Source organism: Passer domesticus, chromosome 1, assembly GCF_036417665.1.
Source record: "Passer domesticus isolate bPasDom1 chromosome 1, bPasDom1.hap1, whole genome shotgun sequence".
Classification (NCBI taxonomy): domain Eukaryota; kingdom Metazoa; phylum Chordata; class Aves; order Passeriformes; family Passeridae; genus Passer; species Passer domesticus.
Genome location: NC_087474.1, coordinates 50,199,095 through 50,271,183, shown reverse-complemented (window position 1 = coordinate 50,271,183; position 72,089 = coordinate 50,199,095). Strand labels below are relative to the sequence as shown.

Here is a 72,089-nt window from a genome sequence, read left to right as displayed (position 1 = left end):
AAAGGATTTCACAACTTTTAATCAATCAACTAATTTAGCATTTTACAGTGATTCAATAGAATTTGCTACAATTAAAATAGTGACAATTATAGATCTGACATGACAATATTTATGCTATGTTTGCTCTAAGCCTTTCAAATCAATTCAGACACGGTGGCACACAGACGGAAAGAAGTGTGCACAAAGGTAAAGTTGTGAAAAATTCCCCTCAAGTGTCCGTGAAATGCTCATGTGGATTACCTTGGTGCTCACAATGGGTGAGGGTTGACCCTTGAGGAGCAGGGGTATCAGCCCAGGCCTTGTCAGCTTTTGGTTATCATCCTTTGAGTATCATAAACTTGAGAGTTTGTGAGCTCTGAGAAGAGTTCTGCTAAGTGGGAGGTGTTGGTGCATCCCTCTGTATTCCAGGAGAAGTCAAAGAGCCTCACTTAGGACTGTTTGCAGGATCATGAGATGTTTTACTTTAGTCACCTATAAAATTTCGATCCTCAAGCTGGTTACTGCAGTTGCCAAAACACGTGCATCTGCCCACGCTATTGTGAGAAGACAGAAGGTTCTTGCTATTCTGCACATAAGGAAGGAAAGAATGAAATTTTCTAGCAGATGTTTGACTTCAAGAGACGTGAAAAAGTTACATGATGTAGGGATGCTGAATAACACAGGTATGTGGGCCAGTTGTCTCAAAGAAAATTCCCAAGTCTTGTCCAAGTCTGTCTTACCCCAATGTGTTATAGTTGCAAGCTTGTCCACATTCTATATGCTGTAACCTCTCCAATTTACAGCCTGGACTTTGTCAGTCTGGAAAAATGACTGAAATGACAGCAGTACAAATTGAGCAGGATTACTCACTGAGGAAGAATTTTGCTTTCTTCTGTTGCATCAGCTTATAAAGTGGCTTTAACAGCTGGAGCTACATGTGAGGTACATTGGCAGACTGGATTCCATTTGCCTAAACCCTCTGGAATATTTATTTCCAGCATCTGGAAAGTAATATGATTGTGTTGCAGGCAGCTAAGTTTCCTATGCTATCAAGACATGAAGCTGTATTTTGAGCTTGCAAAGTCATTTGAGCTTGTATTTGAGGTTGAGAAGTCATTGGGAATCTAAGTCAAGTCCTTCCTGTGTTGTTTCAGAAGAGAATGTCAGCTGTGAATGGCCACTGTTAAACTTGACAAAAAAGTACAAATAGAAAGTAGACCTTTTAAAATATAACTGTCCCTAAACACTTAGGAAAAATATAATTTAAACCCCAATTTCTGCAGTTGCAGTTTTAGTTATTGAACGCTAACTTTTGTAATAACATGATGCATCTGCCTTTGCCTTCCCTCTTCCACACTCCTTGTTACTGGTTTGCAGATACTTCATATTTTGGATGTAGAGATTTGCACAGACATTCCCTTTTGTCAAAATTGTAGGCGAATTAGGTGAACTTTTCTGGAGTTACAGATCTTAGAAACAGGTTGTGAAAAGCATCTATCCTTTTGTGTCAATTCTGTTAAATAACATGCCTTAAAAGTTTGCTCCTTTCAGGATAGTAACTCTGAAAAGCCATGATTTTTAGGAAAAAATCACACTGACAAGCTTTCAGGTCTTGCAATTGAAGGTTTTTTTCCCTATGAAGAATGACAATAAATGCTTTCTAAATTGAAAAAGAGATGAACCTTGATTCTGGGTGCACCAAAAGCATCAAGAAAACCATAATAGTTTACTTTTTGGACACAAAAAGGAAACTTGCCAGGTCCTTTATAATGTCCTCCTAAATATATATTTTGGACATTATGGTCATCTAGACATACAAGTTTTCCTCATGCCTCAAAATTGAACAAGAAAAAGCTTTAGTTTGTTTGTATAAAATAAACCAACTGAATATTACATGAGACTCTCAAGTTTATTTTGTATAAGCATTAAGCATAATTTTATGCTTGGGCCCTTTGCTAAACTAAACTGGCATAATTCTACTAGTCTGTGGATAGTGATAGATTTGCATCAATTTGTTACCTCTGAGGACTAATCTCATGCAGTCAGTCACCATACATTTTGGGGTAGAATAGCTTCAAACCCACAAAAAGACCACAGCCAGCTTATTCCTTCCTGTCCTGTATATTGTCTGGAAGAGGACTATATTAGCCCTGAAACTCCTTCTTTTGGAAGGAAATTAAAGGTTGGCATAGCAGTAGAACTTCAAATAGCTATTGACATTTTGCCCTTATTTATGATGGGAGTAACTTCAAGTTTTGAGGCAAGCTGCCGTGTAAGCAATAATTCAGACCTATTTCTCTGAGGAGAACTGGGTGTGATTTAACTGGATTTCTCTTTCTTTTTATATTATTTTATTTTAAAACAGTAACTGAAGTGGCCAAACAAGAAGACATTTGTGAAATAATTCATTGGAAAATGTCAGATCTATTCCTCCACGGAACTTTCATAGCCTTGTGAGAGCAAATCTTTGCTGGAATATTTTTATATGATAAGTGAACGAATTATATAAGAGAGACAAGTGTACATTTTCATGTCTGTATCAAAAGGGATGTTGAATCTCATTTCCAAGTTTCAATACTTACACTTGAATGAGGATCTGACAGTTGTGGAAATCACTGTTATGTTGAATTGTGGAGGAAATAGATTGTAAAACAATCTCTTGTGTAAACTTTCTACAGAAAATATATTTACTGACTTCAGAAAGTCCAAATTACAGGTATAGCACTAGATGGCAAATTCTGCTAAGTCTCTATTGCAGTCTTTATAGCAGTCACTCTGATTTAGATTAGCAGAGCATCTGTCTCATGGCTTTGTTACTGTGTAATAATCAATATTTGTCAATTTCCTACAGGAGACTTTTTCCTTTGAGATAATTTACAACCTTATAGACATATTTGGCCATCATCTTAGATAGCAAAAACCTGGGGATCTCACTATTGCTAACACTTTGTATCTTCAGCAGACAAGATAATTTTGAATTATCCACAAAGGCCAGATTCTTATCTCATCTGTGCCACAGGAGTTACCTGCTGTCTTCTGGTATCAACACCATTATAATAGTTTAGAACTTCCTTAGCTTTCAGAGCCCAGCTGGCATGGAAACTGCATCCTAAATTCCTTCAAAGATACCTGGTCAAAGGTTTATGCTATGGATCATTTATATTTTTTAGATTGAAAATTCCAATGTCTTTTCATGGGATGACTCTGAGAAGTTCTGCAGTAGAGCCTGAAGAAAACTTCTAGGTTTGGTTATTTCAGTGTAAATCATGACATAAATATGTCTACACTTACTTTGTAGTAAATAAGTCAGACGAGCTAGATGACTTTAAAGTAAATACACAGGAAGCATCAGACCAAGCAGAGAAGCTGTGTTCATAAGTCACCCAGACTGATGGCATTCGCTGGGGAGCTCTTAGGGAACTCATATGTGAAATTACAGAACTGCTGAGCAAAGCATGCAAACTGCTTCAAACGCTGCCTGTGATGGAGGCCTGGCTGGCTGCCAGCAGCACTCCTGTCACCACAAACTTTCTAGAGGGTACCCTTAAAGCTGCAGGCTGGCTAGGCTGAGCACTCCTGGTGAGATGGGAGAGTCTGTAACAACAAATCAATGCTCTTATTCCAGAAGTGGACAAAGTCTTTTGGGCAAAAGAGGCAGCAAGGCTTGTGAAAAGGGCTGTCTGGGCTCGCTGATACGTTAGAATTTTGGGGAAGTGTCAACAGCATGTAGATAGAAGTGATCTACTGCATTGTACATTGGTGTTTTAAAAAAGCTTCTTACACGTTTCCATGCTATAGATTCTGCAGGAGCTATAAGAGGGATTTTGGTGTGAAATGCTAGATGTACATGTGTACATGGAGAACACGCCCAAGTCAAGGGACTCTTCAAACATGTGGATTGTATACAGCTTCATACAGCACTTTCCAGCTTAGATTCACATAACCATGAAATTAGCTTTCATGGTAATGCAGACATAGTTCATCTCTCATTAGTCAGACTGCCTAAAAATCACCTGCTAAAAATAAACTGGACATGTTATAAACACCATTACAGGGTCCTGACTGCATCATCCATCTTTTATGAACCTCTATGAGCCTGCACCATCTCTCTCTGTACTGCTTCGTTTCCCTTCCCAGGTATGACACAGCTGTATGACCTTACACCAGTCTGACATGAAAACAGCAAATCTGTGAAAAAGAGCTGTGAGAAGCCCTCACTGACAGCTACCCTTGCAAGTGAGGAGCTGTATCTGGCTCTCTTGGTGTGACTCTCAGTTACTCACTTGACTCAGTTACCCTGGCAGAGCAGGTTGCTCGTGCTGCTCCCTGGCAAGTCACCCTTGCCTTCACCAGTTACTCCATTTACCTACAGAATGTGGAGTGAAAATTTGTGACTGACATCAACAGAACTGTGCTCTCTTTGCTCTTGTAGGTCCTTAGAGAACCACATTTAAAGTAGATCCCCATTAACTTTTTTTTTCTCCATATTTCAGTTACTCAGGTTAAAAGCAATGCACTTAAAAGACTGTAGGCTGCATGAATTTCTTCAGAATAAAATAGAGTGAAACCCTGCAGCTAGAGATTCCAGCTTTGTCTATGCTTTGAAGTGGAGGAAGTATCCAGATGGGAGTAAGTGTAGCTGTACATCCTTAGGGCTCTTTTCTCCCATTGACATTCATCTGAATAGCCACTAGCTACATCTCTTCAGTTCCTATTCCCAGTGAGATATGCCTGTACTCCTGAAACTTCAATATATGGACAGATTGTTCCTGACCATGTGTCATTATATTGATAACGGAAAGAAAACAAGGATCGCATCTGAAATCTAGTAATGCAACAGGCTGACACAAAGAACTGCAATTATCTCTGCACGATTTTGAAAAGAATAAGGAAAAAATAGTATTTTTCTAACACTAGGCTGAGTCTGGTGCTTTTTTAGCAGGCTGTCTGGAGGAAATATCAAATGACATTGTCCTGAAAAAGAGCAAGAGGAGTGCAGACCTAAGGTCCCTTTCTGTCAAGATTGAAAAATATTCTTTTTTGTTGCCAGTGAATACTGAGAACAATATGAACAAAGAGAATATTGCTTACAAGATGGTGTCAAGCTGCATCAAGCAAAATAACCTGAAGTAATGCCTTCATGTTATATTATCACATGTACCAACATGTGTTACCTTGTGCATATAGGAACAGAGGGTTTATTTTTCCTCTCAGGGAGAGGAAAAAACTCCTCTACTCAAAGCCCTTTGTGCTGAAGTTTACATTATTGGTGAGTATTTGGAAAAGGAGAAACTATCACTGCAGTTAAAAGAAGACACAGAACATAGAATTCAAAGACAGAAAAAGTGGGGTAATTGATGTCTTTAAGGTCTTTAAAATTAAAGCATGTGCATGGAACCAGATCTGACCTGAAATACCAAGAGTGTTAATTTAGAGCAATTGTTTCTAGGACATCCCCTAGACTCATGGTAACCTCATGGCTCAGATAATAGTACATCTGAGTATGAACATGAGTAGAAAAGTAGTGAAAAACCAATAAGTCTCCTTCTTATTTTGAATCTGGAAAGACCTTGTAAGAAAACAGCACTACAAAAATACAAAGGAGGAACACCTCTTTCAGAAGTTATAGATGTAAGGTGAGCAGTTGAGCCCCATCCTCACACCTATGAACTGTGCAGCACAACCCTGCCCTCAGAGACAGGTGTGGTCGTACAGAAACGAATGTTCATCAGGGCTTTCAGGGTGCAGAAGGGAGCACAGTCATACTCTGTCCATGCTGCCCTGCATTTCAACAGTCAAGGCAGAAGATTGGTTAGGACACCGGTATTTGTGTATTTACAACTCATGGCATGAGGATGCTCAAACATTTTTTGATACAGCTCCCAGATGCAGTTCCTTGTATATATTCATTACATGAGTTTTATCTGAATTTCTATCAGTGACATTCTCTCTATAATACCCACTTCCAGTGACAGATAAATATAGAATTTTTTTAAACATAGAAGTAGGTATAAAATTTTTAAAGAACTCAAAGGACTAACGAAATCAACAAGTTGAAAAACAGTTAGCTTTGTCATCATGGTGGTGTTACCTACTCTGTCCTTGGTTCCATGCCCAACCATTTATAAAACTTACTAATAGAATTATTTTTACATTTAGATTATTAGAGCTCTAGGATATAGAATTAAGTTTTGTTGTACTTCTAGACAGCACTTAGCTCAGTAGGATCTAATGGGGAGCAGAACTGCAAGACACTGCTATAAAACAAAGTATAAATAACTGCAAAGGTAAAGGATACCTGTTAACACTTTCATTTCCAAAAACAATTCAAATGTCTTATGCCAAAAAAAGGGTAGGGGTACTTTCTCCATCATACTGTAGAGAGAAAGGGAAGGTTGCTATGAACTTCAGATTTCTTCAAATAATACTTTTGGGCATCAGAGCTCATAAATTGCAGACATGCAGCCTAATCTCCCCACATGCTTATATTCTCTAAAGAATTTTGATCTGCTTTTACCTTAAAAAGTGGTGAATTTAAATCATTCCTTTGCAACATCTTCTAAATCTCACTAGTAGGAAAACTTTCCTGATATTTGGCCCAAATTTTGCCCTTCTTTAATTTAGTGTTCATATAACTCTTCTCAATAGCTGTCATTCCTCTCTAGATGAATTATTAGGTGGCATTGTTTGATCATCTCTTATGAGTTTTTTTTATCCTTATACCTCTAAGAATCTTTCTTTTACATCTTTCTGCAATCATCTGTATTGCTACTCCTTCTATATTAACATTATCTGCAAAGCCAAAATTTCCATGGGTTTTTTTTTCCCTGTGAAGAACATTGCTAAGGCAATGAATGATAAATATCATACATTCTTTCTGTTTCTCTTATTGATATGCTATGACTCCCTGGATGAGAATGACAAGCTGCTCCTAAGAGGAACTGACATGAACACAGGGAAGAAGATAAAGGTAATAAAGACCTACCATTTGGAACCTGTATTTAATTGGTAGTGGAAGTGGGAAAGAAACACCTCAGACAAGCATTTTGAGTAGTTTAAACAAAAGGCTACTCCAGGGCCCCACACTCAAGCTGAGTAGAGCTTTACCAAGCATAAAACCATTCTAAAACACTGCAGATCTCCTTAGAGACCATGATAAATATGTCTCAGGTGCCCAACCCCAGTCTCACTAGACATTTATCTCTTGTGTTATTTCCATCTTTACTCTCTGGTATTACACTTCATTTTCAGAATTAATTGCAAATATAGCTTTTCTTATGAAATTATTACAGGCAGAAAACTCCTACATGGGATCTGTCATAGTCTTCTCATTTGGTAATTCTGTCAAAAAGTAACAGCTACAGTTTGTTTTTGTAAGCTGCACTTATTCCTGATCCTCTGCTATCTTCCAAATGGCTAGAAACTGTTATTTATTCCAGTATTTTAAAAGGGATTGAAGCTAGACTTTCTTGACAGTAATTACTACGATCTTTCTCTTTTTGAAGGCTGACACCACATTTCTTTCCTATTATCTACCAGTACTTCTATCCCAGTTTCATTTATGAGAGCAGCAGGAAGAAGAAAATTATAAAGACTGAGATTTAAGTGATGAATTCCTGCTGCAAGAGAGCTGCCAAAGCTGTGCTGGGGAGGAAAGGTAAGTTCATCTGCTGCACTATGAAAGGATCTCTCTCATGCAGATGACAGTAGAGATGGATGTAAAATGTTGTGTGTGCACACTGAGTCTTTTCATCTGATTCCTAATGACCAGCCACAGTCAACTTCCTTGTCAGCTTCTCTGTAGAGCTCAGGTGCAGTTTCTCAGAGATGCAAAACTGCAGAGCTATGAAGCAGTGGAAGTACCACAAGTCATCCAAAGCTGTATCTCATCATCCCAGGCTGCAGGATAATCACAGTATTTCACCTCTTACTGCTTTTCAGTTTCTGTTTTGCAGGCAGTGCCTTTTTCTGGAGTGCTTCTGGTGGCCGGCCTGTTTTAACATACAGTTTTGTTGAAGCAGCTCCCTGCTTCTTCTGTCTGCTGTTGTACCTTCATTTCTGCCCACGCTTCCTCCAGAACAGAATGGTTTTCCACCATGGAACATCATGTCCTACAAGTGTATGCTGTTCCAGATCAGTTGGTGATCCACACTTTGGGCTCTTCAGATCAGCAAATTTCTGTATTTCTTGATCTGTCCAGCTCTCCCCGTCTGAATTTTGTCTTTAAATCACATAGTTCACCCTCGCCTCCAGCTGCACCCCTAAAACATTATTTCTTTCAATACTTCCACATGATGACACACAAAAGAGTATTTCAAGCACATGATCAGTGAAGAAGAGTTCTTCCTTTGGGATGCCTGTATCCAATTACTGTATCTTTACTCCATTATTTCAGTAGCAACAGCTGGTGGTTTGTTTGTTTTGTTTCTAATTTTTTACATTTTAAAGATGGATAAATGCTCCTTAATCTCCAACTCTTACTCTTTGGTCACTGGTTGCTGGTTTGTGAAGTTCAACCTTGGTTAGACTTATTAATTAGTCTCATTATTGAAAATTGTGATCAAAGATCTTCTTTACCTATTCAGCTGGCAGAGTTCTGTACAATTTATAACACACAGTACCTGACCAACCAGCAAAAGCCCTACTCTAGCAAAACCACTGGCACTCAGAGAGACAAACAAATTTACCAATTACAGAAAAAGGTTTAACTTCTTTTTTTCTATAAAACATAAGTAAATTCTAACTTCACTTTTTTTATTGTATTTGTCGACTTTCCTATACATTAACTGTCTGCCCATGGGTTTCACTTTTTAGCAGTTACCTGAACTACCCTTACAAATAATCACAAGTCACTTCTGCCTAATGATGACAAGATTGTTTCTGCTTCATCTGTGCAACAGAACTCATCTTTACCCTGCTTCCGTGGATACTGATGCTCAACCCATTTCTGGATTTGAGGAATGCTACTATGTGAATCAAAATTATTCGCAAGAGCAGACTTAGTGCTTACTGAAATAAATGAGATTATTTCTTTGGCATTCAATGGGCATTAAATTAGATCTTTACTGAATAGTGGAACATTCTTACAGTTCAAAACAACTTGACTTAATGAGAAACACTGTTTTTCAGGTGTAAACTCTCAACAGTTTTCCTTAGAGGAGAATCTAAGATATATAAGGGCATTTGTTTGTTGGTTTTGGTTTTTTTTTTTTTTTTTTTGTTTTTTTTTTTTTTTTTTTTTTTGGTTTTTTTTGTTTTTGTTTTTTCCCTTATTTAACACTGATAAATTCATAAAGAATTGTAGACTCCTCTAGGGAGAATAGATTCAAATTAAAAATGAAAAGTTACACAGACTTGCGTGTGTTCTAAGCTTGTATTAATTTTAAATAGGTAATAGGTACTCTTAAACTTCAAAATATTTGCCAAAAAAAGGACAACTAGTATGTATCTGAGAGCAATTGATTAAAGCAACTACAATTACAGAGACCCACCCACCCATGTAAAGGATGGAGGATACAGCAAGAAGCAGCCTTATATCATTGTCATTCCTTCAACTACTTACAGCTTCATAGTATAGAAAAAAAAAATGAGACTGAAGAAAAAATGGAGATGAGAAACGCAGAAGTGTGGGAGGAAAATGAAAGAGAACAGAGTATGTTTTCTACCTATTCTGTGTGCCAGAGGGGTCATTTATGGCTTTAAAGTAAAGGGTCAAAACATTTAGGGATAAATGAATCTCCATTTTTAGCTATCCAGAGACAAATGGAGTTGAAGAAGGGATATAGTTTTCCTCCACACTCCTGGGAATTAAAATTCACATCCCAGAAGGAATCTGGAATTCTAAGGCTTCCATAAATTTGGAGAAGACAAACAAACTCCTTTGCAGTTTACTGCTCTTGAACCTTTCAGTTCCTGGTCTGAATTCACTTCTGGGCATTCAGAACTCAGCAGAAGAACCACCTGATAGGAAGTTTGGAGAGATGATGATAACCACTGAAGGCAACAACCTCAGTGACTTTGCTTCATCCCCAGGCAAACCCAAGTGGCAAACCCTTTGAGAGACGAGGGCTTGGTAAGGGCAGATGATAAGGCAGGATTTCACTGGTTTAGGGTTTTTTCTCGTATGGGATCATTGCAAAGCTTAAAGACCAACCTCAATCCGGTGTTGAAAAATGTATACCCTTGCTGCTCTTGTAGGCCTGTTACCCCTGCCCACAATAAGGAACTAAATCTTAGTGGCAGCTTTAGAAATGTAGTCCTGCAAGCTCTGACTGTGTAATGATGTTCTTTTGCCATCTTAAGTAGAAGTTCCTGTCCCTGTCCACTGCTACCATCTCTCTTTCTTCACCTCTGATACAGCATGGCAGGCATGTGTTGGAGGTTATTCACCTTTGGTTAGGTCTGGCAGTTGCCTCAGCCAGGTGAATTCAACCTAATGACATGTAATATAGAATCACATCTAATTTTGGACTCAGATTCGTGAGGTTCAGGCATATCAGTATTTAGCACACATTCAGAATTATATTTAATATGAAACAAACTAGAAATAAAAGAAGATAAATAGAAATGTTGAGTCATATCTGTGGTTCCAAACAAACTGTGCCCTAAGATAGCTAGAAGTTATATGGGGAAAAAATAGAAAGCTTCAGCAGACTGTAGCCAATTTACCACTGCTGCCAATACTGAATTACAGCTCATTGTGAATTAAGCTGGCAGTGATATATGGCATAGCAAATTTAGTTGTTATGACTCTAAGACTAAGATAGTTTGGGGAAAGTTGCCTAAAGAAAAATGTCTCTGTTATTTTAATTATTTTTTTCAAAATATAAGTTTGCTTGATAAAGGATTTTGTGTACTATGAAGTCTACTTCCTTGACCAAACAATTTCCAGTGACAAATCTTCTTCTAGGTGAATGGAACACACTGCATTAGTACCTAGCAGGCATTCGCAAACTACATTTACATATATGAATTATGAAAAAAGTGGGATTTTAGCTCTTACAGAATTTTAAAGCAATCTAGATTTCCATTCTCCATGTTGGATTAGCAAACAGTGTTGACTCAAATTACCATTTTTTAGAATTGAAATATCTTTGAGTTTCTTCAGAACCATCACTCCAATCTCTTTTTACCTCCTGCCTAAATACACCTAATCCCCCAACTTGTCTTTTCTTAAGTTATACCTTATGTTTTCTTTCCTCTTGGAAAATGAATCTCACTTAAGGGTTTATAGCAAATAAGCAAATATGGCAATGAAATAGCACGATTTTTCCCTGCTTTTTTATTTTTTTGGTTGGGGAGAGGTGGGGGGAATGGTTAGACTGAAAAAAATTATGATAAATATGCCTCCTTTGCCAACATACTTGTGAGCTTCCCTAAAAGAATATTTGCATTTTCTTTCTTGATTAGTGCATTCTTGCTAGCCTCTGGCTTTTTGGCAAGTCACTACATTTCCAAGAGTTTAGCAAGGTGTTTACAGGCTTGCTCAGTTTTTTTAAAAAAAAACTGATAAAACTGATATACTGATAAAACTAATAAAACCCCTGCTTTTGATCCTATACATTTCCCATTGTTAATATGGTTTCAATTCCACTGTACAATAAGTGAAATGGCAGCAGTGAAAGCTGTAGGATATTATGGCAGGCAATATCATGGGAATGAGTGCTGAAGGCAAGAGAAGGCACAACTGATTTTGCTACCAGGGAACTGTGGCGTAGAAGAGGATCTCTAGAATCCAAAAGAGTTATTTAGTAATTTGCAATCATCAAAAGTGATACTAGAGTTTCGTGGCCATCTTCTGGGACATGGTGTAGTGAAATATGGTGAGAATTAACAGATAACTGCTGCCAAAAGGGGATGTCCTTTACCCCTTTCCCACTCCCACATGTTCTCCACGCTGGTGCTCACTTTATCCTCCTTGACAGCCTCTTTAATTCACTAACTCCAGGGGGGGAAAAAAGAGAACTAAACATTTTGTTTTACAACAGTGAATCAAAGTGGCTCACAAAAAGTCTAATGAGCTCTTGAGGTGGAAAGGGGAGAGCACAGAGCCAGGAAAACAGGGAAGAAGAATGATAGGAGTATTGGTAAGGGAAGGAAAGGGTTAGGACAGAATCAACCATTGTTTGGTGTCAGCAAATTTAAGATTGGTGCCACTGCCTATGGAAGCAGAATTGTCTTATGGGGTAACTAAATAAATGGTCTCTATTTTTCCTTGTGAAGTTTGGAGCTCTACAGTATGATATATGATGGCAGAAACCCAGCAATGGCAAAGTGCTATAATTCTATCAAGTACCTTGTGGAAAAATTTTCCTTAATAAGCTTAACCATAAAAACAAACAGAAGAATTCATCCACAAAATCCAAAGAAAAATATGGTCACATAGATCTAGGGTCGACTCAAGTTTATACAGAAAACACAGCCAGTGCCTCTGGGATAGTGCAATTCAAATATTAAATAAAAAGATCAGAAGACCTCAGAAGGAGGGAGGTAAATGAATTCAGAGGGCTGGACCTCCTCCCAGGCAAAGGGAGTGTGATGCTCTGTTAGGAAGCTGATTGCTCTTCCTTTCCTTCCATCTCTCTGACTTTTCTCCTGAAGAAATACCAAGAGCATTCATGGCTTGTAAGTGTCATTATGACTGGCCCAGTATATTAGAGGAGCAATAAATTTAGCTCAGTTCTCAATTTTTGTGCCTCATTCCCTTGTACCCATGTTTCTGGACAAAATAAAAGTATAAAAACATTGTTGGGCAAGTTTTGATGTAGGTTTTTTTTTTGTTGTTTGTTTGTTTATGTTTTTTTCTTCTGGTGTTTTTTTGTGGTTTTTTTTGTTTGTTGGTTTGGTTTTGGTTTTTTTTGCCATGGGAAATATAAATACAAAGGTAATCTATGTTTTTAAATTAAAATAGATTGATCAAAACTTTCCATTAGATCCAAAAGGGAATTTGAGTATGCACTAGATTTTTGGATTTACAGTTAAGTGCCATTTTACATAGTTGCAAAGGAAGAAAACACAAATTCCAAAGGCAATTGCTTAGTATATTAGTTTCTTGATTATTTTAGAAAAAAATTGTTACAAACCCCAAAGCTATTATTTAACACATAGGATATACTTTCTCATTGGAGATTATTTTCTAGAAACCATTCAAAGTCTAAAAAAAGAGAATAATATTTTTAAAATTATTTAATTTAGTCGAGATGCTCAGTTTGAAACCATAATAGTAAAGTAGGGTTATTTAACAACTGACCATGTTTTTGCAGTTCTGCAGAGTAACATTAATTATAGAGTAAGTGATTATTCATTAAATAATTGAAACCCTGCATTACTGATTATTTTCTGCTTGTATATGTTGTAAAGAAAAGAATCACAATCATTCTGACATACCTGTGTTTATGTGATATTGTGTATGGAGTGACTGAACTGGTAACTGAGCTGGATATTTTGACACCTCCTCTCACTGATTTTCTTCCAATATTCTGGTCATCTTCTGGGTGGAGAGAAAAGTTAAATGGCCATCACTTACCTACTAATGAATTTCATATGAAGACTTCAAGATTTTCAGGGATGCTTAATATAAGTAATCTGAAGTTTTGCTAAACCCTAAAAAGGGTTGCACTGACTCTAAAGACCTCATTAAGTATTCTCTTAGTGACCTGTCCTGAGAAAAATGTCTGACACATGATTTGTGAAAAAAACATTTAAGCTAATAATAATAAAAGAACTCATCAAATAGAAAAGAACTTACTGAAAAGGAAAGTTATAGGACTTTAATTACCATCCTGAAGCAACTGAGGAAGCATCATTTTTTTGTGCAGCATTCACCACTGTGATGCAGGTAAACCAGAATTAATTAAGAATGGGGTGATTAAATCTTGGCCCCTACATTTTAAAGTATTGTTGACTCAGGGCTGGAATTCTTGGCTCGATTTTGGCAGTTTATGTAGTCTGACACATCACATCCGTTATCTTAACACAGTTTTTGTGTGTGTGAATTATAACTACTCTGACTGACTGGCTGCTCTGTAATGTAATGGATGTGGACAAAGGCTGCCTAAGGTAGAATACTTTATTAGGTCAATTAATATACCAGCAGCATCTTGTTCCTGGGTTAATCATTGGACTGAACCTTTCCTTTGCATTTAACTGTGGCCCTGGCCATAAAAAAAATTCTCAAGAAAATGGTGTTTTGGTTGTCTGTTTATTCTCTTCCCATTACTTACACATTACATTTGCTCAGTTTTTAAGTCATAACTTGATTTTCCAGGTGTCACAATATCATGCTCAACTTGACCTATATGTCAAAATATCATGCTCAACTTGACCTAAAAAAAAAATAAAATCTAGCTGTGATGTCTCTCCATCTACACATAACTAACTGCAGTCATAACTGTGAAACTGCAATTGAACTGGTAACGTGGCTTTGGGGTTTTCAGGAAGGGGGGATGTTTGTTTTGTTTTTTTGAGGATGCTGCACAAGGCAGAACAACATCTATCTTACCTTCCCACAGGAATTACTAATTGTATTAGTTTTTATTGTCTATAACTACCCCATAATTCATATGAGAAAGGGTTCTTTCTGTTTTTTGGAACCATCAATTCACAGCTTTCCTTTCTGAAAGGGTATAGAAGAAAAGTCAGAGAGATCTTTCAGTTGGAAGGGAAGGGGAAAGAGCCATTGAAGCTAAATGATAATGTTTGTGGAAGAGCAAATGTCAGTGACCTGGACATAGATAAATTTAGAAAAGGAATTTCACCCTAGGATCACCTGGCACCAGGAGCTGTAGCAGGAGGGGAAGTCTTCTAAAATGTGCTCTCAATAGCTATCCAAGTAATTTTCTGATGCTGTACCTTTAGGCTAAACTTAACCCAGAAGGGTTAAATTTGTCAAAAGTGCTATAGAAAGTGGGTTCATACAGTTCATTCTAAGCAAAATTATTGTCTTTCTCTGGAATTATTTTTATTTCTGCTGAAGCACTGTCTGCTGTTAGATTATATACACTCCTAAGCAGTGGAATATGCCTCAGTAAACATCAAATAGAAATTAACAGCCTTCAAAATTTTACTGGTGGTTAGATTTTCTTTTGGTTTGGTTTTGTGTGTGTTTTTTTTGGTGTTTTTTTTTTTTTTTTCCTTTCAATGAACTTGTGGAAAGAATAGAGGACATTTAAGACTTGCAGCGAGTCTCATTAAAAAAAAGTCAAAATTACCAGTAGTTGCTGTCTCACAGCATCTGAGTTAGTGCAGTTGCTTTGCATTCTGAAAGTGTTAGGGAAAGCACATCTCCACATTTTATATCTATTGGTAAATTATGTTTTTTTAATGGCAATCATTTATGCCAAAACTATATATATTGGCCCAAAGAGCTGCTTACTAAAAGAAATGAGTAGATTTTCACTTAACACCTCAGACTGATAAATTAATTTTCTCAGTTTTATTCCTGAGATCAAAAATGAAACATAATATATTTAAGTTTGTAACAAATGTTTTGCAAATATGCTCTTAAATGTGTGAAGCTTACTCTACCACAGCAACATTTCCTCCAGAAAGGAAAGTAACCTTATCTGGAAGCTTCAGTATTTATCTCCTGTTCAAATATTACACAAGATTTATAATCCTTGTGTTTTATATCAGACTGCTAATCAGGAAGCTTAAATCAATACCTCAGATTGTTAAGCACCTTTAGAGAACAGCTTTATAGTGATAAAGGTAGCAGAGCAGCCTGATTCTGCAGTTTCACCTGACCACCAAAATACCTTGGAAACTGTGACCTAGGAGCAGCAAACTAAATATTCTGGCCTTCAAGAATGGCTTCATTGCAAAACCCTTTAGAGCAGAATGAAGAAATCATGGCTTGTGGGTTGTGAATAGGGGCAACATTACCTCATATAAAATATAAGCTTGTTATTTTTTCCCCTCTCCTTTATTATTAGGTCATGCAAAGATATGGACTGATGCAAGACCCACCAGAGAGTTTTGAAAAAAACATTTCTAGGACAAGAAAAAAGTTTCCAGCTCTCCATTACAAGGAGGTCTCAGGAATTTTAACAATGCCAAAGGTATCAGACAAAGTTTTTGCTGCTCTTCAGAAGAAAAGAAAATGTTAAAGAAATCATACATCAAAACAATTTTTTTGGGTAGCTTCACTGTATTCCCCAGGAAATAGTCATATCCATTCTGAGATTTTCCCATCTCACTTCCACAGGAATTACCCATGTTTAATCAGATTATTCCCTACCTTCTCTAAAATCCTGCACTGGATCGTGACTTCTTTTGGGAAGGGAAAGATCTCATCAAGCACTTGTCATTTAAGCAATTTCAGCTCCTGCAGAGAAAAGTCATTTTCTGACCTGCTCAGTCCACCAGGTTAGCCTCCTTTCCTACTCACTGAAGTAACTTACCTTGCTGTTTATTTTACTATGATCTGGCTAACCACAGGGTGAGTAGATTTAAGCAAGTCTCTATTGTAAATTCATGTATCCCAGTTATCCTCAGATTTTCCACAGAAGAAAATGAGTAATCAGAACAGAATTATGCCTACAGCCTATTAATGATTCCTAACATATCTTCCTTGAAAAATTGTTTTGTAAAAGCTACATGCTCAATTAAGACCTGCTTCAAAAAGGACAAGATTCAAAAAAACACCCCAGACCAATAATAAGTATTCATTCCTATATGAGGAAAGGAGGTTTATGTTTTCATTCATTTTGGCATTTCCAAAAGAAAGAAAAAAAGAAAGAAAGAAAAAAACATTCCTCAAACTACAATCTCCCCAGAAGTCTTCATTATCCCTTTGGAGAATCAGTCTAAAGTGCTTAGTCTTTCACTTTTGTAACCAAGAAGAAACTAGGGCAAATACTGAAGCTGGGGTTGAATTCAACTCTGCCAGCTAGAACATATAGCTGAGATTTGCCAAAGGGAAAAGCAACAGTACCCTCAATTTTATTTGCAGGCAAAGAGATTGTAGAAGAACTAACAGGGCAAGGAGGACAAAAAGAAGAATTCTTTTCCTTTCAAAAATTCTTAATTTTTGTCAATATGTAGTGCGATAGCATTGGGAAATACCTGCAAGATAAGCCCTGTTATAGGTATGACACATATGCATTATTAAAATAACTGTTGCTCCAAATAACTGGCAGCCGAAACAGAAAACATAGTTGTGCTGGTTTTATATTAATTGATTTTTGGTGAGCAGGGAAGAAGCTAGTCAGGGAAGTGATTTTCTAAGAGAACTGCTAGCAGTTTCCTCTGTGCCTGACAAAGCCAATCAGTGACTAGTTTTGAATATTGATCCTTTGTTAAACCACTTGAAAGCTGAACACGCCTCTGTGAACACACATATCAAAAATGCAAAAACTCTGGGAAAAACTATCTTACTTCCGGCCTTTGGAGAGAGAAGCTCTGCCCTCCCACCTCGCCTGGTGGCTGGGCGGGAGAGGGGACACCCTGGGGCCCCCAGGCAAGGCAGGGCTGGTCCATGGCTCATAACAGCCTGCCAACATTCAGCCCTGCCCCGCTGCCCACCCATGGGGCCCAGAGAGGCCCAGGCCTGGCCCCAGTGGCTGCTGGGCAGGGAGAGGGGAATGGCGTCAGCTTTCCAGCCTGCTGCTGGAATTGAATGAAGCAGGGGCTGGAGACCACCCATGTGGCCAGAGCAGCCACCGCCGTTCTGGTCAGGCCTGCTGAGATCCAGACACAGCCCTCCCACTGTGGCCTGGGTCATCGAGACTGCTTGATGACTGGTCCATTATTGAGACTGCTCCATCCACTGCCCGGCCTGGGTCACGTAACCATCTGCAGGCCCTGGGTGAGATATTAACTCTTTTAGCGCACAGATGAAACCTACAAACATCAATTCTCTCTCTCTCGAATGAAAGAGTGAAGATTCAGAGAGAACAACATGAGACATGAAGGTCAGGAAGAAGAAGTCAAGTCCCGGATGGGAAGAATTGAGGAGATGCCTCAGTCCTGGGTTGAAATCCTCTTGTAAGGCTGTGGAGAAGATATAATTGGTACATCATACTCTTTTTCCCTGTAACTCATTGAAAGGTATGGGGGATGAAGTGTTCAAATTGTAGATATGAGCAAAGGCATCTATGCTAAAGCAAGGAGATGTTGAAGTCACTGTGATCCCATGAGAAGTTTGAACAGAGGGAGAGAAGAGTGATGAAGACCCTAAGCCCCAGCGGAAGAAGCAGACCTCTGTTCATCTCTGAGACGAAGATGATCTCAGAGATACATAAAGAGAACCTTTGCCCTTGAACAGCTCATCTTGAACAGCTCATGTCAGCTTATGGGGTACCATAAAATAGTACCCTATAAGTTGACTTGGCCCCTGAATGCAGCTATGGAAAGGCTGCAAGAGATGGGAGAGACTTCACAATTGCAGATTCCTGGGCAGCTGCTATTTGTGGAAATTAAAAGCCACAATAGAACTGTTTTATTGTGGAGTAGTCTCTATAGCATGACAAAAGAGACTCCTCTCCCAAACTGAACTGATGAAAGACTATTCCAGAGGTGATAAACTGACTGAATTTTTTGTTTGTTTTTAGCGGGAAAGAAAAGGTTGTAGGGGGGAAGAGAAGTGTTCTTACTAAAGATTTTATTCTTATTCTTATTATTCTTTTAGTTATTTTTAATAAAGCTTTCTTTATACCCTTTTAAAGTTTTGAGCCTGCTTTGCCTTCCTCCTAACCCTGTCTCACAGCAGGGAATGTGTAAATCATTCTAGAGGTTACATGTACATTTGACCAGTCCTGAAACTACAACATTAATTGGTGCATTGGCTGTGAGTCTCAAATTGGTGAACCTAAACCACTACAATAGTAAAAGGCAATTTTATTCCTATTAGATAGTCAAAAACTGAAGCTTCACTGCTACAATTTTAGGCCCTGGAATAAGTGATTATAGAATGGCAACCACTACACCTCAAATTCAGCTGCATTCTGGTAGAGCCTTTATCCCTCTTCATTAACTGAAGACAAAAATTTGTGTACATGACATGTCAAAACCACAAAATCTGCTTTGTAGGATGGCCCAGGTATTAGTTCATCCCTGCAACTGGGGGCAAGAAAAAAATTTTTGGATGCTTTTCTTGCTGTGGAGAAGTGTCCAGCCTGATGTGATGTGCGTATATATATATTTATATATATATATATATTTTTTTTTCTTTAAGCATAGTTCAATTTATCAAATTTTAACTTGTTAAAACATTCTAAACTTCTTGAAACAACCCCCTTAGAGATAATTGTTTTTTAACATGAATAGGTCTACAATGACAAGAAAAATACTTTAGCACAGAAATCCTAGAAAAAATGGCAACTTAATCACATATCAATTAATATAACAACTATTTTTTAAACCAGAATTTGCTGAAGAATTGACATTAAGTATGCTACAAAGCAAAGCCTCTCTGTAATTAGTGACTAAAAGCTTTCAGAAGCGACATCTACCTCCAAGTAAAACATTTTTCACCTGTCTCATTATGTGTGGAAGAATTTAAGATGGATGAAAAAGTAGCTTTTCACTTTTGTCTTATTTTTCAAGCTGTAATTGTTGCCATGTGTTAACGAGACAGTTATTGGACAGTGATCCTCAACTCCTCTTCTAGGTAGGGCTTTTGAGAAAGAATATTTCTGTGCTGACATAGCAAGTTTTCTAATTTTTTCCAACTTATTACTGGTATTACTTGAGTTAAGGACCCCGCATCAGAGCAAAATTCTCCACTCCCATAGGACTTAAAGAAGTAGACAAGAGACCATGGAGAGACCTGACTGACCCACTTCTTGGGTCTTAACAATGCACCATTGCTGCAGAAAGGGGAAAATGTTGTCTGGACTATGTCTGTGGCTCAGCTCACTGAGCCACCACTGGCAGCTTTATTTCAATATGAAATTACGTTTGAAAGACAGAGCGCTGGGAATCAGCCTGAGTACTCTTTACAAATGAGGAGACACAGTGAATGCTTTTCACAGCAGAGAATTGGGAGCCAAGCGTCTGTCACAGCAGTGAAGACAGACAGTGTCACAGCATAAAAAATACTGTCTGCAGCTGCATTCTGCATCCACGTCCTCAGGGCAAATTTTTCAAAGCCAGAGAAAAGTAACTTGCAGTAGTTGAGGCCCCAAACAAAGGATGCCAGAATGACAAATTTTAATTGATTACATGGACAGGAAAAGCTTTGTCTTAATATGACAACTATTAGACATTGCTGTCCCCTAAATGTGTGAATCCAAGGAATAAGCTGTGCTGAAGATGATGTCTCATGCTAGCCTGAACAGTGGGAACAATAACGGTGGCGTTGATGGTCTCTTGGTGACAAAAAATAGGAATTTTATTTTTACCATTGAGATTTCTAGTTAACAGCTACAGAGACAAGTTGAAATTTTGCGCAAGACAAAACCTGGTCTGGAAGAGCAGGCAAGGTGTGGGAATTACCAGTGCAGAGGGAACAGGTGAAATTTTACTCATGGATGAGAGTATGTGGGGAAATGAGACAAAAGAAGAGAAAGGGACTAAGAACAGGGAGGCTCAGAACCCCACACAATTCTTCAGGAGGAGAGGAAGACACTCAGCAGAGTACACAGCAACAAGTGACCTGACACCACAAAAATCAAGAGCGTGAAGCTAAAGATGAAGGACGTGTCCTGGGCTGGGAATGATCTAGTCAGTGGAAAACACTTTTTCCCGCACAAGTTGGGATGTCATCTCAGGATGGATGAGCTATTGGTGGCTGTGGAGGAAAGGTGTGAAAAATGAAACTCATTTACTGTCTTTCATCCAGTGTCTTTGTGGCTCCTGAAATCAAATGAGTGCAGTAGGGACTTTCACTTGCTTTTGTAATAGATGATAAGCCTAATAAGCATAAATATATCACATTATTGAAATTTTGTTCCCACCAGTGTAGCTATCAGAATGCTGACTTTCATATTATACTTGCCACCCATGATAATTTTCTTGGCCATTAATCAAGAATAGTTCCCTGAACTCTCTGGGGACGCACCAGTATATCTAAAGCTGTTAGAAATAAAGTCAAAATTTCTCTGGCTGTGTGTGATTTGTTAACTTAGGATTTTTTATTTCCATTTAGACCACTAGCAAAATTTTAATCAGCATCCATGAAAAGGTAATCAGACTTCTTTCAATAAAACGTGCGTCAGAGCATTGCGTGACATCATTCCCCGGTGTTACAGGCCTGAAGAAATCATTGCAGAGAGTGCATTAAGGTCTGTCTGTATGAAGTGACTGTCACAGACATTTCCCGATAGGAGCAGGCCTTGTGGTGCCTATCAATCTACAACCTGAAGATTATCCTCTCTGTGCCTCCCACACTCTCTGCCTCATACCAATTTTGTGGGGGAGTAATTTCAATGAGACACTGTCATTCCTCTGTTTGCTAAATTCCCTTTGTGACTGCTCCTCCTGAACAGGCAGCAAATTCATAATAACTGTGACTGGCAGAAATTCAGTTTGTAAAAAAGGCAGAGATGATGTAACATCAATTAGTCTGTACAGGTGGCTGAAAAAGAATATGAGGTTTCATGACACATTTTGAACTACTTGATGTAATTTACATTTGAAACTGTGTGAAACAGATCCATTTTGGGGGTTTGGCAATTTGTTTGCAAAATGCAAGCATCTGCATTTTTTTCTTTTGAACTGCTGAATTGGAACTATCCCTGCGGATATCCAGATGTTTCTTTTTGCTAAAATCAGGTCAGCAAAGAAAAAAACAAATCCAAAATATTTCCAATAAACATTAGAAAACCTTGTACAAAAACAATATTAAAAAAAACCCCAAACCAACAATATCAAGTTGTTTTTCTAAATATTTCTCTTTTTTTTCTGTAAAGGACAATTTTGGAGCGAGAATAATTATTGAAAAATTTCAAGTTGTTCTAATGCTCTACATTTATTTTCAGTTGTGATATTTATCTTTTAAGCTATAGAAGATATAGTTTTGGATCTAGTTTGAAAGTGCTGTCAGTTGAGAATTAGTCTACTGTAGTGAATGGGAAAACCCTAGTATAAACCAGCTTGGAATAAAACTAGAATTTTGATTCTTTTAACTTGATTTGTTCACTAAAGTTTAATCATTTTTAGACCCAGGCCACTAGTAAAATTTTCCTCAGAACTCAGGGGAAGACAATCAAACTTTTGTATAAAGGTGTTTCAGTTCATCTCTATGAACTTTTTATCTTGTCTTCCTCACAATCTGCCTGTAGTAAATTGCCCAGAGGGTTTATATATGATCTTATTATTTGTGGAATAATGTGTCTCCAGCTTTAATCTACAGAGAGAGGGAGAGAGCAAACTTTTGTGTGCATGCACAAGCATGGCTGAGTAGCTTTCTTGCTACTGGACTGTACAAAGAAAACAGGATTAGTAGCTCAATGATTGTACATTGTGAAAACGGTAACATTTTGGACAGTTTTCTTGCACATCCCTTTTCCCTCTCTGAATGAAAGAATATGGTCAGGACGTGATCCTTAACCCCTGATTCCTGGTGACCACCATTATGAGACCTTGACTATTTGCTTTAGATAGTGAAGGGAAGAGGGAAACAGAGGTAAGCTGGGCTCACCAGTGTGTATCCTCCGGGCACTGGTATTTGGCTGGATACCATACTCCTGGCAGCATGTGGACTGTCGTGGGAAAGCTTCCTATGGACCTTGTCACACTCCCCAGGATCACCAGACTTTTTTACTCTTTCAGGTATACAACTCCTGCATGAAAGAGTGGTGATACCCATCCCATCTATTCCACTGCTGAGGAAGGATTTTTCTGTGTCATCTGCTTCTGAGTATTTCCCCCATCTGGTTTTAAATGAGTCAAAACAGAAACATATATTCCCCATGAAAAAAAATTTTCAGCACAAATGAATATTGATATTAGGGAATTTTTTTTTTTTCAAATTTCCCTCTATTCTTAGAACTATTATTTCTATGTTTGTTTACCTTGCTCACTCCTTTCCATTGTGAACAGCCTGCTTGTTACTGTAATGTTACAAATAGCACGAAGACTGAAGATCCTGAATTATGAGAAACACATTTAGATTATTCATTTGTTGCCAAAACTGCCCAAAGGATTTCTATTTTATCCCTGCAGTTCCTTGATGGTAATGTTTCCTTCACTTTAACATCCTGGTATTATATATGTTTTTCATCTGCTTCAGAATTAGACAGACCAGAAGTGATACCTTTGCCAATTCATCTTCACTTAGATTTTCTTCATTCAGCCTGTCACAGACTACTGCAAAAGGGAGACAAAGCTGGAACATGACAAATAGGCACTGTGATTGTTTTCAACATGCCACAAAAAAGTAGGACAAAATATCTTAATGTTTTTCCCTTTTCCCTCATCCTTCATTCAGCAGAGATTTGCTGTCATTTATAAAGGTCACTGGCCTATGAAGCAACTAAAAAGGCAAAAAACTTTTTCTTCCTTTCCGAGTATGTATTCAAGCTGCAGCAATAACATAAACCCTTTATTAAATGCTGGGTGTCTGCAGCAACAGGTAGTCACAATCTGCTAAATACAGGATTTTAGGGCATGCCTCATTTTATTTATGCCTGCCGAAAAAACACCTGTGCTAAAACCAGATGAAATGATACTTTAGTGTAAGCATTTTGAAACTGATGACAGCTCTGACAGTTTCTATTGCAACAATCATGGAATATTTTGAAATGGGGTCATTCAACATTGTGCAGAAGGCCAAGAAAAAAAATCAATAAATTACTGTGTCTCATGCTGTACCTCTTGTATATGCATTTTGCAAGTGTGGCTGATCAGCACACTCTTCCTCTCCACAAAAAAAAAACCAAAAAACAAACAAAACAAAAAAAAAAATCCCTGTTTCTTCATAGAGCCCTTAGAAGCTTATGGCTGTGTGTTCTAAAAGGTAAAATATTTTCAATTGGGAAGGCTGTGATAGTCACTTACAGTAGATATATTTACCTAATTTAGACCTCCATCACAGTTCGTAGGTCAGAGGCTTTAAGGAGAACAATCTTTTCATATATTGCTTTTCCTCTCCATCAAAATTCCTGATGGGAAAATAATCAAGGCTGTATAGTATACAAAAGCATGAAGCAACCAAAATGCAGTTACGATGATGCATTAGAAAAGTTTTTTCCCATTGAAATATTTCAACTTCCAATCAAAATATTTTACCTTTGGAATGTCTTCACTTTTCCTTCCTTATGAAAAATTACTATGAAAAGAAAAATGAGAAAAATCTAATGTTTAGACTTGTGCTTGCCAATGACTGATAATCTTGTCACTGTGCTATCAATATACCAAAAAACCACATTCTTAACCTTGAGTGTTTAACTTTAAGTGGCTAAGTTGTCCTATTTAACTCAGCGAGACCGTTCCAGTGCTTAAAGCTAAACATCCATTTACTGAGAACAGAGTGCACAGTACCTCGTGTCCACTTGAGAGAATGAACACAGAGTATTTGTAGATTTTTTCAAAATGTGCTTTTATGTTCATTATAATTTCTAGTCTTTAAGGTTAAAAAATATAATAAGATTTGAGTTGATCCTATTGATTTACTCTTTTGGTGGGAAAGGTTATGAGGCAATGAATAATTTCACAGACTTGTGGGGCAGGAATTCAGGAAAACAGATCTATGGGAAAGTAGGATCCAAGAAAAAGGACAAGTAAACTCCCACATATGACACCTGCACTTCCCAAATATGAGTGTAAGGTGTTTTTCTTAGTAGTTCCTCATGAAAGCTGCTCCTTGTCTTTGGCAGATTCAGGGTACTGTGAAAAATTGCACTCCTTATGATCCTGTGAGGAAAGTCTGCAGACTTAGAACTCAAGCTATGATTGTCTGATGATAAGGCATAGCTAGTTAAATATTAACAGCAATTCCTGTTCTCCTCACGTCTCCTTCCCCTGAAAAAACCCCTCCAAACCAAGACCCTTGCCTATTAGCTCAGATTTTCTCACTAAAAATTTGTGACCGCTTTCAATTCAGAAACCCTACAGGCTTCATTATCTTTGTGCCACAAAGGCAGTTCAGCTATGGTAGTTTTTTGTTGTTGTTGTTGTTGGTTTGGTTTTAGGTTTTTGGTGGGTTTTTTTGTTTGTTTGTTTTGTTTGTTTGTTTGTTTGTTTTTCTGTGACAGATAAATGGGTCCAGCTCTCAGGCAGACATAGTAGGAGCTAGTTACTCCAAAGACTAACACAGGATTTTGTTTATTGAGTGTAGCATGTGCCAATAGGAGAAGCCTCAATGTTCGGAAGATGGTGTGCATCCCATGTTACAGGCACTGTAAGACTTGCACACATGGCCTCACCTGCAGGGAAGAAAGCTGATCTTGAGTCCTGTACATCATCCCTCAGCCAAAGGCTCAGAGAAAAATGTCTTCATCCATATACACATTTATACACGTGCTTAACTGAAGGTTAACATCTGCTCAGACAATTCTGCAGGAGGGTTGAAATGAGCACTTGTTTCATTAAACACTTTTTGTAGCCCTCATATGAAGTAGGGTACTCTTTGTTATTGAAATGGATTTCCCCCACCTCATTTTTATTGTGGTGAATTCTAACAATTTTTGGGGCAGCAAGATCAGGTCTATCTCAACCTCTCAGATGGTCTCCAAATTTCTAATGTTTTAGGACTTTAGCATTATGAAGATAAACTGACATATCTTGATTCAAATTTCAACAAGATATTTTGTACAGTAAAATAGTTTGGTGAACTTTAAAACAACGTGAACACAGGCAGAGGAGGCTTTGCCAGCTGTGTTTGATGTCCTCACACCTCACCTGAATTTATCTAGAAGAGACTGCCCAGAAAACTGTGAGTCTGAATGCACCTGGCATACATCATCACTCATGACAATACAGGCAAAGGTGCAGCATAGGACAATTTAAGGCAATTTAAACCAGTGATGCTTGAGATTATCTGAAGATCTTAATCTGTCCAGCTCTATGGATGATATACAGCAAGTGGGATATAAAATTTGCAGTGTAATTGGAAGGGTCTTATTGTTTTTTGGTCTCTTTCTTCAAATATTGACAGAATGGAAGATACACCTTCTGATAGCAGTAGGTATAAAACCAGTATAGGATGGTTGCTGTAATCCCTCTTGAATGGACACTGCTGAATTTTGCATGAAATCAACATTCCAGAAATCAGTTTATTTTAGCGTTCTTCCAGTCATTAACACCACCAGAAAAAGGAATTTTAGGGAAAACCTAATTTGTTACTGTGTTTTAATCATGTTCTCCCCCTTCAGCTGACATCTGAGTGTGAATTCACACTGGGGTAGTGTTGATCCACTGCATATCTTAACCCTTAAATTTATAGAGAGACTAAAACCACATAGGGACCATTGGGGTCTCATGAATGGATTTTTTTCTTCATTGGTCCTCATAACAGCTTGAGAAAGAAAACATGAGCTAATTGAATGGTTCATGTTGTGGTTATTTCATGGAAGTACTTTTCTATTTTGCAGACAGGCGCCTTGAGTTTACGTCTCATATTGGTGCCTCTCATTGGAGAGGCATATTATTTAGTAATATGTAGGTGTTAAAACTGCCTTGCAAATTTCACTCAGAGTGGTTCAGGCCCAGACCCTCAGAAGTCTGACAGATTGAGAAGTCTCTGTAGGCATGAAATGAAGCTTGTGCCAACCTCAAATCCATGCATCTAACTGCACTGTCAGTTGGAGTTGGAACTACATTACCTTGGATCCTGCATGACTCTGTACGTACCTTTTAAGAACTAATAACAAAAAAAGAAATTGAACTTTTTCCTTTCACAACACTAGGGAACTCTCTACAGGACTACCTTCCTCTAATACAGCTTCTTTCCTGCAGTTGCCAACACTGGAAATAAAGATAATAGAAAAAGAGAAGGAATGAGATTAGCCCTCCATAACTTTATTATTACATTGTGATTATTTTTTTTATAGAGTACAATTTTTAGTAAACTTTTTGTCAAGTCTTTTCCAGTGAAAAATAGTCAGCACACAAGTTAGGTTTAGCTGCAATGACTCTAGTTTCCTTGAAGTATCATAATTCTTGTTATAAATATTTTTTCTTGTGAAAGGAAAGTGTAATTATTTTGCTAATATGCATGAAAATAACATTTGAGGAACAGAAACAATATGGTGCTGTTTGACTTGGAATTTACTCCCCAGCTGTTAATAACCTGCCTATGTCTCTGGTGGAATTGTGAGTGTGTTATTCCTGTGCTTACAACAAATAGCAACTGTTTCTGAAACTAGGAGCTGGGCCAAAGGGAAAAAAGGAAGCCCAAAACACATAAACAAACCCCTTAAAGTCCATATTGTGTATTTAAATTAGTTCCCTAGAGCAGAAAGTAGTAAACAATCTCATGTGCATTTTGTTGCATTCTTTCAAGCGCTATTTAATTTTTGGAGGAAAAAAAAGTTTATGACAGCTTTTTGAAATTACATTTGGAATTACATATACCCTCTATTGTCAAATAAATATTACCAGTGATTAGTAATATTACATTTCCAACAACTTTTCTCCAAACCACATGCATATTAGGGACTGAAAGTATCTTACTTTGAGAAGCAAAGTGACATGGTCCCAGATTTTCAGTTTATCATAATTTGTGAAAAACAGAGCAACTGAATACTACATGAATAATATCTAATGCCTCGGCAATCTTGACAGACAGTTTGATATATTTATGTTTTGGGTATGATTTTCTAATATCCGTGACTGAAGAATGAAGGTTTGATTTTCAAGAAAGGTGTATACCAGTCAAAATCTGATTTAAACCTACTAATACCTAATTTTCTGAACTTCCAAGCAAAATAGAAATTAAGGTTCTCGAAATATTTTTTCATTATTAGATTTTACTTTAGACAAACAAAAAAATTGCTTACTGACAAGGTTATGTAATTGAATCTGTCACGCAGTGTGTCTCCAAGCACCGCTATTGGTCAATTTGTCACAAGAAAATTAACTTTGCTGAACATCCTGAACACTAGCAAACTTAAATGTCTCAAAGAAACATGCAAGAAGAAGAATCAGGACATCATCAGTACTTGCTGGCCTTATTTTCTTTTATTTTTTTGAGCAGCAGCATTTCATTGGTGCGATCAGTAGTACCTACACTCATAAAGAAAGGTAGGTATATGAATGTTTTTAGTAGAACTTGAACTTTTGTTCCAAACTTACATCAGACTCCTGTGTATTGATCTTATGGTATGAGCTGTCTCCCTAGTACAGGAAAGTCCCATAATTTGTCTGAAAAAACACAGATTTATCTCTTAAATAATTAGTTTTGCTTCCCCCTGACTGACTTTGATTTTTCCTCTGCTTTGCTAAAATGACACATCCTCAGCACTAATGAAGTACATACATATATTGTGCTAGACAATTTTTCTGGTTCTGAAAGCACATGACAGTGCTTCAAGTTCCCTGATGGTTGATATATTGGTCAAATAAATCTTCCAGATGGGTAATAATACAGGGCATTCTATAATTCCATAATGTTCTTTTACATGTCATATTATTTACCCACACTTATCAGCAATTGCAACGCTTGCTGTAAAAAAAAAAATACTGTTGTGTGGGTGGCTCTTGAATTATCAGCATGATTCCTAACTTGGAGATACCAGAACTCCTATTTGGAGGTGCTAAGAGAAGAAAAAAGAGGTAAGTTATTTGAAGTAGTCCAGATCTCTGGATTAATTAAATCCCATGCACAGATCCAGGACACAGATTGTGCATGAACCATGTTCTGATAAAACATTATTTTGATAATTGAAGTAGATCTCAAGTGATGCATAGTTTGCACTGACCGTTTGTAGAGCAGTGGGGAAAGTCAGGTGTGCTATTTACCCGTGGGCCAACTCAAGGACAGGGCTGTGCACCCACAGAAGCCGTGTAAAGGAATTCTGATCCTAATGTTCTCCTGCACTTTACATTTTGAGACAGAGAGGAAGTAAAGAAGACTTGGTTTCATGCCACAGGGAATTAAACCCCTGCACTTCACCATTGCTTAGGGAAATTATTGTATGTATGCTCCTCTGTTTCTGAGTGTGAATTGGAAGATATATGTGTACTACTCCTGAGGTTAGCCCTCCCAAAAAAGGGACAGGGCGTGGACTTATCTGCCCTTACTGGGACAAGTATAAGAAATGTATGAAAGCAAAGGAAATTCACTGCATTTTTTCAAAGCATCTACTTTTTGTGGTGCATTGCTGAAGGAGAATTTAAAAACTATGTAAAATTATTAGAATTGTAAGATGGAACTGAAAATATGTCAAGGAGTAGGAATAAAATTTCTTCCTCGTAGGAGTAGGAGATACCTGTAAAGTCAGAATTTTAGGGTTTATAAGAATAATGTATTTGACTTTCCAAGTATATATTTTCTACAATGTGAAATATTTTTGTAATTAATATTTAAATATTTTCAAGGAGCCATTGGACAGTTGAAGTTGGAAGTGATCTCTGAAGGACGTCTAGTCCAAATCTCCCCTTGCTCAAAGAGAAGTCAGCTAGGGCAGACTGCTCAGGATATTGTCTAGTTGGGTTTTGAGTATATCCAAGGATAAAGGTGTTACCACAAACTCTCTGATAAGCCTATGCCAGCATCTGAATTGTGTTCATGAATCTCAGCTGAAAATGAACAGGAATAGAAACAGAAAATGAAAATTACTCTTCCCTTTCCAATGTCTTGTCTGAGCAAAATGAGATAAAAATAATTAGCAGCTATATAACTATATTTTAACAGCTCTTCTGTTTTAAAATAATTTCAGATGATGTTAGTAGAAAGAGAAAAACAATCCATTTGGTTGGCTTCCTTTAGTGTATGCAATGAAAGTTGCTCTTACTCTGTAAATTTGGTGCCAGTCCTTCGTGAAGATTCTGATCTTGCTGGTAGAACCCCCAGAATCTTTCCACTGATTTCAGTGGGTTTTTTGCTAAAACAGATCTCAGATCTTTTAAGCAGTCATGAATTTGTCTTGCTTATATTTAACTGATATTATGCAATTATGGGAAAACAGTTTTAATGTTTAAATTAGTCTAATGCTTAATTATGAAAGTGCTGAAAGAAGAATGTTCAGCTTCATTGCACTTCAATGGCTTGCAAATTGGCAAGAGGTTTTAAATTAACTCCTGGATTTCCTTAGGTTAATCAAATCAGATTTAATGATATCTTTGATATCCACGGTTTAAAGGTATAAAAGTGTGCATGGAGTCGAATCATAGTAATAGTTGTTAATTTCTATTTTTTTTTTTTTTTCTTCTGGTCACTATTCTTTTCCCATAGACCTCCAAAAAGAACTGAAGCAAGTATTTCTGGGAAGTATGTCTTCAAGTGATGCTAAAGGCCTGATCTCCAAAAAGAAATCCCTGATAAGGTCTTTACTTATTTTCTCTGACCTTTTCTTGCAAAGGACTTTCACATTCCTCTTTAAGTTCCATTTTGCAGCTTTCCCATCTTTGAAAAGTATCACCAGGTAGACAGATGATGTGATTCAAGTAAAGGGATTGGTAAATATCTTGTCTCTAGTTCGAAGACAACAGTGTTTTAAGGAACAGCACCTGAAAAAAGTGGAGTCATATGTCAAAAGAATGTGTATTTTCTATTTTTTATCAAAGTGAATGTGAAAGAGTGTGAAGAAACAGGAAAATCCCATGCAGATCTAAGGCATAAATTCAAACCTTTCTCTGAATGTCATATGCAGCTGACTCAGCCTCAATACCTGGTAAGAAAGGCTTGGGAGGCAAGGACATGTGGATGGAATGGCAGCCACTTTCTACCCCTCCATACTCCCTGCTACATAAATCACTTTCTTATTAATCTGTTAACTAAGAGAGCAAACCACCTCAAAAAAAGGCAATTTGCCTTTTTTACTTGTGAACTGAATTCTTACCAATCAAGTTATCAACTCTCATTTTCTTATGTTGTGGTATTTCTTAATAATAATAATAACTAAAATTCAGTGAAAGTACTTCAATGCAAATTTGGTTCCATTTAAGCATCATTATTATCCACCAAAACAAAGCTTTATTGTTTCAAGTCCAGATCTTCATGGAAACATAAAAATGTCAAGGAAATCTTGCTTTCTTTCTACCTTCAAATATCATAGGTGTTTGCTCTGATTCTGTGAAAAGCAAGACATTTCCTAATCTTGTCTCTAAACTTCTACAGTATTTCATTCATGTATATAAGCTAATTTTGTTATGAGCAGGAAGCAATCATTTTCTGAGGGAGAAAAGAAAGGCCTTTGAAGCAAAAGAAAACAGTTCTAACTCCTTGCAGATAATAGCAGCTTTTCACTTGGAAAAACAAAAAGGCAAAAAATGACGTGTGTGACTGTTTCCCTCTCAAAAGTCTGAGCTAATGTCTGCCAGTTTTCCATGGTGAGTTAAAGGCCCTGTAAAGCCACCTGAAGCTGTGAATAGTCCAGGCAAGCAGAATACTTCCAGCACTCCAGTTAGTGTATATTTAGTGCTCCAGCACTAATTCCATTTCTATGTCGTTGGATACCGTATTCCTTCCAGCATATGCTCCCTGGCCTAAATGTTCCACAGAGAAACAGGGACAGTACAGACATCTCTGAAGAGTAAAATCTGAAATTTAGCCCATCCCTTTTATAAGTTGTGTTTAGGCTGCCTGTTCCACTCTCATTCATACAGCATGTAGGCAAATTTTGGCCCTTAACACACTCTAGAGAAAACCCATCACAGTTATTATTAAATAGCGAGTTTATTTGTTGTGTACAAAAGTTACAAGATAATATATAGGCTGAGGTCTGAACAGATGGAGAGCAGCCCTGGGGAGAAGGACCTGGGGGTGCTGTGCTGGTAGATGAGAGGCTGGACATGACCCAGCCATGTGCACTGACAGTCCAGAGAGACAAACGTGTCCTGGGCTGCCTCCAAAGCAGCGTGGCCAGAAGGGTGAGGGAGGGGATTCTGTTCTCTGCTCCTCTCTGGTGAGACCCCATCTGCAGCACTGCATCCAGAGCTGGGGTACCAAGGAAAGACATTGATCTGTTGGAACCAGTCCAGAAGAGGCCACCAAGATGGTCAGAGGGATGGAGGACATCTCCTGTGAGGAAAGACTGAGAGAATTGGGATTATAAAGCCTGGAAAAGAGACGGTTTAGGGGTGACCTAATTTCTGCCTTCCAGTACCTGAAGGGAACCTGCAAGAAAGACAGAGAGAGACATTTTAGAAGGACATGTAGTAACAGAATAAGGATCAATGGATCAAAACTAAAAAAGAATAAGTTTAGATTAGATATTGGGAAAAACTTTTTCACTATGAGAACAGTGGGACTCTGAAACAGTTTGCCCAGAGAAGTTGTGGGTGCCTCACCCCTGGAGGTGCTCAGGCTGGATGGGATTCTAAGCAACAGGATTTAGTAAAAGGTAGTTGTGGCCGTGTGAAGGAGCTTAGAAATAGATGATCTTTAAGGTTCCTTCCAACCCAAACTATCCTCGATTCTCTAATGTCATCCCACCCTTGGATAGACCAGCTAAACAGTGACACTCAGGGTCTCAATATTCAGTACCTGGGATTATGTGATAATCATCTGTATATACATAATATGTGTGCATATATTATGTGACTGGCTGTACCTGAAAGTTATCAAGACCTTAAGGCCTTATTTCACACCCTCTTGGCACCAGTGACAAAGCAATAGAGATCCAGTCTCACTCCTCCAGCTGTCCCAAGAATTTTTAGAAAAACTAGCAGGGGGCATAAAGCTTACTGTGATTACCCTTTGCTGGGATTTAGCCATATGCACAAAATAAGTAAATAAAATGATCCAGTTTAAATGTAGAAATTCACAAAAGGAAAAAAAATCCCTCACAATACCCTTCAATGATCTCATTGCTATTCATAGCCATGAGCAAGAATTTGTTAGGCTCTCCCTAGGTAGTCTTTTAAGTGCTTTGTAACTACATGTCCTAGCTCGGAAGCATGAGCACTCCACTGCTCAGTAGCCCTTCATGTATTGCAGTCCTGTGACTACTCAGACAAGACACACCTCTGATCAAAATTTGGCTGCAAAGGTGTAGCAGCATGAGATAAATTTAACACTGACTAAAAGGGTATTTTCAGTAAGCTTGAAACACGGTGAGGAAATAATCTCCTGATGGGCTTTTGGCCAGCAAACTTTGGCAGTGGGTTTTTCTTGTGTTCAGGGAAAGACATTTATCCCAAGATGACACATATTTCCTGCTCTCTCTCTCTTTTGCTTTATTACATTTAAATAGAGATGAATTGGGAAAACATTTGTCTTTTGTAGACTGCAGGAATATTAAGAAGCCTGTGCCTGTTAGCAGCTTTCTTAATCATGCTTTGCTTATTGTTATGCACCATTCTCGTGGAGAACATTTCACAGCACACTGTAATACAGCATCTGTATTCTTCATTATCAGCAAGAGCATCTAAGCTGTTTTCTTTTGCCTCCCTTTCTCCCTTCATTTTTTTCAGATGTGGTTAAACAAAATAACTAAAACGTAAATTGCTGGTTAAAAGCCCCGTTAGAAGGGAAGGAAAGCCAAGGGAGGTACAGAATTCTGCTTTGGTTGTGCCAAACTATTAATTACTACATGGTTGTTTGCCATTTTTCAGGCACCTGAATATTGGCATGGCTTCTTAGAAACATAGAATAATTCAGGTTGAAAGGGACCTTGGGAGTGGATCCAGTTCAGCCTCCTGCTCAAAGCGAGGCTGCGCTTCAACAAACCCTGTTTGATAAGAGTTTTTCAGTAGGGTCCTGAAAGCCACTGCTGGCACCACTCATTTTCCTAGTGCAAATCCATGCCTCAAATGTGACCCAAATTCCTTTGTCACTTCAGCTACCTCGGTGGAACAAACTAATCTTTATACAAATCTATGTTTTTCTCCATTTCTCTGCTAAAAGGCAGGCCTCTTTTTGGAGATAGGCAGTGGGGGAGAAAGGATGGGTTTTTTTGTTGTAAAGTTAACAAGTTAGTAGAAAGTCTTCCAAGCAAAGAAGGCTACCAGGACTTCTGCTGTGGAATTTTCAGTGACTCTCTTCCTCTCTCTGTACAACATTCTGCTATAGCAGCATGCTTTTTATATGATCTGGGTCCTTCTGAAACACTCTGAGGTAAATTGACTATATGAGAGAATATATGCTTGGAATGGCTGATCAAGTTTCCAGCTGCAGTAATGAAACAACAATTGCCATTGTCTTTCCTGAGCTTTTCTTGGGCCTATTATTTATTTGAGACAAGAGTCTCACAGACATAACACAAGAGACAATGTGGCTCTTTCAGATGTGTCAAAAAGGCTTAGACTGGAAGGCTTTTTTTAAGGAATTAATTATCCCTGTCTAGGCACTTGCATAGGATCAAACACAGAACTCCCTGACATGAGGCGTTGAGTACTACTGAAGTGCCAACAGCACATAAAAAGGTTAAACTTATCACTGTGCAGAGACTGTTGCCAGTAGACAGCATGACTCTTGCTGGCTGTACTCTGTGTGTCCAGTATGTGGAAACACATGGTAATCCATGGTTGTGTACTCTCAGGGAGCTGCAGGCTTTTCCATCACCAAGTTATACAATAGCAACATTTGAGTTGCTACACTTCCACCCAGCTGAACCTGTCGAGCAACCTTTCCATGACCTCTGTGCTCCCCGGGATATGCAAGGTTAGTGTGTCACGGAATGCACTGCTGACACCAACAACTGTTGTTTCTCCTAAATAGCCTAAGCCAGATGTGAACTATTAGACAGCATTTGGGATTCAGATTCAAAAAGCTTTTGAGCTTCTTTTCATGCTGAAGGCAGAAATTGAAGATATTAATTGCACTGCTTATAGCTTCAGCCTCTTCATCTGAATGAGATGTTTTGTGATTTCCATAAACCCCAGGAGTATGATGCTTGAAGCTGAAATATATTTCCTGACAGATTGACAAATAGGGCAGATTTTTTTTCTTATTATAGCTATTGGAATAGAAAACACTACCACATAGAAATGCCAAAAAAAGACTCCTTTTATACATAAGGGTATTGTTTCCAGAAATGCTTTGAAAGATTTTCTCCATTAATATTCCTCCTTTTTGTCCTACAGAGGGAAGTTGTTTTCTTAACTGATTATATATTGCATAAAACCCAGTGTAAGTCTTGAAACCACTGAGGATAGTTTGCATAATGAAAAAGGCTCCATTCTACCATTGTTCAATTCTGTGATAAATCAGAAGTAATTTTACTACAGTCATGGTGTCTGAAGGGTGCAAGAGAAATCAGGATTGCAGCCAGGTATTTTTTCAAAGAAGCATTCTGGGAGATACTGACATTACTGTATTTTGGTTGCACACAAATGATTAATGGTAGAATCATATGCCATCTGTTCATGCTAATTATGTGAAATGTTTGTAATAAAACCTAAAACTCAGTGTGTTTGTTAAACTCCTAAAATTCAGACCATTACTGTGGAAGATTTATTAAGGCCCATGAATTTTATACCAGAAATTGTGATCCTGCCATGACAGAATCTGAAACAAGATGATGCACTCTTAGTTGGATCAAAGGAGTTTTAATATGAGCAGCATTCCTGGTTTTGTGGACTAATCTTGGTTTTGAGCTCTGAGTATGAGTGAATTTTGGGTTGAAATTTGGATAAGACAAAGCAGGGGTGAATTTTGCAGAAAATAAGTTTTTTTTTAAAAAAAGAGTATTGTGGTAAAATCTCTTGATGACTTACTGTGCATTATCAGTGGCTTTACTCAAAGCAGTGTGTGCATGGGTGTGCCAGAGCATGGGAGTGTGGCATACTAAAACAGCACCGAAGATGAAAGCTGTCATCTGTCCCTTACCCTTTTCCTGAAATGGCACCTGACAATGAATCTTTCTTCCCAGAGGTGCAGCCCTTTTCTCCCATTATTGCAATACAGAAAGACAGTCAGTCCCTGCTATCCAGAAGGAGAGGAGGTTCCCAGCACACAGTACCATGCAACAAAAGGCTCTCCTAAATATGAGTGCAAATTTACCAGGAAGAGGAGGACTGGGTTCAGGTAACATAATACCTGAATTTTGAAAAGCACTGCTTCATATTTAAATTAGATTGATGTCCCTTTCAGAGTAATTTCAAGGATACATAGGTACTTAAGGACAGCCTTGGTCTTGTTAGCTTCTTTCAGAGGGGATGGGTAGAGGACCCTGCACACCATGTAACCTCATCTCAGAGTCTTGCTATGGTTCCTTTTTTTTGCAGCAATGGGCTGCATTAAATCCCAGCTACAAAAAAAAAAAAAGTGGATAGATGGAAACAGAAAATGCAGGGCTGCTATTCTGCTCAGATGCAAGTGGGTATAAGGGAAAGCAAGTGTTACTGTTATATATGAGATATAACAGACATATTTGAGTGTTTTGCTTTTTCACATTTCATCCTTTTATTGGAAAGAGAATAGAAGTCCTATAACTTTTGTCAGATAATGAAGAAAATTACTTGGGAGCTGCACTAATTGAATGAATAGGAAGGGCCGTACACCAAAGATCAGAAGCTCGGGTCTTATTCACATCTCTGTTATTTGCCTTTTAGCCTTTCCATCTTCACAGTGGAGATGATAATGCTTAGCTGCCAACAGAAAATATTTTGTTATCTACAGCTGGAAAGCACTACATAAGTCTAAATATTATTTCAGTATCTTCTTCCCACCCACTCAGTAAGTAAAATATGTGAGAGTTATGGAAAGTGATGTGATAATTATTACACAGAGGCTGAGCTTTGAAGTTGAAAGCATGTATAGTTGAAAGCTCATTATATATAATACCTCTCAGACACTGTGCCAATGAGCTTGGTATAAAAACTCAATGGAACAGATATTTAGCAAGCTAAAATGGCCAGAGATAGAGCAGCACAGTTGCAGTTTCCTTGAATGAACAACATGTGTTAATGTCATGAGTTACCTGGGTTGCAAATCTTCCCATTACATTTCAAGCTCTGATTGCAACCTAATAAAGGATGCTCCACTCTCCAGAGCTCTGGACAATGGAATGCATATGTGCATATGTTTCACATATGTGGAACTCACAGACAAAATGAGGTGTATAAGAATACTGTGTCCTCTCACTGCTGAGTTACCAGGAGGACAAAGAGTTAAACATCACTTCCTTTTTTTTTTTCTAGTTTGCCTTTTTTTTTTTTTTTTTTTTTTTTTTTAGTTGCTTTATAATGCAATTAGAGAGCTCCTGGAAGCACTAATTGGATCATAAAGTGCCTTCTTCATGTTCCAGCTGAGGAGAGAGGAAAAAAGGATCACTTCACGTCCTCTTTGCACCTGCTAAGATGTTTGTGAAACACCTTACAATTAAATTATAAGTACCTAGAGGAGACTTTAAATTGCATACTAGGGAGTTAGAACCTTGACACAGACAGCAGAATTCAAAAACTGAAAGCTTACAAAAGCCTCATATCCACCTTCTGGTACTTTTCTACCTCCTGAGGTGGAAAGAGACCTTTGTTTTTCCATTGCCTTGAGTTCTTAATATTCCCTCTCAAAACAATGGTCTAAGTATATCCTAAGCTAACAACAATTTCTTGCTGAGTGTACAATATGTCTTTTCAATACTCTGACCCAGAAGGGAACCTGGCAGCAGGCACAACATGGATGGTTCTTATAATCACTAGCAGCTCATGGGTAGTCATCTCTGAAATGAAACTGCCCAGTGGATGTGAGGTCGTGGAGACTGTGGAGCTTTTATCCTCTATGGAGGCTGGCAACAGGAAAAGAGACAATTATGGTGTTAAAGCTGGAAATTTTATGGGAACAATGCAGGTTGCAGTAACCCTGGGACAGTGTGAGGGAGAGGAGAACCAGGGGCAGAGGAAATCAGAATCTCATGAGTCTGCTGTGCCACACTGATGTACTCAGGTTACCATAGTGCAGGTATCAGTTCCTTTGTCATAATTCACAGTCTGCACAGAAGGCTCATACCAGCAGTAGTATGAGAATGGGACTTGGCCTCTGGCAAAGAGGCTCTTGACTATTCCTGTTTCTCACTGATGTATTAACCACTATCATATCTGGATTTATATTTTACAGGCCTATTTGGAAAAGGGTATACAGAGACATCTGAAATCAGTGTACTACCTCAGGGTTTTGGTAGCAGGACTGTAATTCAGAGAGTAGGGGAAAAAAACCTCTTCTTTTTATTTTTCAGTATACAAATACGCTAAACTCTGGCCAATCAAGTAAGATACTATATCCAACTTCCTAAAGGCCTGGAGAGACTTGTCTCACCTACCACTGAATCAGTCCGGTAGAGGTATGGTAACTGCACCTTTCCTGCATATAGAATTGAACTGGAACTCTTTGATGCTTGGACTATTCAGATATTTCTCCAAATACAGGATTCTTAACTAGCGTGTAGCTTTGACTTTAGTTCATAGAAATAATTAAGATACACATACACAAATAAATTTATGAATTAGACCCCTATTGAAATCAATGTTCTTTGGGCTCCTAAACACATGTGTGAACCGAGATCTAAGCACCTCTCTTTCTGTTCAGGTAATTTTTCAACTTCTCCTTGAAGATTGTTAAGAGATTTTTGTTTCTCATGAGATTTTTGTTCCATGAAATTCTCTATGGAATGACAATGCAGAGGCAATTTAAATCTCAATATAAGAGGCAAGAATGATGATTTGGTGGGCAGCCTATCTGGACCAGATCTTGAATGTGTGTAAGGTGGGTGAAAATCTCTAGCTGAATGCTAGAACTCTGTTTCATTCCTGCTCAATAATATATTTTGATATTTTGTTGGTTTGGTGGCTTTTTGTAGCTTTTCTTTAAACTCATGAGATTTCATGGTTGGTTTTACTCTGTCAGTTTTCAATACACATTTTCCTCTCTTCTTATTAAGAAATATAAATATACTTTGCCGAGTTTGATTTTGCATGTATAACTTTCTGGGAAATTATGTTCACACATTGTTTAACTTGGATCATCCTATTTCCCACATCCTGTGTATTTTTTAAAGGTGGTTATTTAATTATGGTCTGTTCATGTTGACTGTTCTTCTAGTTATATCAATTTACAATATATCATTTATTCTCTTTCTCTATAGAGTGTTTTAGTAAGAAACTGTATGCCTTAATGACAACATATAGTATCACTTGTTCTACTAAAAGGGAACTACACGCTCTACTCTGCTCATTCTGATATGAGAGTGAGTTGCTGCCTATTAATTAACTCTGGTACATCCAGGAATCCACTTAAATCACTGGACTAACAGTGGTGTAAACTTTGAGTCACTTCTACACTGCTATTGGGCAGAAACCACATCACAAATCCTGATAAAATCAGCTACTCTTTGCAGGCTGACTACACAAACAAAAATACAAGGATGGTGGCTCTCTCAAGATACAGATAGCTCAGAAAATCAGGTACCAAATTACTCCTTTCCTGAATCTATAGCCAAAAGAAAAGCTGAAGACCACAGGCTGGTCTGTTCTAGTCTCCATTAGACAAAAACCTTTGGCTGCATCTTAAAATTTCAAAATAAAATATTGCTTCTTTCCTACTCTTTCTTATCTGGTTTTCTTATTAAAAGACACAAAGAAGTTGAAAGCACTTCGGTTGATAGTATTCTATCAATCACAATTTAAATCAGTATAAGCTCTTTGGGGCAGAAACCATTTCATAGTTCTCTGCTGGCAGTACGCTATGCAGTGGGAATTGAAAGATGAGGATCCTAAGAGCTACTACCAAAAACTGTCATCATAAGCAAGGCAGCATTACTTAGGAAGAGCCCTAAGTAGCAATTACCAAAGCAATCAGAAGGAAAAAGTGTTGTCTTTCAAGATTCTGATCCACTTGCATACCTTATTTCCATGCTATTGCTTACACAATAAAGATTTTTACCTTTCATATCCAAGAGATTGCAAATGACCTGTGAAATAAAATGAAGGAAATAATAGAATAAGATACATGGCAAGAGCTATTTAATTTTTCCCTGATGCTGTAATGATGAAACAATATATATTGGGGAATTATAATCAGTGGGGTATTGAAAAAACCCTGGAGCACTGATGGGAGTAATTGTTGTTTAAGGCTGTTTCAAAAATTTTAGAAAAGCATTTATAGGAGAAATATTTTAGTGAAAATTTCTTTTGCCCACCCACACTTTCAGCTTGTCAGTCAACATGTGGGAATGTTAAGGGAGGAAATACTGAGTAGGTTTTCACTTTGTTTTTGCACCGGCTTTATTTTTAAAAAAAACAAAAACCCAAAAAACAACTAAACCAACAAACCAAGAAATGTATATTAAAAACCACACATGAAATGTTTGACATTTTATTCAACTAACATTTGCTTGTAAGAAGAGAAAATGGAATAAGGGGAAGTGTGAGCATGTTAGCATCTCTAATTCTCTAAATATCATGCGGTGTGACTGGGTGCTTGGAAAAAATGCACAAGCAGAAAGTACTCAAATCTACACTAGCCTTTGATGCTGAGTCAGACTTGAAGACACATATTGCAGTCCTAACATTCAGTACTAATGACCATCCTTACCCAGTCATCAACATTTCTCACTGGAAATTAGTGACTATCTCACCTGTCATTAACCAGGTCTGTCTGAACCAGAAAATTTATGCAAGGGGTGCTTTTCCATGTTATAAAACAGAGAAGGCTGCAGCATGAGTGGGGGAGTGCAGGAGAATGCATTTACTCTGGGCCATGACAGTATCATAACCTTTTGCCTTACACCCTGCCCACCCTGCCCTTCATGTAATTACTTTAGCAAAACCAACAAAAATCAGCATGAAACAATCACTGCTTCCCCCTCTGGCTGTTTCTGTGATGGTTTATAGGGAAATGTTTTCTTTCTGCTTTGCAACTTTTTTCATGAGGACTGAAAAACATCTGAAGAGTTTGTCCTTCTCTGAAGTTAGAAGGAGTCTCTCTGGTGGATAAAAGGCATTCCTTGTCACTCTATAAATTGCAACTATTGTTTAGCTGAAGTCTATTACTTTGATTTTGGATAATAGAGGGCAAGCAAGCAACTGATGATTAAAGGAGCTAGACATGATTAGAGAAAAAAAATCAATAAATGTATAAACAAAAAGCAGTTTTTAGGCTTTAACCAGGTGATTTATTGCACATTTTGTGCCTCCTTTTACATTAAAGTTGTTAATGTAGTCCTACACAACTTGATTACACTTTGCCTTTTTTTTCTGGAGTGCTTTGTACAAGAACAGAAGAAAAAAATACCTTGTATATCATATGAATTGAAACAATTTTGTTTAAAGTAAGAAGAAAGAATAGAACTTGATCACAGAAGATGAACACAACATCACAAAACTGAATATCCACCAAATGATTTCTTGCCTGTTTGCTGGGGAGAGGTTTGAAAGCAATATATTATACTCCCTTGCAAAAATTGCAGAGAATGGTATCAAGTTAAATAGGACCTGTGGGCTATAGCCAGCTTTGATGGTGTAAGACTGAAGTATAATTTGCATTTCAGTGGCAGGAAAGCAAAGAACTAACATCTGTTGTCACCAGACACTAGTGACCCATTTACCATGTGTGCACGTGTCTGTTAAGAGTCCTTCCATAATCTGGTCATAGAAGTTAACTTTTGGGTACCTTTGGTTCACAGCTTTGTGTAGCATAGAAATATAGACCACATAAGATCCAGCTTGTTAGAATTACATATATTCTCCCACCTGAAAGAACAGCCACAATGGGTATTTAACTGGATCACTTAATTCTTTCATATATGTGTCTACCTTCAGTCAAAAAATCACTGCTGATGTAAATACCCTTGTTTGTTCCAGGATCTTACTTTGTGCCATTCTTTTTGAAGCTCTATTAAAGACTGAAAGCAGCCAGTGTTAGTTCACTAATGTGTAGACTTGTGTCATCATATTAGTGAAAGCGGACTTTTTATCATTTTCTATTGCACACTTTGGAGTAAAGCCCATTCCTAGGGGACAAGGAAATGCTTAGCTGAGTTCACAGTAGCTTCCTATATTTGTAATGCAACATTCAAAAGTGATGATGGCTGCAAAAGTCCTCACTGCTTTCCATTTTCAATGGAAATCTCCCTTCTGCCTTAGGTTTGATGTGAAGGTCACAGCTCAGGCTTTAACCATGCATTGTGACTGCATTCTCATAGAGCATTCTGCACATGATATTGTGGAACAGGATTGGTTTGTTATATTGCCTGAAAAAGTTATAATTATACACACAACTTTTTGTACCTAAGATATGCCATATTGCTACTTATCTTGAATGTATTACTTCTTGAAAGAACTTCTCCTACAGCTAACGGGTTAAAAAAAAAATTGAATAATGTGAGAGATCTTCCTCATATGTCTAATCCATATTTAGCATATGATATTTTGTCTCTTTGCCAGATCTAACTGGGTTCTTTCTTTATACCTCATACAATATTCCTACTGATTCAGCCTGTCTCCTTTCTCTCTTTGGGGCCCAGAGCAGGAATTCCTTTACCATTTAGCAGTAGTACATCAGGGTTATAGTTAGATATGACTGATAGTTGTCTTTTTAATGTCCCTGAGGCTGGACATACAGGTGGAAGAAGAAAATGTTAGCAATCCAGTTCTCTGAGATCTTTACATCCCCTGCACTGTCCACCATCTGCTGTGAAATTTTTCAGAGTGCCAAAAAATTGGGTGCTAACCTTCTTTTCTACAAATTCAATCAAAACCTACAAGTTTTTACTCAAAAAGCTAGAATACAATCCTTCACTTACACATGATTTTGTAGTTCAGTGAAATATAAGAAAATGTTATGTAAATTGTACAAAAATAAATATGTTTCTGTAGAGGTGGAATAGAAAATGGATTAGTACAAATATTCAAGCATTATGCATGTAAGATGGATTCCTGAGCACACCAGGCTTGCCTGATCCCCAAATTTGCTAACATTTTAAACTACTAATGGGGACACCAAAAAAGAGCAGAAAACAAAAGACTGATTCCCTACAGATTGACTTCACAGCTTACCTTTCACTCAAGTGTGAATAAGGATGGTGCTTCTAGAAAAAATTGGTAGTCACGTAAAAGCAGAGACTTACATTGGCTTCCACTTGAAAGAAAAGTTTTATGCTAGAGAAAACTTTGCCAATTAAAAATTAATTAATGAATTAATAGGTTATACAAAACTTTGAGAAAACCAAATATTATAATGGGCTTTAAGTTCAAGTTAATTCATTCCATTTTCTGTTTCAATTAGAATCCATTAGGGAAGTAATTGCCAGTATTCATCTGAAGAATTTTTGTATAGGATCCCAGATTGCTTGGCTTAAACAGTGTCACTCTGCTGACCATGGCAGAGCTTCACCAGCATCAATCTGCACAACTGAATGAACATTCAGATATGAGGCACATAAGACTCTTGCAAAGCAGATGTTAGACTCTGCCTTGCTTTAGACAAACTTCATAGAAAAGGATCTCCCCAGTGTAAGTTAATCTACAAGTGGAAGAAAGCTATTGCAGTGTAAAGAGACCTCATGCACCTAATGTATTCTTAGATAAATTTCAGTCATATGTAATATACCTAGTGGTTTCTGTTCATTTTTACAATGCTTGGAAGTTAGATTACATGTTGGCATAATACCTGGCGAGATGTAAGAAAAACACACAGTTACAGACATGCTTTACAGAGGGAACTAGATTTGTCTCAGCCAAGAAAAGAAGCAATTTTAGTTTCTCAGTATTTTGGGAAAGATTTAATTTCATTATTGATTAAAGCATGGAGATTTTATTGACTAAATACAAATGTAATGAAAAACATTGCCTCTACAAATGAATTTTAAAATTAATTTTGTTTGAGTGGGAATGACAGTGCTTTTGGTTTTCTGACAACGTTCCTGATTATCAGCCATGACATAATTCTAAAAATATACATACTTTCATGTACTGAATTTACACAAAGCTTTAACATGGAAATCAAAATATTCACTATCTTAGAGACCATGCATTATACATCCAAGAAAAGAAAGGCAACAATCAAACATTGGTTTTACTTACTCATGAAAACTTGGGATATTAGACTATATTTTCATCTGGAAAAACCAAACTTCATGTAGAGTCCTACAGTTAGCACATGCAAATTTGCTGAAAGAGCATATGGACAACTGCATAAAGTCACAAGGGCATGGACAGATAATTTGCTACCATATCTGAATTCAAACTTACAGGTAAGTGGTACCCATGACTGCATCTGTTCTACTTGAAACAACTGAAGTCCCCAAAGGAGGGAAAACACACAGGTGAAGAATAACAGTATCATGTGTCTTTTGATAATGCTACAGTTCTAATGAAAATTCTCTTTTCTGCTCAAATCTCTCCTTGAGGTCTGTGGCCAAATGTGATCAACACTGTAAAACATACCAACAGGCAGTTCATACTTATTAGGATAAAAACCTAAGTAATCAAGATTAATAGGAGAAAGGCAGTACTTATTACCAATCATTAGATGAAAAACATAGGCACTGAAGGATTAAATTATTTGCTGTATTGGGTTTGGTGCCAAGATTTTGGTAGCAGGACACTTACAAAGCTGTGAGAAGCTGCCAGAAATTTCCCGTCTCAGATGGAGACAGTGCCAGCCAGCTCCAAGATGGACCTGTTGCTGGTCAAGGCCCAGCTCATCAGCAATAGTGATAGTGCCTCAGGATAACATATTTAAGTTGGGTAAAAAGGTACCTCACAGGAGCAGTTGCAGGCAGAGAAGAGAGGAGTAAGAATATGTGAGAGGAGCAGCTCTGCAGACACCAAGGTCAGTGAAGGAGGGCAAGGAGGTGCTTCAGGTACCAGAGCAGAGATTCCCCTGTGGTCCATGGTGCAGACCATAGTGAAGCAGCTGTGTCCCTACAGCCCATGGAGGTCCATGGTGGAACAGAGATCCACCAGCAGCCTGTGGAACACACCCTGGAGCAGGTGAATATGCCCAAAGGAGGCTGTCCCATGAGGGACCCACATTGGAGCAGGTAATATGTGAGCTTCTGACAATAGCCCTCATTTCTCATCTACCTGCACTGCTGCGGGAGAGTAAGTGGAGAATTGGGAAAAAAATTATGCCTTGGAGTAAAAGAGAGGCAGGGGGAAGGTGGTTTTATTTCTCATTATCCTTCTCTGATTTGTTTGGTAATAAATTTCTGTAATTTACCCAAGTTGAGTACGTTTTGTTTGTGATGGCAAATGATCTCTCCCTGGCCCTTATCTCAAGCCATGAGTCTTTTATCAGTTTTTTTCTCTCCTGTGCAACTGAGGAGGAAAGGGGTAGAGTGACTTAGGTGGGCACCCAGCCAGAGTCAGCCCATCCTGTTTGCTTGTGACCACATAATACGGTACAAAGCCGTGGAATTGGACCTAGACCACCTGAGCTATCTTGTGCCTATTGCTTTAATTATATAACATATAGAGCAATATGCTCTGATAAAGTTTGCATCTAAAGTTATGACTGTCTCATACTGAAAAACCATGGATTTTGATTATCATTCAAATTATTCAAGGTCAAGAGTAGTTTTAAAGTATTACACCTCTCAGATTTAAATATTTGCAAGAAAATAAAATCAAAGAAAAAAAATCTAATCCTTATGTGAGAAGCACTTGTCTAGATGTAATAATACACTTGGTACATTTGATATTTTGTTAAAAAAATCCCACAACACAATTTTGCTCTTTGTGAACTGATCATTGCACTCAAGGTCAGGTATGAACAACAGCTGATTCTTTCCATTTACTTATGATGAATCCCTGCTCATTAGAAAACTAGATAATTATAAAATAGTTTTAATTACTTAACTATCTGCACCCCCAACAATGTTTATGTTGATGTTTCTTATGACAAGAAAGAAACATCGAGGTGTTTGCTATCACTTGCAATGCTATGGAGCAACAACATTTTTGGGTGAAATGTTCTGGGGACAAGCTGAATCTCAGGTCAGTAGAGATTTGTTCACAGTGTCTAATAATTTATATTTTCTTACAGGTTGAAATAAAGAAAAAGTTAAAACCTGGAATATCTACCACAGTACTAATCCAGATCTTGACAGCAAAACCAATTTATTGCATACTGACAGGGTAAGCCACTGCCTTGAAGGATATATATTCTGAAGACTTACAGAGTATAATGATGTGAAGGTGCTGAAGAGATAAAAGGTTTATTTTGAAATTTTTGGTGCATATGCTGATTTTTTACTCTCTGTTCTTGCTCCTCAGTGAAATACAGTATTACAGTCCCCAGGTCCAGGAACACAGTATAAGAAGATTATTCTAATGGAATAGGGAGTATTTACTGGCCTCTATACCAATCCAAGTTACAACAACACTTGGTCTCCATGCAAAGAAAAACCCCAAAACATAAAGGCATGTCTGACCTTTATTTTATACTGCTTTTAAAAAACCCCAAAAACTAACTGACCGAAACACAGTCTCAGTAACTACCTACTGCAGACTGAGAGGAATTCAAGAGGAAACTAAAGTTGATTAATAGAATGATGAAATGTTTATGTGTGAATGCCTCTGTTCTCTGTGACTTCAGCTAATATGAAAAGAACAGAAAAGAAACAGCTCAAGACACTACAGTTTTAGGCCAAGTAGTATTTCAGTTGGAAAATTATTGAGAATTCATTTCCAGTTTTCCAGAGGTAAGAGGTAACTTTCCTGAACCTATTTGACTGTAAAACCTAACAACAAGGAATTCAACACCTGGCTAAACTGGTTTCCAGTATTCGAGACTTCCTGAGGTCTATCCAAATACAAGCCATCTCATATCCTAACATCTGAAGGTCAGACCTGCGAATCCAGCTAACAACAGCTAAGATTATTTTATTCATTATTGTCAAATGCAAGCTGCAATAGACCACCTTTCTCACATGTGCATATTCTCTCACACACATTCCTGCACAGAATCTGTATTTAGCTGTACCTTGGGATGGTACCTTTCTTGACTGAGATTTTAGTTTTCAAGGTCCTCTTTTTTTGTTTCTTTTTTTTTTAAATATATATATATATATATATATTGACTTCACTTTTTTTGTTTTCGAACATGACATCAGATGTCAGAATCATGTGCCATTATACAGTAGGTTGATCCAACTCTTTGACTGGATGCGTGGAGGTGCAATAGATAAAGAGATGAAGACTAAGCAGAAAGCAAGACAAGAAAGGAGAAAATTCTGGAAGATATTTTTACCTGAAGGAAGACAAGGATGTAAAAATGATATAGTTATAATGCATAATCTATTTTTTTAAGAAAGGTTGATGAATAAAATCCTATAAGGACAGAGGAGAAAGAAACATTGGTGATAAGAATAATTGAAGTAATTTCTACAGCTACATGTTTAAAATTAATACAACTAAAATTAATAGTTAACAAACTATTCACTTTGTTGCCCTCTCTCTTAAAAAATAATAATTTTTTTACCAGACTGATCAAATATATAATAATGCACAATTTTGCAGGTTTGGGCAAGTGATCTTCCACCTCTGATTGTTGTCTGGGTTGTTGTCACAAAAAGCCATAGTCATCAGTGAGAATTCATGAGAGAAAAAAAAGCTTTCCTGGGAAGCACCTTAATAATCTAAGATAACTGTCAGTGATAAACAGAGAATCTGTTAAACCAGAACATACTTCTTGTTCTCTTACTAGTTAAAGCTTTGCCTTTCCATTTCTCATATCTATTCATGGAGTTAAGAGTGCAATAAATGCATTAAACACATCAGGGATGAACAAAGAGAGAAAGGAAAAAAAAAACCCCAACAAAACAACAACAAAAATCCTATCTGCAAAAAGATGGGTAGCCAGCAGAGATCTATGAATAATTTAAACGGCACCTGTCTCTCCTCATATTGGCAACTTTGAACTACTCTTGCCTTGCAGATATATTTCAATTGCCTGAGCAAAAAGCATAGTATCAAAATTCTCAAAAAACTTTAAAGTGCTTAACATTCCTCCAAGATGCTCCAAGGAAAACTTTACCATAATACAAAAGCATTTCAACTTACACTGTGCGTACATTTATTGATAGTTGTAACAGGAGCACATCACTGGGGGAAGTAGAGCATTCAATTAGGCAGAGAGTCTTTACACCAAATTACGCTTTCAGTTACAAGTTAAGTCCCAGCTCAGCCACAAGTAGCTGAAATTCAGACAGAAATCCTGGAATGAATTATATAGCATATGTTATCATGGAATCATTTAGGTTGGAAAAAACTTCTAAAATAATTTAGTCCATTCTTTGACTGATCACTACCCTATCAACTGGACCATAGCACTGTCACATCCAGTCCCTTCTTGAGCATCTCCAGGGGTGGTGACTCCAAATAGGTCTCCTCCTTGACCAGTTTGTTCCATGCTTGACAATCTTTCCATGAAGAAATTGTTCTTGATGTCCAACCTGAATTTCCGCAAGTGGGTGGTTGTGTCTACTTGAGGTTGTGTCCTCACACCCTGTTGCTAGTTGACTGGGAGAAAAGACCAACCCCCACCTGGCCAAAACCTTCTTTCAGGTAGTTGTAGGGATCAATGAGGTCTCCCCTGAGCCTCCTTTTCTCCAGGCTAAAAACCCCAGCTGTCTCAGCTGTTCCTCACAGGGCTCGTGTTCTAAACCTGTCTCCAGCCTTGTTGCCTTTCTCTGGACATGCTTCAGCATCTCAACATCCTTCCTAAGTTGAGGGTCCTGGAACTGGAGGTCTTCAAGGTGTGGCCTCACCAGTGCTGGGTACTGAGGGGCAATCACTTCCCTGGTTCTGCTGGCCACACTATTTTTCATCCAGGCCAGGATACCATTGGCCTGCCTGGCCACCTGGGCACAGCTGGCTCATGTTCTGCTGCTGTCAACCAGCACCCCCAGGTGCTTTTCTGCCAGGCAGTTTTGCAGCCACTATGTCCCAGCCTGTGGCACTGCCTGGGGTTGTTGTGACCCAAGAGCAGGAGGCTGAGTAAGATGACCATAATATTCTCTACTGGGCTAAAAAATGTAATAATGTCAGAATCTATCAAGAGAACCTCATTTTCTTATTGATCTTATTGTCCAGAGGAAACACTGTGATCTCATTTAAAGCATTTATTAGGTGCTGGGGATTATGCCCATTCTGTTGAATTAAAAAAAATCCCAAATCCAAATCTTAAAAATAACCCCATTATTTGTGATTGTAATGAGAGAGTTGTGATAAAGTGCTGCTAATAGGACTCAGCATGATAGTCTGCTTTTTCACAGAATCATTTGTTGTACAGTGTTGAGTCTCACCTTTATGTCTGTTAAAGGTAATTATTTAGGTTTAGAAATTGTCATTTATCCAAGCGAACACTAACAAAGAAGTGTATAGCAGATGGGTTAATAGACAGGTCACAGGAATTTTCCTGAATAATATTGTAAAAAATGAGCTAAATATCTGTCCCCGTGTGAAGGATTCTATTAGGATCTGACAATAGTTAGCAGGAATGGGCAAACACATTTCAAAAGAGAATATATATGACAATATATAAATCTGTAAAAACATGTATTATCAGAATTAAAACAATTTGTTACACAGAAGAATTTTCATCAGAATTAAAAGAACTCATCATGCCTCTGTTAATTAATTTTCCTTTTTTCAGTTTGTAATTAAAATCTCAAATTTTATTTTAAAAAATCACTCTGACTGAGAATGACAATTTTAATCTGTGGAAATTAGTTGAGACCACTGACTTCCATCACAGATGCTTTTGCATCTTAGAGGTATATTGCAAAAATAAAGAAAAGGAACCGAGATTAAAAAGGTAATCCATCACCTACAAAGCCTGAAGCATTAGTAGCATGTAAGGTGAGATTTTCTGGAACTGCTTTGGTGTTGCCTTGGCCTATTCTGTTCAAAATAGAGCTGTCAACACTTTGTAAATAAAAGACATTGCAAAAGACAGTTAAAATCTGTGTCACTGACCTCTCTCAGGAAAGAAAGTTGGCCTAAATTATGAGGGCCTCAAGGCTGTATTTGTTCAATGTTTTGCAAGGCTGAAGCAATCATCATTGTCAGCTTTTACAAGCAGAGAATAAGGGTGTTATTTGTACAACCTGTTCCTGTGATACAGTTCTTGCCTTGAATTCCCATACAGCTTTCCCAAGTTTTGCTTGTTCCTCACAAATTTCAGATATAAGTAGTTCTGAAATATTAATTTAATTTTATTTAATTTATTAATTACATTTATAAAATATTAATACTGAAGTGAGATTTGCTTATGATATCAAAACAGTACTTCAGTCCTGTCCCAGAGAAATCAGGGACGAGTGACAGGTCATTCTCTTTAGCCGAGTTTCTGGTTGTGTTCCGGGGATAATGGGGCTGTGGTGGGACAATATATTCTGATCTATCCTTCTACTTCTGAGTCCATTTTCCCTATGGTGATATAAAATAGAGCAATACTGACTGTACACCTTCCTGCCTGAATCCTGGACCCAAACTGACAACTTCCTTCCCAGGCCTCTTTTTTTGGATGCAGTGCAACAGAGCAAACACAAAAAATGTAAGTTAAAGGAAAAGCAGTTATTCTTCAGGGCAGCTCTCAGTAGCATCTTAGAATATTATCAAGGGAGTACCAGCAGTGATCTCAGAAATAAGGAAGCTGGAGGTACTGAAGAGAAACACAGTGGCAACACAACATTTAAAGGACTTACACTGAAAAAAAAAAGAAAAAAAAAAGAAAAGAGGATGGGAAACAGGCTACAATAGAAAAAATTAATACATTTTATTAGAGAAATATTGCCTGCCATAGAAATTCCATGGGTTTCTCAGTTTCCTTATTTGTTTAAATATGCTTATGAAGGAACTCATTAAATTGGCCATTTTATAATTCTGCTATTCATTTCATCCTCTTTTGTTTCGTTTTCTTTTAAATCTTTTTTTTTGTATGTGGGAACAAGTAACTGTGATCACAAACTTTTGATCTGAAGAGAAAGATTTTTGCTATTAAAAAACCAAGAAATTCAGAAAGCTGGCTATAAATCTGTGACCAGATTAAATCATTCATACAGAAAACCAAATCACAATTTAAAAAATGAAACTCAAACATCAGAATTTGACTTGCTTTTCTTTACATAAGAAAATGAAAATAAGAAACCCCTCAATTATCCTTCAAGAATATGATATTTTATGCTTATAAACACAAAAAAATACAATCAAAAAAATCAGAAAAATATTGAACAAATTTAATAGAGAATTTAATCCTGATAGTCTGTGCATATCTATCAAAATGTTTAATATTTTTCAGCCTTCCTTTCTTACATCACGTTTGGAATTGAGAACACTTGGTATTTCAAACTTACAGAGGTAATTTTCCTTTATTTCCTGGGTAGTCTCACTCTTAATCAATAAACTCAGTTTCATGTCCTATTAATTATTTTTAAAAGGTTGACATTATAAGAAAACTAGCAGGGTATTTAGTAGACTTACTGTAAATATTTCATTTTAGGAGATGAAGCTCATTTTATACATAAATCAAAATGTAATTTTCCTTAGTAATACACAAATGTAATGGGTTTCACCTGTGTGCATTTATGTCAGCAGGTACACAATTTATGAACTTCATAGAAGCAGTATGGAGATAAAATCAATTTTTAAATATATGCTTAGTATTTAACTAAATTACAAAATGAATGCAATTAGCAAAACTTTCTATTTCCTAAAATTTAATTTATTTATCTGGAATAGATTTGTTCCTTGGATGATTCCGTTCAGTAGTCACATAATACAAGATACACTATTCAAAAGAGGTATTACTTTTTTGAAGTAAACCAAGACTCTTGTAAAAAATTAACTACTCCAAATTAAAAAAAAAATTGGAGAGCTATTTTTTCTCCAGATAACATAACAAATATTTTAGAAATAGTTTGATGCCATCTTAGAATTAAGCACATATTACTGCTGAAAACAACCACACAAAATGGAATTTGCTGATTGCATGCTTATTTCTTAGAACAACAAGAAATTTCATGCAATAGGCCCTTTTTTTTCAAACAAAATGCCACATATGCAAAATTCGTACAATCAAGAACTGAAAAAGTACTTTTTCCTCCTCTTTCTAGACCAGCTCTTAATTTCTCTGATGTCCCTTAATATGAGTATTCACACTAGTGGGTCTTCTTTCCAATTTCCTCCTCCTTACCCCAAGAAAACTTAATGGGCTTTATCTTCCAGTTCTGTATTCTTGCCCTTGAATCACAGCTACAAATGTGTCAATGGCAATTAAAGCATTTACTTTCTATCCACCAAGAACTGGTTCATTTAAAAAATTATTTCTAATGTTTTTAGGAAAGTCTTCAATTTCCTGAGGTAAAATGAACAATATGCTGTACAAATATATAATTTAAATATATGAAATGTAGCAATTATGGTAATGTTAATATCATAAATATTGTCATGAATTCTTAATAATACTTTTCATGACTATGCAAAACTCCAAATCTATACGGAAAACTAGAACTTCTTTTAGTTTTGGTGCCTCAATGCAAGTCAGCGTGTGGTATCAGTGCAGACCTGCTCACCAGCTACTGCTGGGACTTGTGAGGGGGCTTCCACCCTGAACAAACTCACCTACCATCTTTGCAATGTCTTCACTTTTTAGGTTGCTGTCTTTTTGTCTTCTCTCTAAATCTATGCAACTTCATTGGCAAAGCTCCCTCTAGCAGATTTTTCTGACACGTGCTGGCAAAATGTTTTCATAGCACCAGAGTTACCATACAGACATCAATTCAACCCCTTGTTGTGTCAGTGCTCTGTGCAAACACAATGCACAGTTCACATGTGTCACAGTAAGATAATTGGATGTAACCACTTGGTGTCCTCACCCCTCTTGCCTTGAAAACGCCTGTGAAAATGATATCTGATGGCCAGCGGTGACTTGGCAGCAGCCATTATTTTTCTTCTTTTATTGGAATGTTTGCTGAGAAATGCAGGATGGTCTAGAGTAATTTTTAATGTATGTGTTTAATATAAATAGATTTTAAAAAAAGGAAACAAAACAATGAAAGCCACTAAAGGTAACTCTTACAGGGACTTGTAACATCATGGCATGTACAACTTGGGAAGGGAGTACTACATGCGTACTTGGGATAAAAAGGAGCATACATGTTACCTGACTATAATTACTTGCAAAAATAGATGGATTTTAATTTCGGTAGACTCTACAGACTTTTAAGCACATACTTACCTCTAAGTCCTTGGACAGTCCAACTATATAACAAGTTTACAAGTAATGATGTGCACAGCTACAAAAAGTAGCATGGTTTTAAAACTTTTTCAAATATGCTAAAATCTTTGTCTTTTTTCTCCATTTCTTAATTGTCCGGTCATATTTTCTTTCAGAGTAACTCCTTGTCATATTATGGCCTCAAATGTAACCAAATACTTGCTCCACTTTGTAGAAAAGCCAATGAAATTAAATAAGGTAACATTTTGTTTCTCCTTTAGCAATTCCTAGTGCAGTTCAGAAAGCATCTGTCCTTGCTAACATTTCAATGGAATGGTTGCCAAAAACCCCAGAAAGACTGGAATATCAGCCAAGAACAGAATAGATGTAACATAATCCTCGGTCTTATCATGCCTCTTATATCTGAACTAGAGAAAACATGCAAGCGTTTAAGTGCTTGTTATTCCAGTCTAGATGATTAAATAATCCAGAAAGTGATGGCATTGTTTTTGAAGATAGGAATGAGATAAAATAATGAAACTCTTTAGCTCATGGATTTTCAAGTGCAGAATATGAATCTGAGTACTCTTTTAACACTTGCTGTGATATTCTCTATGACTTCTAAAGAATTGATCCTGAAAGGTACTGAGAACTAACTTTGTGATGATCTATTAATATATGTAAGTGTTTCTGGATTGGATTAAATTGCTCACATTTTACAGAATCAGTTCCCTGTTGGATCTGTCTGTATTGAATATATATGACTAGTCTGAAATGCAGTTGATGTAGCTAGCTGCAGTTGAATTTTGTAATTTTTTCAGGTATGGAATGCAACACTCAGGATCATGCCTTAAGTCTTGCTCCTTGGAACGCAGCAGACAATTAGACATTGAAAAGTCTGTTGAAACATAGTTGTGTAAACATGACATTACCTACGGCATATTGAAATTCAGTTTTCTCTAGAACCATTCTTGTTTAAACTGTGCACAATTTGCATAACAAAACCCTACAACATATACCAGTAGAGTACTTGAGGGCTTGAAAGACTGGTGCTAAACTTTTGAAACTCAAAACTTTGAAAATGCTACTATTTTTCTCTAAAAAAAAAGGATTCTTGAGATCACATACTACTTCTTTTCATTTTGCCATTAGTTATGAAAGTGGGTTGTGTGGTATGTCTTCAAGGAAGACAGAGGGATCTGCCCACAAAAAGAAAAACACAGGGAAGGTCCAAGCATTAAGAAAACATGTCATTTTCTGCCATAATATTCAGCTCTACTACTAAGGCTTTGTGAACTAAAATTTATAGTATGAGAGAAAAACAGCAAACCCCACACTAAGCATTTTTAAAGGCATGGGAATGCGCACACCCTAATTCCTTGGACTTAGCTCTTTGCTTTGTATCTTTAAATACAAATTTTTCTCCCTCATTACCACACTGAGACAGTCTGCCAATGGTTAATATCAACAAAAGCAACAGAAATAACAAAAAAATCACTCTGCTTTTCCAGAACTCAAGGTATTATTACTGACACAGAAGAGTACATTTACCTGTTAGGAAATCTGACAAGTGATGTATGAAAAGTCTGACATGCTTCACAGAATGCTAGTAAAGCACAACATGAATTAATGAATGTTGATAGAAGTAGACATAATGGTTAGGGCAGCTCTATTTAATCAAAATACATGGGTTTTATGCTCCTATTCATTTGTAGAGGGGGGGTGTTTTCATTTTTCCATAAAATTTACATCAGTAACATTCAACAATCTGCTCACTTCTAGCTGCTAAATTTCTTTCTCTAGTCACTAGTCACTAGTCTCTAGCCTACTTCACTTGTAGGCTCTGGACACTTAGAAATATGGGGAAAGTATGCTTAATAACAATATTTTAAACAGATTGAAGTTTTCCTCCCCCTGTTAGATGTACAAAGTTTTGCAAAGGCTTTCCTTGAAAAAGTTCTGTCATGATCCTTTTTGTTTCTTTGTCTCTGACTTCAGCATAAACAAATATTATGGAAGAAAGCAGAGGACCCTCAGCCAAACTATCATCACTGTAAGAACTTAAAGAGCACAGTTGCTTGTCTCAAACACTGTCAAGGCCACAGAAAAGACTAGCTTAAAGATAAGCTCCACAGCAAGGACTCGAGGGAAGCACAGAAGGGAGGAATTTGCCCCAAGAAGATGCTTATTCCAGGCCTGGTGGAGGCAAGATCTGCTGAGCACATCCTGGTCAACATATCCAGACAAAAATTCTTACTGTGGCAAACTGTGGGAGAGGAAGCAATTGCTCATGCACATGCTGCCCCAAGTTATGGGAACATCTGTGACCACCCCATGGATACCCAGAACTTGGACTGTATAAAGGTGGTACCCCCAGAAGAACGACCACAGAACCCCATCACCAAGAAGCCCAGGGTAAAGAAGGACAAACATGACAACTTTGGATCCACAGGTTGCGACTGTCTTCTATTTGACCTCACTCTTTCTCTCTCCCCCCCTACCCTTTTTTCCCTATTTTTACCCCCTCTTTCTACCACACATATGTTGTTAAAAAAAAATAAATCCATGTTGTTGTCTTTGACATATGGTGTTGTTTGCACCTTAATTTGGACAGAGGCACTAACTGGATCTTAACAATCACACAGGAAAAAAAAATAAAAAAGAAAAGAAAAGAAGAAAAGAGAAGAAAAGAGAAGAAAAGAGAAGAGAAGAGAAGAGAAGAAAAGAGAAGAAAAGAGAAGAAAAGAGAAGAAAAGAGAAGAAAAGAGAAGAAAAGAGAAGAAAAGAGAAGAAAAGAGAAGAAAAGAGAAGAAAAGAGAAGAAAAGAGAAGAAAAGAGAAGAAAAGAGAAGAAAAGAGAAGAAAGAAAATTCATGATGCTGTGAAGGAAGGGATCAAAATCTGTATTTTCCAGCTCTTCATAACAGGAGCAGCCATTCCAGGGTCTTATGCCAAAGTTAGCACATTTTTTGAGAGCTGACGCAGAGCAGAGATGATAAGGGACAAGGGAGCAGCTGCCTGCTTTGGACTATTCTACTGGCAACACTGGTGGATTTTGCACTAAGTGGCGGTGGCTTCTATTCAGCAGCTTACAATTCTCCTCTCACTCATCCTCAATAGGAGTGGAATGCAACTGCAGCTGAGACACCATAGTGATGAGCTAAGCTGATAAGACAGAGAAGGAAGAAATAAAAACCATGTAGCAATATGGCAGGATAAACAAAATCCAAAAAATCCAAAACCCAACAAAACCTGAGCTTAAATTTTTCACAGCTCTTATTTTTATTAGAGGTTCCTGGCCTGCATTTCTTGTCTCCTACATGTAGCACAGGATCCTCCTAAGAGGAGCCCCACTCTTCTTGTGAGCTTTGGTGGGGGGCAGTGCAAGGGGTTAAGACCATGTATAGTCTGTTTTCTTATATTATTATGTACATAATACGAACACACAAAAGTTCTCTCACACACGCACTTTGCTAAAGCAAACTTAAGTACAAGTTTATGGAAGAGACACTTCCTTGAAATGAGTCCAGTAGCATGTTGTAAATGAATTGAGGATGAACAGGATGCTTCTGGGTGAAATAGTTCCACCTCTCAGTTTGAGTTCTCAGAAAGAAAGAAATTTTTTTGTCCAGGGCATCCTGTGAGAGCACAAAATAGCCTTCTAATGGAAACAGTAGCTCCTGGAGTCTTGGAGATAGACAATTATGAATGACTTGATGAAAAGTTGTAATGGAATTTAGAACCATGTGATTTTTCTTACAGTGTTCACTGCAAACTACATAATGTGGTACATGGAAAAATTTAGAAGACTATAAATCATGCAGGACTTTAAGGAGCTCTTTGTGTTTCTTATTTCTTTGTAAGTATTTCAGCAAAGCTATCTTAACTCTTTTGAGAGATGTGACAAATTTCTTTAGTTGATGCTGTTCGCTTCCAGATAAGATAATGGACCATGAGGTACAGAATGGTGCCTGAAAGTTATCATTAATTTATTTTCTATTTTTTGTTAATTTATAATGTATTTTTGAGGCCTATCTTTTTATTGTCATGAGGTCTTTTCAGAAATGCAGCAATAAATGCACTGATTTTGCAGCTGTACTTCTCTTGAAACAGATAGTATCTCTTCTCTGACAGATCCATCCATGAAACAGCCCTAATAATGTAATTTAAAACATGGAAAGTGTTGTGCTTGTTTTGCTTCTGTATTTTGGAACCTATTGCTATTCAATTTAGTACTCTAAATGAATTCATATCATATCCCATTATTGAGGAAAATGACCACCTGCCTCCCCCATATGTTGATTTCAGTTTTAAATAGTGCCATTTGAAAATCTTGAAACTCATTAGAGTGACACAGACTCTGTCACTCAGAAAAAGAGATATGGGGAAACATAATTTGAATTTAAAAAAATATTTTTAAAAAAATTAATTTTTGTTTTTGCTTTCTAGTTTTGACTTGCTTGTCAGCTTTCCAGATTAAGAAAAAAAATTAAAAATTAGTTACAGGCTCTGTCATTTTTCCTGCTAATTTAGAGTCTACGTTGTTATTATTATATTTTTTTCCAAAATTTTGGTTTTTATACACTCTTCAGGTCTTTGAAACAGTAGAGGTATTCTGACTGTAAATTTCTGACTTTCTTGCAAGCTACCTCACTGGACAGAACAGGACATTAAAAATCTGACTTAACCTTGTCCAGGTTTTGGATTGTCCATATCTAGTGATTTAGCAAGACTGCTACAGGTATTTTAAAACCTACCAATTCAAAGACAGATAGGGATCTAATCTGAAAGTTAGATCAAGACATATTCTTGAAATTGTAATTTCCTACTAATATGTAGTGGAAATGTACTAATATGTAGTTTGCACTGTGCAAAATAAGACTAGCCCACTTTTGATGATGCAGGTCTTTATTACCTCCACATACTCTATGGTAATGCTTGGTTGTGGAGCAGGTAAGCTCTGGGCAAATATCTAAAATTACTCACAAGTTAGACAAAATCATTAAGATCTGAGTCCTATCTTGAGGAGCTGCCAGAGGCATCCTGTTGCAAAACTCAAAACACAGTCTATAGTATTACAGCTAATACTGTGTGGGCGAATATGATTGCAAAGCTACAATGTTGTCTTGCATATATTATAGCCATTAATTCATTTTGTACTTTAAGATCTTGTCCAGCTCCTTGTTTTTTGTTTTTTTTTTATGAAGGGATAAGGATTTACCAGATACACTCACCGAAACAAATATTAAAAAGGCTGAATTACTAAAGGAGGCACAGCTGGACATTCTGTACTGTAATCTCAAGTCTTAGGAGATAAGAGGTAACTTCTGCTTCTAACAGGGTGCATGTCCTCTCTTTGGGTACATCTTGCTAACCTTCCTTTGGCTGCAAAGACCTTTAGGCTTCTTGGAAACCTATGTTCGTTCTGTCTCCACATCCTGTTTTGAGGGAAAATAATTTTCAGGGTTGTTCTCAGGATAAGGATGTTTTCAGTTATTGAGAAATATGGAAATACTGCCTTGTTTTACAGTTTTCCAAACATTTAGAAGGAAGGAATTTTTCAGTTAAGACTGACAGCAAATCTGTTTCTCTGGGCTCAAAATTTCAAGTTCCTACCAACTCCACAGGCCCCGAAATGAATGTGGTCTCATTTTTTACATCATGACACAGCTTGTTGATACCCACTGTACTATTAGACAGCTCAGACAATGCAAACCTTATTGTTAGGGGTGCTGTCCTGTAAGCAGAGCCAGAAACTCTGGGATTTCTGCTTTACAAGATGCATCATTATTTTGATGACAGAGCACCCTCACAGACACAGAGGTTCAGGTCTGTCCTCTTTCTTTCTGTTGCGGGTTTACTCCTGTAAGTGAACAGCACTGGTGATGAATGACAGAAAAACAGAAGAGAGGCTGTGATTGGGTCATTTCTCTGCCTACAGAAAACAGATCACCCCCGGCAGACTACTGGGCCTGCTTTTTTTCTGGCTGCTGCTGTGGGGGACGTGAGCAGAGAGAGGTCCCTCCCAGCAAAACCAATAGGTTTCAGATCCACGTTTTCCTTCCCACTGGTAGAAAAAATGTAAGAGTCTGGCTTTGCAGGGTTTTCCCCACAGGTCTCCATCCCAAGTGGTGTCCTTTCTCCTTCACTCGCCCCTACCTGCGGCAGGAGCAGTCTGCACTTGGCCCTCCTTTCTTGTCTGCACTGCAGAAAAGCCTTGGAGTAACTTTGATAAAGAACATGGCAACTTCCCAGCTTTCTTTCCCCAGGGAGATGCCATGACAGAATGTATTTAACAGCTAGGGAGCCTATAGGTGACAACAGAGAGACTGCAAAATGCAAGAAGCTGTCTTTAAAGGACAGCAAAACAGAGGCTGACACAGACACCCTCAAATAGCATCTGAATACATAAACAGTATATTGAATGCTCTCTGTCAAATCTTCTGCATGACCCAAGACAATTTGGAACTCACAGAAAGTGTTATCTAAGAGTGGTATCTTCACCACAATAACTGAGGATTTGAAGAAGTGAGAGACAATGAACTGCTAAACTTAGAAAACTGTCCAATTTCTGGAATTATCAAACCTGAAAAAGATAAAATATTTTCTAATAAAGTCATTTTATAAATTAGAGGGAAGGTCAAAGAAGAGTGTTTAGAGAAACCACAGTACCTCTTTGAGCAAATTTACTGAACAATGTCACCTCTAAACAAGATCACAGTTAAGATAATTTGCTAATGCAAATGTGAAAATAAAGGAAAATTTCATCAAAATGCATGCAAAATTAAATTCCAAATTATAAAGAAGAGTTGTGGTTGAAAGACACAGAGGAATTTTATGGGGAAAAAAAATGGTCTTGGGATCAAAGATCTTCTGTGAAGGTGTGCCTAATAAAAACAAGCACATATTCATTAAGATAATATCACACCAGTCAGATTTTACACATAACTGGATGGTATTTTGAGGAAGGAATTACAAAAATATTTGTGCTCAAAAACTCCTTTTCTAAGGAAGGTATCTTCTTTTTTTTTTTTTTTTAATTTTTCACATTTGAAGATAAAACTAAGAAGCTATCAAGATATTTTTCTAGGATATTTTTAACGATAATATTTTATAATCAAGTATATTTTGATAAAGATTTATACTGTTTTAAAGCTATGAATGAATTTGAAAACCAGAATTGCTCTACCTTTGTATTAGAAAATAGATTTGTGAGAACTGGGGATTACAGTTGACATCATTACTCAGTTCAAAAAGATTTCTCTGCATTCTGAAATTTTCTGGAGATAAGAAATCAGTAAATTCCTGAGTCTGTGTATGACAGTGGTGCAGTGAAAACAGGCAACTAATATTCAATCCATCACCAGATGCAAACAGAATAAAGCAAACCACAGAGAGACAACTGGCCAATGAGGGCCATGGCTATAATATGGAGCTGGGCCTGCCCATGTCAGCCCAAGGAGTGAAAAAAATCATCTCCCTCAGATGATTTCACTGGGCCAGCAATACCTTGGTGTGGATGCAGCAATGCTAACAGAAGATGCTTTTTGGTCTTATTCCAGGACCTGATGTTATTAAGAGTGCAAAAGAGCTTGTGTCAGCATGCTCCATGTCTGCGCGAAGGGGGTTTGCTGGCGGCACAGCAGAACCTCTCTAGTATAAACAAGGTTAAACACCTCTTCAGAACGTGTGAGGGAAATGGGATTGCAATCTTGCAAAGCAAAATTGCTGTTGTGTAATGGTATGGTCAGAGTATGAAGAGGATCAAAATAAATAGCAGGATAACAAAGATGCAAAGATAGCTACAAAGTCAGAGATTTCAGTTCATACTGGCTACACCTACAGCAGGAAGTGATCCTACCTCACTTGATCTGAAGGAAAGATTCATAGAGCAAACACACAATCAAAAGTAAGCAAACTTGTTCAGAGCAATCACGGTAGGGTCTTCAAAGCGGAGCTAGGAAGACACTATGGAAATGTTTTGTTAGGACTGTGATGATTTTCAAAGCATGACACCTGGAAATGCAAAAAGTAACTCAACTGCTATAACTTAAAAAAAGAAAAAAAAAGAAAAAAAAGAAAAGAAGGCAACATTATACACTGGAGAGAATAAAACCAAGGCAAACTTTACATTGTAGCAAAAGCTAGGAACATCATTATGTGGAAGAGCTGCCTGACAGACCTTTGAAACAGCTCATTTGCCTAAACCCAAACAGTTCAGAAAATTCTCACTGCCAAATTTATGCAATAGAAATTTTTTTTTTCTGATTTAACTAAAGCAAAACCAGTGCAGATAAGACACCAAAGTCAGGCAGCAATGACTGCTACAGGAGGCAGCTACTACAGCAATTTTGTATGCCAATGGGTAGGTTTAGTGGCCCAAAAGCACTTGTCAGACATGATAATATCCCCTGTACAAACCTTGACATGGGATGATAGATAGTGCAGTACAATTTTTCTGTAAACAACAAATATGTGAAACTAAAAATAAACCTAAGCAGATGTTCCATAAAAATTGTATACTTGGTTAATTATTTCACCTAACTCTTATCAATAAACCAGTACCCCTGCATCAGAGACATTCTGGGCAGTGAAACAGTGTGAAAGAACAACTTATCACAGTTATTCCATGTAGAAAATTGGATGATCGTGTTTATTGACAAGAAACAGAGTAGGAAGTGATCTCTTTAAATACATACAAAAAGGATTAGTATCCACATGCTGGCTTCTTCTCCAAAGTCATTTTGCACTGTTCAAGTGTGGCAACTGAACAAGTATATAAAGAATTATGTCTAACTGAAATACAAAGAAATGTTAAACTAAGCTCATTACTTGCTGGTTTGTAGAGAGGGATAGAAAGACTCCAAGAGAGAAAGAGAAAGGACAAAGACCAGTGAGGGTTCCTTCTGGCCTTTGTATTGTTTGTACAGTCAGAAAGACCGTTTCTGAATGAAAAACACCCAGCTGTTTCCCAGCAAGCTAGAAAGAAGTAAGCATCCAACAGGTTTAATACATAAAAGCGGTCAACCAGAATAAAGCCTTATTGTAAACAGGGAGTTCTGCCAAGACTGTATTGAGCTATTTTTGGACTTGTAGACAGGACACACACCTTACATTGAACATTGTAGTGAAGGCTGCTTGCAAGCTAGGAAATTGTTATGATGGAAGTGGGAAAATGGAGGCCAAGTGATGAAGTGAGGGTATGAAAATCCAGAATTTTCTCCAGAGGCCTGGGGACAGATGGACCTTTTTGCTATGAGCTATAAAACCAGAAACATATTACTTAGACTACCAGAAAGGAAATAAACTATGGCACAATGCCACAAAGAAATCACAGATTTCATCAGACATAGTATTACAGCCATAGTTTAAAGCAAACCCTTCATATTTCCCACATAATTCACAGGACACTATGAACTAATTTGGAATACTGCATTGCTATACCATACAAGTTGAATGGCAAAGTTCAGATGGCAGTTAAAATAGACAAAAGCCTTCAATAAACTCTGCAAAAAAAGACACATGGTTAGTTCTCCTGAATGAAACAACTCTCTCATAAACAACAATACTATTTTTTTTCCATACTGGTTGCCAAACACACCTTTTTGTAACAGCTATTGAGTTACTACAGCTATATGGATAGAAAGACACCTTAAGGCCAAAACTTTCAATAACTGACAAGATAGAGAGCTTCCAAAATTCCAAAAGGAAATATTTGCAAAAACAACTTTATCTCAGTATAAATTGTCCATTTCTAACGGTGTTAAATATGCTGAACAGTTAAATCCGAATTCCTATAAGGATAATTGATGAGCACATATTTCAAATAACTTTGTCTGGAAACAAAATAAACAGGATGGGTAGGACAAACAAATATGCTTGCTTCTGATACCTGATTAACAACATGTGGAAACAATCCCTCCAGCATGGTTCATGACTGATAGCAATCAAAATAGACTCTCAAAACATTGTACCACTTGAGGAATCAAATGTTAGACAAGTGACAGTTTTTGGAGAGCTAGATACAAATATTATTGCAGCCTTTTGAGTCTTAGAGGGGGCTCTCTTTAGATAGAGAGGGGCTTTGGCTAAGGCTTGTAACTTACAGGAAAAGGGGCAATGATTTTAAACTGAAAGAGAATAGCTTTAGATTGGACACAAGGAATATTTTATAATTAGTTGATGGTGAGACACTGGAACAGGTTATCCAGAGAAACTGCGGATGCCTTATCCTGGAAGGACTCAAAACCATGTTGGTTGGTGCTTTGAGCAACATAATGTGTGAAAGGTGTCCCTGTTCAAGGCAGGAATGATCTCTGAAGGTGCCTTCAAAGCCAAAGTGTTCTCTGTGATGTGATGATGGAAGAGCATCTTGGGAAGGATGTCCATGTTTTGACCATACAGAGAGAAACTTAAATAGGAAAAGTCTCAGAAAAGAAAACAAAGTATGAGGGAAAGAATAACATTTGAATCATGCCCTGACTTGACTTCTCTCGTTTTATATTCTCACACCACACACATCCTTTTCAAGCTAATTATCCAGTTTCTTAGATAAACTTATTGACTGCTAATTTACTATGTACATTTTTAGGATTGATTATGCAAGTTGCAGTTGCAAGGCAGAGCCCCTAGACAATAGTAGATATGTCTATGTTTACTTCCAGAGCTAGAGAGCATATATATTATGGAGTTCATTTTCAAAACCAGAGGCTTCTGACTGAATTTCTGCACTATCTTGCAAATACCACAGAATTGCTGCCCTGCAGGGACATTCAGGGAGTAGTAACCATGTAATCCATCACTCCTTACAGAAACTCATATCCCAGTGCAACATTATAATAAGACTTTTGGTCCTCATTATAAAAAAGTAGATAGAAAGCTTGTTTTATTTCTGCAAAATCCACCCCAATGTTAACCAGACAAATTAGATAAAAATATATTAATAATAGTGGCACACTTTCTTTTGTGTATTATCATTCAGCTCCAAATTTTTCTTTGTGACCGAAGCTATCAGATACACTGAAGGAGCGTTCACAGGGGCAGGACAGCCTTTTCTCAGTTACTTTTTAGCCCAGAACTCCTAAAATGCAAATCTATGCAGGAGTTCTATTCTCATAAGATGATAGTTGGAAGAACCAAACCACTCTAGGGAGAGAAAACATAATTTTGTATCTCTCATAATTTTGAACTTGCCTAGTACATAACTAGGCAATGAATGAATGAATGAATGAATGAATGAATGAATGAATGAATGAATGAGAACACCTTGATTGGCTGAGATGGAAAGTAGAACTGCTTAGAGCTGCTGCTTATGAAGAGAAATCCAAGTTGCAGCCAGTTTCTTACCAGAGAAGAAACCAGAGTCAAAGGAACAAGAGCAGGTAATTTTTTGATGCAGCAGAGTTTTCTGTATGATAAAGTGCACACTGCTTTGAGAACAAAGCCTACACATTCAGCACAGGCATCTCCTTCCTTCGCCAGGAATATCAGCCTGAGGTTGTTACCTGGCTCTCAGCAGACAACCCTGAATGTGTCCAAATGCTGGATAAAGCTAGAGAAAATAAAGAAAAATCAGATTTTATTGTGATTTCCAGCCATCTCCCCAAAACCAGTGTCTCAAAATTATCAGCCAGTACTCTCCCACACCAAAAGAAATGGTTGTATTGAAGAAAAATTTTCTGTAGTAAGAATGGTGAAATACAGGGGCAGTTTGGCCAGAGATGTTGTGGAGCTTCCATTCTTGAAAATTCAAATAGACACAGTCCTGATTTACCTTACCTAATGGGGATTTGCTTGGATTAGGGGCTTTCAGCCTCCAGAAGCCTCCTGTTGTTCTACCATGGAGACATGATTCTCCTCACTAACTTCTCACAGAGTTGGCTGTGATAACAATGCTGAAAATATTCATTTTAGGATATGCACTGTTCAACAGACATTATATGATGTAACTTTGCTCTATTCCTGTAAGGATTATGTTGTTTGTCTCTGAATGACTCTCGGTGACATGGATTAAAAAACTGAGATACACTGAAGTGCACTGAAGTAGAAATGTGACCAATTTCAGACAGAAGCTTTTGTACCACTCTGTCTGGTTGCTTTACATACCTTGAACAGAAAAAAAATAAATATAATGAGAGATTTGAGCATCACAGACAGCATAATTTATGCAGCTGATAACACCTTCACTTTTGTCCATACAGATGCAAAAAGTATACAGAGGCACTGTAGTATAAAATTGAGGAGGGAAATCTCTTATTCCAATTGATTAGTTTTCACTACTAAGCACTAACCCAACATAACTGTCTGGGTTAGGCTCATTTGTGTTGGATGACCCACATCACCAATATATCAATGACAGTTTTGTATACAGCAACTAGTGATCAATCAGAATGGAAGATTTAAAAAGAAAAAAAATTGTCATGCTCAGTAAAATTCTCTTTATCATTCTTCTCCAGGCCTTCTGTGTGCTTTCTCCCCAGTCTCTCCCTACCTTTCTTATCTTCCTTCCCCTTCTTCTCAGCCAGGCTTAGCCCCACCACTCCTAGGCTCAGCAATAAGAGGATTTTCTTCTTCCTTCATTTAATTTGAGATAAATGTTGAATTGGGAGTTGTACATTACCCTTGATTCAGCTGTCTTTCTGGAAAGTCAGTGGGAGACTTAGTCTGAGTTGCATGTGAATGGACTTCAGAGATACATGCCATATAACTAAAAGCTCGAGGGAGAAAAAGGCAGTTAAGAAAAAAAATATGCTGTTACCATTGAGATGCAGCTTAAAGTGGCATCTGAGACATGTTTTTTGCTAAAATCCTTCTCTGACTTTCTGAAAGGAGTGCTTGAAGCAAGATACAGATAAATCTAGCTTTTCTGAAAATCTTAAGATAGGAAACACCCAGAAGTTGAAAGCTTTGAAATAAGTCAGGTCCTTCCCAGATACAACCTGCAGTTAAAGGTAGGTCCAAATCCAAATGCTGCAAAAGGCCAGGGAATCAGAAATCAGGAATAGTATATATCCTCACCACCCATAGTAATTTACTCTGAGAGCACAATTTCTTCCTTCTCTGTTTATATGTGCTATATGATCATAGACATTCACATTTATACTTGTTCCTAATAAATTACTTCCAGGTATATGTTAATATACAGCCCTTTATTAAACAACTTGACCCTATATCTAACAAAAAACTTACTTGCAGAGGCATCCAAAGGTGTTATATAACGCCTATCACAATGTACTGATACAATTTAGAGGCAGGATTTTTTTCTTAAAATAAATTCCATTTTCTTTTCATTGACATCAATAGTAAATCTAAGTAAGGCTAAGTTCTTTCTAAAATAAAATTTTACAGGTTTTTCTCCAGTTGTCTAACTCAATTCTATCTGCAATGTGGAATTTTGCAGCTGCAGTGTGATTGCATGTGGCTACTTTGACCAGTAACCAGCAAGTTTCAGGAGGAGAAAATCCCACAGTCAGACTGGCATCACAAAGCTGCTCTTAAAACTCACATGAAGATTGCTATTGCTGCAATTCAAACATATGTAAAGTTGACACGGTATTTTATGCTTTAAAATACAGCATTATTTTAGGAAGTTGACCAAGCATTCCTTTTAGGAAACTGGATAGAGTTTGATACCTATTTTCATTCAAAACATTATGAAATTATTTAAAAATCAAAGTATAGAAAACTTTCAAAGACAATTCAAAAGTAAATAAATTTTAATCATGCAAGGGATGCTTAGTTTTTCTTAAACTCAATGTAATCATAAATAAGGTTTCTTTTACTTATTCATACAAATCTCTTGATTTTTATGTTAAAATGTTATTTGCTGGAACAAGACTCTTACAATAACCTTACATTTTTTTTAGACTTTTACCTTTTGAATCTTGAAGCATTTTATGAAATGTAATTTTTATTGTTATTCCCGATATAAACATAAAATAAACTGAGTAATATCTGAATTTAAGTTTACACAAAAACAATGGGGACAAGATGTGGGGCTGTGGGCTTCTTTTTAGTTGGCGGTTTTGTTTTTTTTTTTTTGTTTCTAATTCCTGCCTGTAAAACTGACCCTCTAAGGTCTGAGTGCCCATATCTGCCTGAAGATACAGCTCTGATACTGTTCTCAGTCGGGACTGTAGAGGGAAAGAATCTCATCTTCTCTTTCTTTCATTTAAATGACCAAAACTAAGTACTGGACGTGCTGAAAGTTTGTCAGGTATGAAGTTTAGCTTAGAACTAAAAATGTAAGTGGAAATTGCTAAATTTGCCTTCTACGTGTCTGAAAATCTATGAATGTCTGAATGCCTATAAAGATTCCAATTTTTAAAAATACCATTCACCTACTTCATTTCTGCAGAGTTAATGAGGGCTAGTATTCTGAAAAGAGGGAACTCCTTCTTATTTTCCAATGTTATAAAACTATGTATGTGATTAAATAAATCTGAATAAATCTGAATAAATCTGACCTAATGATAGGAATCCTCTGCTTGATATTAAGGAATGGTTAATTAATTAAAGGTTCATTTGTTTAGGGAATATACAATGCCTGTTCCTTTCCCTGATAAACATAATCTCTAATCCTAAATGATTTTTTTTTTCCTGGATGGTTGTTTCAAGCTACATATGTATGGTAGCCAAAACACATCCACTGTACTATTTTATGCTTCACTACATCAGAAGAGTTTCATCAAACTACTTTTTTGTATATGATGGCCAGCACTTGAGGATCATATCTGTTATCTTGCTGCTGGTCAGTGTTTCTAACTCAGCTGACCTGGTTCAAATTTCTGCGATGTGGAAGCTTGTGTGTCAATGCTCTAAGGAAAAATGCAAGGCCTCTGAGGAATGCTGTGGCAGAAGATTACTCAAGTCTGACACTGCTGTCAACTGACTCCGGGCTCCTGGACTTTGAGCATCAGTTTGTATAAACAGGGAATCTGGCTTCTTCTCTACTAAATGTGATGTAGGTAGGAGTGCAATGGAGAATTAATTCAGTGGCAATAACTGTATAGTAAAAGTGTAAGGGAGAAGTTGGTATATACTGCCATAGACAGAGAGCTACACACACAAAAAGATTGTGTAGAAATATAAAATCAGCAAGAAGTGATTGCTCAGCAGGAACACAAAGCCATTTTGCTGTCTAACATAAGAATCTGTGTCCGATTACTGGATCGGCAGGGAGTTCAGGCAGCCAACATAATTTAGAGTAACACACACTGTAATGAGGCCCAAAGAAACAGACCTGTCAAAGCAAAAAGGAATCAAAATAAGAGGGCAAGTCACCTTAGGAGAAAATCATGCATACACAGATAGAGAGTTTTGCAAACTTAGTACAAATACATGAAAGGTGTAGAGTACCACAAATTTTGTAGGCATTGCAACTACAAGGCAAAGAATCCAAAGACCTACTGCTATCACATGATACTTTCATGCTTCATCCTGAATAAGTGGACTGCAACATGTAAGTATTATGGTAAATTGGATCTTACTAGGTGAAAAAAACTTGGAGCAAGATATGTGACTGGAAGAGACCCTTTCCTCTTTCCCTAGAAAATGATGGTGGCTGAACTAATCTTCATATTCTTAGCTTTCTAGGGTCTCCTGAGAATTCTGCAGTGTGCTTTTTCTATGTTTACACCAAAGCAAAATTTGGCTTTTAGTCACATTACCAGTAAAAGTCTTCATTTTTCCTAGTCACCACTTAGATTTTTATACTGTTGACAAAAGTCCTCTTAGTCTTGAAACATCTTGTTTAAAAAAACACTTTCTTGGATGATTTTGACAGTTCAGTTTTCCTCTTTTATGTTGTATTGTCTCCTATTGCTCTTTCTGCTTGCTTCTTTTGGTACATGCTAAATTCCTTTTGCTCACATATATCAACCTAACTTGTTATTTCTAATAAATCTGTTCCTCCCTGGATTGTCTATCTTTCTAATAGAGTTACAAGAAAATAGTAATTGGTTCCCTGAGCATGAAAAACTTTTAAATTTATTTGCATTTTATGATGTAATGAATTTTTTAGTCAAATTGAAAAACCTCATATGAAAACCTCAAAATCAGAAACTGATAAAAGAAACAATTCTCATTCAAGAAGCAGCCTTCCACACATCTAACATGAGGTGAGTGTAAAACAGTTTCAGTGGAATCTTAGGCAGACCTTTTCCTTTACTCAGATGTATGCTTTCACAAGATGGGTAGAAAATACAATAATTGAGATAAATATTTAAAACAGTTAAAACATGCAAATACATTAATTTGTTTCCATAAGCTTCATTTCCTTATGAAATCAGTCTAACACTAACAAGAGCTTGAAATCTTTTTAAACACATTAGAATTCATTTAAGTTCAAAATCCCTTATATTTGCTTTTTATATTAAAGATTTGTTATTTTCACTAAAGAGAAGTCTTCAAATATTCAAGTCATATGCAGTCCCACTGTACACTGATTAACACACCTATGTAGGTATTGGCATGTTCATTGTAACACATATTCAATTCAACTGTTAGCTGCTTCCTTGAACTCAAGTGATATTCCAATAACAGAAAAGATAAGGAAGAAAGCGACAATTAGAGTGAAATTCTGCAACACTGCACACACTCCTGCCCATTAAAAATGGAATCTATAGCCTTTATACTTTCTAAAGACCAATATGACATAAAGGTTTCCTGAGAAGTTTTAAATTATTCAAAAAGTACCTCCTAAATATTTAAGGACATTAAAAAATAAAAGCAGCTATCCACCTGAGCCCAATAAAATGGCACAAGGTTTATTACAGAGGCCAAGGATGTCACTAGGGAAAGGAAACTTGTTGGGAATTGAATCATGAGGAGACAGATGACAGGCTAATTTCAAGGAGATGCCCACTTACTAGTTACTCCAATAATTTTCAATTTACTTAAAACTGGAGACCTGTTCCCACCACATATTCTATTCGTTTTTGGGACAATGCATTGTCCTCAAAGGAAACCACACAGAAATACCCATAGCAAAGTAATGTCATGCTAAGTAAGCATGTTTTGTCAACCCAGAGTTTAAACAGCATGTTGAGGTTATATTGTGCATATATTGCTGCATATTTTGACATTTTTGAAGTGAAATAGGAGTCATTACTAGATTACTGCATTAAAGCTATCTCTTTTTCTGTGTTGATAGGGTTGCCCTATTTTAGCATGCAGTCAAAAAATTCCATCCTTCATCACAACACAGCTTTACTTATCTAGGAATAGAAGTACTGAATTCAAGTATTGAGCCTGAATGGCAAACTTTTACTCTTTTGGTATGATGCAAAAAATTATTACATTGAGATAAAATTTAAAATATATGAAACAGCAATTTCAGCAAATTGTAACAGATTTAGGGTTTTTAGCAGTTCTAAACACATTTTCTGTCTGTCTTCAGAAAAATCAAACAGTACAAATTGTTAACTATCTGAGTACTACCAGACACACAGTCAGGCCCAAACAACCTAGCTTAACTTTAAGCACAAATCATGCAAGTGCACTGTCTCCAGGAGATAAGTGCTGGCTACATAACTAAGGAAAATTCCCAAGCATTGTCAAGTGAGGCCCTTGAAAGGTCATTTTCCCCAGGGACTATTTTTCAGCAGTTCCTTTTTATTCATAAAGGTGTATTCATAAAGGTGACTCACTGCTACATCAGAGAGAGTGGAAATGCTCCAACAAAAAACAGAAGTGAAGAAATAGGAGGAAATGCATATTAAGCACATCTTCATAATTATTTGTGAGCTTGCTAGTTTGTAGTAGAATTAAAATACTAATGAAGTTGCTTACAGGTAGGATTGACTGATCCTGCATAACATTAGATAAATGAAGTATATAAACATAAACACATGCATACACACTAATCAGTCATGATGGAAGCAATCATGGAGAAAGTAGCATTATATTATCTTGTCTGTGAACTGTTAGTGTTAGTTCTTCATGAATCATCTGGTTTGCCTTAAGAAACATTTTTTTTCTGACTGAAATGCATTTAAATAATAACTTGTATTAAAGTTTACCAGTTACTTTACTGTATATTTACATACATATATATACTATAAACCATACTGTATATGTATGTTCTTTGCAGAGCATAGTATGATCAGGTAATTTCTAGATTGCAAATTCTTTTACATTCTATATTGCATCTTTAGAAATTATTCATAGTATTTGTATTTCTCAGAAAAATGGTCACCAGGTTTTTTAAAATACTAAAAATCTAATTTTTTCAAGGTGTTTCCATAAATCTCTTAGCTTATTTATTCATTCCCGTGTCTTTCCATTCTGAGTTCCAAGCAACAGTCACATGGCAGAAGTGTTTTTGTCAGCTTTGGTCTAAAGAGAGACCGCCCTCCACCCTCAATTAGAATTTCTGACTATTTGTCTCAGAGCTTCCTTCTCCAGCTTTAGTGTGTAACCCATTTGAAGTTCCTTAGCCATAATGGCTGCTTTTCTTTTCTGGCCATTGCTTCCATAAGAATTTTTTCTTTACAAGACTTTCCATAATTTAAAAAAAACTAAAAAAAAAAAAAACCGCCCCAAAAAAACCACCACCAACAACAAAAACAACAACAATAAAAAAACAAAAACAAAAACTAAAAAACCCCAAAACAAAACAAAAACACAAAAAACCCAAAAAACCTCAAAAGACAAACAAAACAACAAAAAACCCCCACCAACCAAAACCATTGTAATTGTGATGTTATTTTCCCATGACAGTTTTAACTCCATCTTTTAATTAAAGGGTATTATTAGGAATATACAGAGTTCCCAAAAATTCTAATGTCAGATAAAAAAATCTTTCTTCTTGGAAATAAGGAACAATATCTGGAAAGAAGTTACAAAGGCTTTACCAAGCACTTAATAAAAAAGATTGTCATTACAAAAGTAAATATTGTAAATTTTAGTGGCACAATATGTACCTTTACTGAATATTTGTCATGCATAAAGAGGTAAGTAAATAA

The 72,089-nt window shown here is 37.2% G+C and overlaps 4 long non-coding RNA genes across 7 annotated transcripts; 2 read left to right on the top strand and 2 right to left on the bottom strand.

Moving 5' to 3' along the window:
* Positions 1-13,364: 13,364 nt before the first annotated feature.
* Positions 13,365-17,473, bottom strand: LOC135288021 (uncharacterized). Of its 2 annotated transcripts, none has more exons than XR_010351393.1 (3): positions 17,356-17,473; positions 16,217-16,303; positions 13,365-13,468 (listed from the first exon to the last, which is right to left on the bottom strand). It is a non-coding gene; the product is annotated as an uncharacterized LOC135288021 (long non-coding RNA). The 2 variants fall into 2 exon arrangements; XR_010351392.1 differs by lacking the exon at positions 13,365-13,468 and adding an exon at positions 14,165-14,303.
* Positions 17,474-23,963: 6,490 nt separating this feature from the next.
* Positions 23,964-31,451, bottom strand: LOC135288015 (uncharacterized). Its single transcript, XR_010351387.1, has 5 exons — positions 31,380-31,451; positions 30,370-30,531; positions 28,156-28,224; positions 26,713-26,826; positions 23,964-24,023 (listed from the first exon to the last, which is right to left on the bottom strand). It is a non-coding gene; the product is annotated as an uncharacterized LOC135288015 (long non-coding RNA).
* A 6,450-nt stretch (positions 31,452-37,901) lies between these two features.
* Positions 37,902-45,564, top strand: LOC135288007 (uncharacterized). Of its 2 annotated transcripts, none has more exons than XR_010351386.1 (4): positions 37,902-38,039; positions 38,142-38,246; positions 38,492-38,668; positions 44,833-45,564. It is a non-coding gene; the product is annotated as an uncharacterized LOC135288007 (long non-coding RNA). The 2 variants fall into 2 exon arrangements; XR_010351385.1 differs by lacking the exon at positions 44,833-45,564 and adding an exon at positions 39,300-39,437.
* Positions 45,565-52,771: 7,207 nt separating this feature from the next.
* Positions 52,772-55,570, top strand: LOC135287998 (uncharacterized). 2 transcript variants are annotated; one of them, XR_010351382.1, is made up of 3 exons: positions 52,772-52,915; positions 53,302-53,383; positions 55,124-55,570. It is a non-coding gene; the product is annotated as an uncharacterized LOC135287998 (long non-coding RNA). The 2 variants fall into 2 exon arrangements; XR_010351381.1 differs by having other exon boundaries at positions 52,772-52,976.
* Positions 55,571-72,089: the final 16,519 nt, after the last annotated feature.